Below are 72,089 nucleotides of genomic sequence, written 5' to 3'. Positions count from 1 at the left end.
TTATTATTTGAAGTGTAACTAAATAGCATTGTTAATGTTTTTTTTTTTTTTTTTAAATAGCTGTGCCTTTAAAAAGAGACAAGGTTGTACTTGATTTAGTCATGCTGACCTTTTTTGCTCAAGGTCATGACACTGTAAGGTGTTTTTAGAAAGAGAAAAAAATATATCTAGTTTTCAGTAGAAAGTTGTTTACTCTACAAACTCGTGCTGACATGCTGGACAAACCTGACAAAAGGTATTATAGTAACAAAAAAGGAGACCCTTGTCTTCATCCTTTTATTAACGGGTTGTTATGAATGTGTAACATTATTTTTTTAATAAAATATTATGTGCAATAAAATGAAAAATTATGTAAAGAAACAGATGGCAAATGGCTTTTATTTTATATTTTGGAATATACTACTAATAATACTAGAAATCCAAATTACTAGATTAAATATACTTATTTTTTAACTGAAAAAAAAAAAAAAAAAAAAAAAAAAAATGAAGCTAACACATCAAGTTTTTATTTACGAAAAACACAAAATACACACTTTTTGTGGAATGACCCAAAAACGCAGTGCATGTTTTAATGTAAATGGAATATTTATTGCCAAAAATCTGTTTGGATGTTTATGGGGCCCAACTTTCCTGTCTGGCCCTGCTGTCTTTTTTTATCCGTCTTCCCTGGGTGTCAATATTTCAGGAAATGAATTTTCACTCTGACGTTCGACAGAGTGCTACGCAATGATCCTTCGGCACTGTTCAGTTATGATTCTCCCATTCTTGCCTGCTTTGGAACCCAGATTAGATTTATTTGTCATCATCCATCACCCATTTCCATTGTCTTTATGCATAATATCCATTATCCTGCGTGTATCAACGTGGCTTAATCTAATTCATCTCACGAAGAAAAAAAAATTCTCACCACTGAACAGAAATAAATCAATTACCAACGGCTCATCTTACATACCCACTTCTACAGGCGTCCCACAAAGCAAGAAAACGTTCTCTTTCAGAGGATAAATGTGGAAATATTGATTGTGTTGGAAGAAATATTCCTCAAGTTATGATCAGACATTTCCATAATGCTCAGTCCTCCGAGAGAACAATCTCAGAAGGAAGAAGTCTCAGCGGGGATCCTATAACACAAGCTCTCTGATAAAAGACATTTGTTCCCTTTCCTCCAATTCTACTCTATCAGCATTATTACGACTTGTATTCTCTCATATGCCAGTTGTACATTAAATGCTGTAAGCCATATGCAAAACACTCATTCTTGGGGCTGTAGTCTGAACTAGCCTGAAGTCGCCAACTTGCTTGATTGAAGAAAGGAAGTCCAATCGTGAAAGCAAAATGTGCTGTCCGTGGTCCTGAAACAAACTCGATTGTATCCAATTGTAGTTGCTGCGTTTTTGCTTCGTAGATTAAGCTACATTTTATACATCCTTTCCTCATAGAGAAGTAAAATACAGAGTATAATGCAATAAAGTGCACACACTCATACTGTTCCTTAAAGAGCCTATAACATCCATGGAATCTTTTCAATGCACAAAAGGTTCTATAATGGAAAAAGATTCTTTAGATTATAAAATGTTCTTCACATTAAGAAAAAATGGTTCTTTGCGGAACCCAAAATTGTTGTTCTATGGCATCACTGCCTCATTTACTTTTAAGAGTGCAAGTTATCAACCAATCCTTGTTACATATTTGCCACATGCACTAGTTTGTTAAATTGATATAGATTAAGTTATACTTACTGATATATTTTTGAACAAATTTAGTGGATCTACAGTAATGTGGGCCATAGGACCCTCAGGATGGGCCGTACAGTGATAACTGGATGGCCAGGTCAACAACAAAGACGTGTGCTTCTCACTTCATATACACCAGCCTTACGATCGGTATCTAAATATTCTGCACATGGCGCCACAACATGTGATTTGACTCCATGCATTCTTGCAAAAGTGCAGTTGGCCAGCAATTTTGCCCGAGGTCCATGAAAACAAGTAGCGAACATCTAGAGAGATTCACAAGGTTGTTTGTGGTTAATATTTTATTAGGTAAATGTCCGGGCCAAAGAGGATGTTCAATGGTGAAAACAAATAGCACAGAATATTGAGTGGAATGGCAGTACTTTTAAAATGAGGATTCAGATGGGTTATATTTCTTGTTGTACCAAATACCCTTTCATCTCTTTTTTTTATACCTGAAGGAGACAAAGATTCCAATTTCCAAGGCGAGACGGCTGGGATTGGAGACGCATATCAAAGGGTAGCATGTGCATAGGTGGCTTAACCAAGGCCTTTTTATCCTTCCTTAATTCAGATGTAGCGTGATGAGAAAATACACTCTTCCAGAAGTATCAGATGTTACACCTTTAAACTGCATGTGACCTTTTGCTGTAGGATGGGTAGGGGCATTCAGAACTGGTATTTGTGATGGAAACCCTTGCCATTCACAATGGAGATTTCATTTCAGCTGTCAAGCTCAACCTTGAGCGGTGTCGGGCTGTGACTGGCTATTGATAACATAGTTTGCCACATGATAGAAATCTAAAGAGTGCCCGGCTATGAGACTGAACGAAACAGACAAAATCGATCTCCAAAGGATTAACCCGTTTGAGCGCACGGTAGATACCCGACTGCGCTTCGAGGCGCAAAGGTGGTGTAAAATATTAGAAACCTTTTCGCTCACTTTTTGCCAGGCTTGTCGTTATAGTACAGCCGCTCACTCCAGTACTTGTAAGCTATGACATCAGTTAGCGTGGCTACTTGAAAGACCGAGCGCGGGGCGGGGGTGCAGCCGACGCACGTGCGCGGAATAAGCAAGGCAAGTTCGCAATTCTCTTGTCAAATCGATCGCAGCTCGGGAGGAGTGTGCGAGGCGCAGTTATCATCGCAGACTTCCCCATCACTCACAGTCCCAGCGGTTCCGCAGGAAGACAGCTGTTAATAACCTAACAAGCATGTCTGGAACATTATAAGGTCATTAGTCTACTAACCCCCATATGGATTTACGCACTTCTTTTCTGAGATTCAAACGCTGACGGTGCTTTTCGCTTTTTCTTTTCCGTCCTCTTTCATTCATCTCGTCGGTGATGTGTGGCGAAGAGATTCGTAAAATAATGGGCACATTCGGTTTGTGAACTCTCCGTTCTGCTCTCCGTGTGACGGACAGGCGACTATTGAGCTGGAGTGAGTAGAAAGTAAGCTCATTTAAAACAAACATCCGTCTTCAGGACTCCTGCCACGTTTTGAAGCAAGGAGAATGCCCTCGCTTTCATAAACGGAGGTAAACTGCTTTTGGTTCGCTCTTCAGCTTGAACAGCGACATTGATTAGTTGTTGGCTGCAAATTGATATTGGCTGGGTTTCCAGGGGCGCTAAGTAGAGCATTAGTCGCACGCAAGTAGTATGCGTTCCCGAATGCATCGTTATCTGTAGCGCGTAAAGACGCTCCTAAATTAAGTCCTTAACTTATCGGGTCTCGTTTTAATTGATTTTTGCTGTATATCTGAGTAAATGGGACGTTTGATAAATTTTATGAATGCATTTTGATCATTGCCATGCTACTGTACACTGAAACGATTGTTAAAAAGTCGTGTTGAAAAGCGCATTTAAAGCGATACTCTGCAGTCTGCGCATGCCACGCGATAAGCTTATTTTTACATGACAAGCATCAAGGCATAACTTTGTGTGGGCCTACTTTGATAAACATAAGCAACTAATTGCAAAAATATTATAATTTGTTTTTTAATAACATTTATTTCAACTAGGAATCATGCAATGTTTTTTTTAAAATAAATAAATAAATAAATAAATATTCTTAACAAATTATTTGAGGGACTGTGTGCTAAATGAGCGACTCCCACTCTTTCTTCCTCCTCCTCCTCATCCTCCTCTTCTTCCAGTGGCAGGATCACATATTGCATGTTGCATGTTTGCATAGACCTCAAACCAAATGATTTATAAACACACAACATTCATTGCAATGCGGTTAGGTTTTCTTCCTATAAGGAGCACAACAACCCTAGGACGACAGGGACCTTTTATAATGATCCACACAACGCGCGCTGACATTTATTGTTCTGAAATGTTTAATAACTTTTAGCTCATCGACAAGATGACGTTCAGTTTTCATTTTGGCGGTATTTTCGCACTATTTGAGAAAACAAGCCCCTGGACATACTGGAAATATTCAGTTTCACAGCATTTGTGCAGCATCTTTGGACCTTAAACCTAGATCACAAGTCAGACAGTCATAACCAGAAGTCGCGTTCGCCAGAGAAGGTAACCATTTCCGAGCATAAGACATTATGAATATTTTGTTTTGATTGGCATATCACAAATAAACTTGTAAAAAGTCTAATGGTTGCCTTTTAGTTAACCATACTAGTGGCGCTCACAATTTGCGCAGCGCGAGACGAACCTCGACAGATTGCATCTGAAAACTTACATTTACCTGAATTAATAATTTAGCAGATTTTATTTATTTATTTTTAAGTTGTCTCCTCACCTTAAAGCCATTATATTCGCACACTGGATGAAACACTTTAGTGCGTAAGGAGACTAAATAAACGATCAGTAGGGGTTTCTGAGCTGCTTAGGCGCCTGACGAAACGATAAGTACGAAAGATTTGCTGATCTGACGCTTTTAAAGGCGCTGTGAATGCTCTCTGAATGGAGAGGCAAAGAGCTGCGCGGCTGAAGCGCGATGTACTGACAGTGCACCAGCCTCCTCACATCATGTAGTAATTGCTCTTCATTTTCATCTCCACCCCTTTCCCCCATCCCTGCCATTTGTTCTGTCCAATAAGTATTGAGAGCGAGTAATTATTTCCCCTTTGTTTCGCGTCCTTCGCTGCGCGCCGCAGAGACAGTTGTGCCAGTAGTTGAGCCGAGGTTGGGTGAGAATGTAAAGCGACTTGATTGCCATCGACACTCACATTAAGAGCCAAGCAGCACAGCTGAGCCCAGCGGAGATTGCTCAATGAAACCTGTGCGTAAGAAGAGCTACACATGCATTTTTCCAACTCTATCACACGCACAGTCATCCCTTTCATTTGGGCCTTGAATCACAGTCTTTGAGAGAGATGTAGGAGAGAAAGACGGTGAGAGAGAGAGAGAGAGCATGTGCATTGTGCAAGAGCACATCTGGGCGGCTGCCTGCAGTCGACTGGTTTTCCTTCTTTTGATGTCAGTTCTGTTTCAGTTTTAATTCACCTGCATCTTTTCTTTTCTTTTATGGGTTTCTTGTCACATGACAACATGACTTCCAGCATTGAACTAAGGAAAATTATATGGGTTCATTACATATAGGCTAATATTGTTTGAGGAAATGTATTTATTTATTTAAAATATACGTGCCACCATGAAGTTTAGGCTATGGTTTTCATATTAATAATAATAAATCATAATTTCATAATAACACTTAGAAATACAGTATAAGGCAAACGCACACACATATTATTTCTGATAACAATAATAATGATTTTATTTATTTATTTACATATTTACCCATATACAACTGCAGCACAGCTTTGATATTTAGGCTAGTTTTAGAATTTTTTTGCATTATAGTAAGCAAACTATTTTTCTTCTCTCCTTTACTCAGTAAGTGCGTGGGAGGACAAGTCATGTTCATATACAAGGTAGGGAGGGACGTGTTGGGATAGAGAGGGGGAATGAGGGATGCTCAGGGGGATCTCTGATAGATAAGGCACGGATTGTGAGCAGCTCAGCTGGTCAGATCTGCTCTCTGAGCTCTGAGCTGGGCATTAGCCGATCCACTCTGTGCTGCCGTGATGGATGGATGCTCTTAGAACGGACAAGGACCGGGGAAAGAGAGGCAGAGCGAGAGAGCATCAGAGATGGTGGGAGGGTTATTAAAGAGAAGGAGGGAGTGATATAAATCGAAAGGGGTGAGAAAGAAATTAATGATGGGGGGAGAGACAGAGTGAGAGATTCACGAGGAACAGAAGGCAGTGATGGGAGAGTCTCTCATCTGTAAATGAGATTATCCCTGATGGCCATTTTCTCCCCCAGTTCGCTCATTCTTCTTTCCCTCACAAACCTCAATGCTCTGCCGGACGCAGGTCTCAATACCGGGCTCCGCAAGTGCTGACAGTGAAAAACGGAGACACTGGAGGGAGTCGGGCCTCGGAAGGCTCTTCGTATTTTCCCCTCTCTGACGCAGTCACTTCACGCCACTTGGCCCTGAAACCTTCAAAACAAGGGAGGCCTGAGAGGGCATATTAGTCAACAAAAAAGTTTAAGAGAAAAATACATCAAAAGTGTAAAATGCTAAAGCAAGTTTGCTTGTAGCACACCAGTCTTAGGATTTCAATTTAATTACACCGCTGTCTGGTATACCTGATTTCAACTGGTAAATCCAGTTGCCTGATCTTTCCAAATATTCGCTGTTGTAAATATCAATGCACTATATTGCACCGCTCATCTGGGGAACTGAAACCAGCACTCCTTTCTTTCTCGTTTCACACAAATGCAACTTGCACCATCTTCGCCAAGAAAATCACCTTCAGTATTAATATTAGTGTAATATTGTGTGACATCTTAGGATTTCAATTTAATTACACCGCTGTCTGGTATACCTGATTTCAACTGGTAAATCCAACTTGCACCATCTTGCAAAGAAAATCACCTTCAGTATTAATATTAGTGTAATATTGTGTGACGTTCATGTCATTGTTTAGCTGATTGTTTTGTTCATTGTGAATTTTTTTTCTTATAGGAAACTACTAATAAAATGATTCAAAGTTTTATACTAAATAAACATTTTAAAATAATTTTAACCTATCAGTTTCATGAATTTGATTAATTAATTAATTTTTTTGTTAGTTGAGTATCTGTGCAATATGCAAAATAATTATCGATCACCAGAACATTTGAAGGTTTTGTCAGTTACTGAGCATTTCATGATATGTATATATGAGTTATTTATAGAGTTTTCTCTTGCGAAATTACTGTACATTATGACTACTGTCCCTGGAATCCAATCCTGTGATATTTTGTGTCCAATTATTTACTTACTTGTTAAGTAGTAAGTTGGCTGTAGTAAGAGTAGTAAGATATCATTGTACATACCAAGAAATACTGTACTAATAAGAAGAATATTTAAACAATTAACATACATAATTACAAAAAACGGCCAAAAAGCACCATGGTGCAGTATGATCATGATTTATGCATATGTTTTACTGTAGTCCCATTTGAAATACCTTGTAGTGCCACATACATGATATGAATATGGTAATAATTATTCAATAACATGGTATCAAATATCAAAGTACCATCTGATACCTTCACTGTATCAAGGTACTGCTCTTTTTTTATGTGTACTGGCTCATGTTCCTATCCATTATTTCTTTTTTTCTTTGACATAGCTTTACAATTTTTACCGTCTGCTCTGATGGTATTAAATAGCGTCAGAGCCTCCTGCTTTCTACACTGAGTGGCGGCTTGGATTGGTTTATTCCTCTTAGAATGGATGACACCCATTTCAATGGGATTTGCTTTAAAAAACAGGCTAAAGGTAAAAGCTCTTCGGCTTTAGCATGGGATACGTCGAACAGGCACACACTTCTGTCTGATCTGAGCAGTGTCAGTAGTGAGAGCTGTCAGATTTAAATTAAAATATGTTACCACACCAGAACAGAAGCCTTCTATTGTCTTATAAAAGACACGCACGCACATACACAACACACACAATAGCTCCACAGAACATTATAGCCCCAAACCATAGGTTACTCCTTTTAGTGGATTGGGTTGCTTTGGCATAAGGTGAAGCAATACCTTCAGTATTCAGGTTACAACTCTGAATGAAAAGAATAAGCCTATTAAATGCGCATCAGTTTTGTGGCTGGCTTTAAGTGCTTTTGTGGACCAAGCGAATGGAACAGAAATGTTCCTTTTCAATTGTAGAGATTCTCAGTCAACTCACAACAATCTCTATCGATAAACCTGTTTTGTCTTTTCAGTGGCTCATACGAGCTTTCAAATGTATTGTGAGACTTGAAAGCTCAAGAGGTGGAGAGTTTCTTCTACGCACACCTGCTGAAAAATACAGCTTTGGTAAAAAAAAAAGGTGAAAGTCCAGACTGGGTACAGACTGTGAAGCACTCAAGCTGTAATAAAATGTGTTTAAATACATATTCAGGGGTGTCAAGCACTTTTATGAAGATGCTTGAGAAACATAGACAAACAAAAACATTTTAAATATTTTTGCTAATTTAACAAATTACTATGTCGTAAATAAAAGTAAGACTCAGTAGTCTAGTGTATGGAAGCTTTTCTCGCAATTTGGAGGTTTTTCTCTGAATTTTTTTGTTTTTGTTTTCTGCCACAGAATAAAAAATAAAAAAGATAATTGATAATTGCGACTTTTTATCTCACATTTCTAGCAATTCTGTGAATTTTCTTAGAATTGTGAGAAAAAAAGTCTAAATTTTGAGATATAAACTCAGAATTGCAAGAAAAAATGAAACTGTGTGATAAGTCACAGTTACCTTTTTTAATTGTTTTTATCCCGTGGTGGAAACAAGTTTTCTTACTTGCAAAACAGTTTTTATTTAGCATGCAGGCAGACCCAAGTTCAAATTCAGAAGTATTATATATATTTATTTTAATATAAAATTAAATCTAATAAAATAACATAATTATAATACACACACACACACACACGTTGTTATGTTAATAAATTACATTTATGTAGATATATCATATTATATGCCATTTTAATAAATAGGTGGAAAATACACTGCTTGTACAAGTGAATTTGTGATTGCAAGCTTACCCTTCTTTCTGTGTCTGATGTGCATGTTTGTAATGGTTATGGTTGTTCTGAATGATGACTAGCTTTATTGTCTGTGTGATTAACTAGAGCTCACGTGCATTGGTTTGTTCACTGCACTGAAGTGAGTGCATCTCTGCGCAGTGTAAGGTTAAGACATTAAGCCTGATTTATTAAAGCAATAAGCCACTCAAGGCCATGCGTTACAGTTATTTTGCTACAGCTAAGGGATGTTCTTAGGCTAGAAGTAAAGCAGACTGCTTAAAACCCCTCTTAAACATGATAAAATCACTGTAACACTGAGCCTCAAGTGTCTTGTTGTGTTCATACATTGGTGCCAGCAGCAAAGTGATAAAGACGCCACTAGCCACTAGGGTTTGGGGTTTTATGCTAGTCTGTGTATATGAGCATATGTAAATCCAAAGATTTTTTTCACTGTGTTGAGTAACTTGGGAGTTCGATTAGAGTGTGTGTGTGTCTTAATGTGTATAAAAGCCAGTGTGTGTGAAAGGGAGAATAAGTGCGAGAGGTTAGATGGCCGTGCTCCTGTGGGAACACGGCAATACGGTGTTACACTCCAGAGGCCCACAGACAAATTAATTCACTTATTGACTCCGCTGACACATCTCAGTGACTTTGTAAAATTAACAATTGATCACACTCACTCGCTCTTTCTCTCCTTTTTTCTATTCCCGTCTCTGTTTCCCGTTTCTCCTTCGGCCGCTCTCTTTGCATGCCCGGCACGTTTAGACATTATTATAATTACGCGGCAGCCTGCAGGAGTCTGGTCATTAGCGATAGAAGGGTGTGAGATAATCGGGACAGTGGCCGGCCTCAGCACGCCTTTGCAGGGATGAGGGCAAGGAGAAAGACCCCGGCTCCGACAGCGGCGGACCACTCTCATTGATTATCTAAATCCACATCCAAACAGGACATAGTGGCAGGGTCACAAAATACAGGGACAATAATAAGAAAGAGAAAATACAACACTTTGTGGCAATTCTTTCCTTCATGAGATCCTCTCATTGGCTGTATGAGACTGGTTTTAGATCAGAATTGGCTAATGTTTGAGGTATGCTCTCGGTGGACTGATCCACAGATCTATGAACGGTTTTGTGTTTTCTTGGCCAGTCAAGTCTTCGTCCTGTATTGACATTTGGCTTTTGTGATTCCCAGTGTTGCTTGGTTTCCAGGTCTGATTTTTTTCGAGCATAAACTTTGTTTCAGTTGTTTCTCCTAAAATATCTTAAAAAAACAATTTTGACATATAATACAAATTTAGAGCTTTTTAATGAATTAAAATGTTCATTTTAGAAGAATTCAAGGAGAAAAAAAATAATTTTTCTTTTTTCATGAAGTCAGATTTTGGATCCAATTTACAAAATTTCAGATGCTGTGTACGAAAACCTTTCAAAGATGATTAAAAATTTTTTTATTAATAATTTATTTATTTATTTATTTATTTTTGTGGGCTGAACTGATGGTCAGGTTTTTTAGAGTCGCACAGATGGCTGAGAGATGTTGGTGCACATTGTTGTCAGGTGTGATTGTAAAAACTAAAAAAAACCTGACATATGTGCGTGTGTGTGTTTTTGCTTGTGTGTGTAATACATTTGAGAGAAGTGTAATAATGTAGCAGATTGTACTGCTTTGGGGCAGAAAGTTTATTAGCCTGTAAGTGCTATAGTTACACTATACCTTCATAAAGCACACAGGAACCTGTATAGAGTTATCATTTAACACACACACACACACACACACAGAAATCTAATTGACGACTTCATTCTACTGTTCATAATTCATTCTTTTATAGTTAGATGATGCCGTGAGAAGCAGAACCTCAGCAAATGAGCGGCGAGCTCAAACTTCAGCTTAACTCTAACTCCACATCTAATTCAGAGGGCTTAAATGTGATGTGTTGAAATCATATGAGTTAGACACACAGGTTCTTTTTTAAGTTATAAGGCAAGCGTGCACGCACACACGTAAAGACCCTGGAAGAAAAGTGTCTGGTTAAAGATATTTCTTTTTACTGGGTCTGTGAGGAAATGGAAGAGAGGGAAAAAATGGTCTGGTGGAGTCATTGGATCTAGGAGACTCCAGTCTGAGCAACAGGCTGTGGATGGGACTTAAGTGCAATGAAGATCAATTCTTCTGTAACTTTAACTCAGTACCCTTGTCATCATATTACCCTTGGGCTTGATACAAAAACTGTAGCAAGTTCAGGGCTGTGTTACAGCTGACAGCAAAGATTTACATAGATACAGTTTTTTTTCATATCTGAAGCATACCTTCTTACAAATACGTTTTTATTAAAAATTACAAAGTGAAAATCTTGTCTGTTCTAACATCTCTTGCATTTGTCACCAAAGTAGACCTTGAGGTATTCAAGTTGTATTCATGTTTTTCAATAAACAGTATAACAAATCAGCAATCATGCACTTTTTTGAAAAACATGGCCAAACTAAAAAAAAACACACTTAACAAATGATTATTTATTTAAATAAAAGTATAAATAATCTAGCCATGAATCAGCTTCATTTAGCACTCAATTCAAATTCTGAACATATTTTAATGTTATAAAATATTTAAATGTAATGAAATATATGTATGTATGTATGCGTTTGCGTGGGTACACACACACACACACACACACGCACGCACGCACGCATGCACACACACACACAAATACTCTTATCACACACAAAATACTAATACAATTAACTAAATGATACTGAGCACAGAATAGAGCACATGGAATAGAGCAGCTCTGATATTTTGTTAAATGTGACCCTGGATCACAAAACCAGTCGTAAGGGTCCATTTTTTAAAATTGAGATCTATACATCATCTGAAAGCTGAATAAATACGCTTTCCATTGATGTAGCCTATGGTTTGTTAGAGTAGGACAATATTTGGCCGAGATACAAGTATTTGAAAATCTAGAATCTGGGGGTGCAAAAAAATCTAAATATTGAGAAAATCGTCTTTAAAGTTGTCCAAATGAAGTTCTTAGCCATGCATAATACGTCAAAAATTAAGTTTTGATATATTTACGCTAGGCAATTTACAAATTATCTTAATGGAACATAATCTTTACTTAATATCCTATTGATTTTTGGCATAAAAAATTTGATAATTTTGACCCATACAATGTATTGTTGGCTATTGCTACAAATATACCCGTGTTACTTATGACTAGTTTTGTGGTCCAGGATCACAAATCCTTTTGCAGCATGAGAGTGTCTAGATGATGTCAGAATCTTAAATTTAAAGCAAATGATTTGCAGAAGGTGCAATTCAATTGGACTGACTTTCAGCCACAACATTTTTGATGCATATTATTAACCTACAGTAATCATGCAACTTAATTATCAAAGATACAGATTCATTTTTGGAAACTGCATTCAAAATCTGAATGGGCAGTATGCATGGGTATGTGTGCGTGTGCGTATGTGCTTTTGTGTGTGAAAAGGTATATGTGTTTATATAGCCTTATGTCGTCTTGTAGATTAAACTTCCAATATGTTTCAATAGTCTCTAAAATAATCACAGACGCGCGCACACTCAAGCTCGTAAATACATATTGAAATGAGATGCTGTATAGTGCAGGGTGGGGAAAATTGCCTGCTTATCTCCAGTAATATCGGCTGAGCGAGAGCTGATGTACTCTTCTGCAAACACACTGATACGGCAGGGCCAGCGGTGCGGAAACTCCCCGTGTCCGTTCGGATTGGCTGTCGGAGCTTTACTGCGAGCTTCCCCACAGATGCTTGTGCACATAAACGCATGCCTGGAGATGTGAGAATGCAGCAGGCAAAAGCCAGATAAATGCACGGGAGGCCTGGACCTCCCACCGCATTTCAATATTGTGCATTTTTCCAGAAATCCAAGATGCTTTTAAGAACTTCTGTTGGCCCTCACACCGTTTGGGCTCATTTTCGGTGGGGACTCTCGTCGGAGAGATTGAGTTGTTTTGCAGGGATTCATTTTTCTGCTCTGTTTGAGCTCCAGAGCATGAAATGGTGTATTTAGGATCAAGTCTGTTTTTGCATATGGCTTGTATGTGTATGTGTGTGTTGTTGAAAGAGAGAGAGAGAGAGAGAGAGAGAGAGAGAGCAAAAATAAATGAGACAGTGACAGGGCGAAAGTTGAAGAAAGTTGTCTGAACCACAGGTACCCAGCTGACAAAAATATGTTCTAATAACCTTTTACTACTGTTCTCTTGAAATTGCTATTTCAGAATGTTCTCTAAACATTTAAAGCATCCAGTTTTTAAAATAATTTTTTTTTCTTTGGTTATGCAAATCAACCCGTTTGGAAGGTTACTTTTGAGTAATTCTCTGAATAGAACATTCTGTAACAAGTAGAAGCTGAAGCTGTATGACATTATTTGTTCTCCATACAAAAGGAGGTAATTTATTAAATATTTGCTTTAAAAACAATGTGCACTTCATACTCCTGTCCAGTAGGTGGCAGAATTTGAAGAAATTCTTCTAGTGTTTTAGTTGCAGTTGGCAAATTAGTCAACTAAGTGACAAAAGTTGACTGATTAGTCAACTAAAAAGTGCATTTTTTTGCTCACAGGAGAGCAATGGCATCTCGTCTGCCAAGATTTCACTGCACAATTGCTAAAGCATCATGTTGTTTTTCACTAAAAATCACTGAAGCAGTTTGAAAATGTTCAGTCAGCCACATGCAGTTTTTTTTGCTGACACTCTTGAGTTACAATGTACTAACATTGCGTTGAGTTTGTAAAGAAGAAAGAAAGTCATACAAGTTATTTTGAATGACATGAGGGTAAGTAAATGATGACAGTATTGTAATGTGTTTAAGTTATAGCAAGCCATTAGGTTGAAACACTGCTGCTCTATAATACTTTCAAAACTCTTTGCTGCTTGTTTGAGAATCCTGACCGACCCATAGTCATGTATGCTCATACAATGTTGTGAATCTGGGGTGAGGCCAATTTGTCCTTTTAATAGAAATTGAAGGAAGTGTTTGTAAACGGTCACAGAATCTGAAATAACACATTTCATCTTCGACTTTAGTCTGACTAGATGCCTTATACAATTCCGTTATAATTTGGAATGTACAGTTTGTTCAGTGTGTTATACTTTATACTTATATTTTCACTTGATCAGGAATTTCGCATTATGTTGAAAGATTTCCCCACACAGACTTTGCAATTCTCTGTGTTGACCGAAGAATCAGAAAGCTGCTTGGTTTGAAAGTGGCTTCTGTGTGAGCTGTGCTTCATACATTGCTACAATAGACAATGGACCCTTTTTGCCCATGAAATTTCACTGAAATGTCACTAATGTGATTGCACCTTTTGTCAGGGTAGTACCATATTTAATTTTTGACAGGTATGAAAACAAGGCTGTGAGGGATGGAAGTATAATCTGTTCAATGGATTCCTCTACTGTTGTTTTATAATATGTCAGTTGTTCAGCTCATGCAACATCTTTCCAAAAAACTTTAAGTAGACAAAAACTCCATAAAACATTTTTAAAAGTTGTGGGTTTTGGAAATTACATGATATAGACCTTCATACAGTGCATGTCAATGTAAAGACTGTAGTCTATCCCTCATAGCCTTGTTGTCCTCAGATTAAGATCAGCTGATCGAACAACTGATGCAACATTAAACATATTGTTTTTCAGTGCTTTCCGAAAAATCTGATTAAGAAAATGAGTTGTGTTGAGAAAATGAGACATGTGACAATGTGACATAAGACCTTAGTTCACCCAAAAATGGAAATTCGGTGCCATTCCAAACCAGTATGACTTTTTTGTCCATACAGTGGTCAGCAAAACTGGTTACCAACATTCTCAAAATGTCAGAAGAAAGAAAGTCATACTTGTTTGGAATGTCTTGATGGGGTGGAAATTATGACAATTTTCATTTCACCTTTAAAGACAACTCATTAAATGGGCTAGTTTTGATATGCATACAATTAAATATGCTGTCTAGCTAAAGCCTTTTAAGTGAAAATAAAAATTCTATCTAAAATCTACCTAAACTGCCAGTTTAACATCCCAAATAGAGTAATTTATACCTGATTTCACCTTAATGTCAACTTTTTCCTTCCCTTTTGGTTGTCACACTAGTAACAGGTAAACAAGCAGTTATAAACAAACCAGCAGTTCTTTCCTCAATTAGTAGTTCATGTTATTGCAAGGCCGATGCGTCAAGAAGCCTAAAAGGGTTTTATTATCATCGGCCAGCCAGGCATGTAATATTGGAGTCCATTTCATTTTGGTGCACCCTGTTTTTGAGAGACTCGGAAATTCAATTCACAATTCACTGGTCAATTTAAATGACTCCGTCTAGCAGGGAATGTACAGTCAGGGCTGTGCTTTATATTCGACAGGAAAATGGGCCAAGTATTCCACCTCGGGATGTGTGCCGTGCCGAGTTGCCTCACCTGCATGCGTGTTTATATTTAATGCTTCAGTTCTGAGATCCAGGCAGGAGATGACGGCATTAAATGCAGGGCACAGTTCTCTATCTTAGTCAGAGGTGGCTTTGAGCCGGTGCATGTCAATGAAGCGCGGTTTTGCATGTCTGCGTGTGCGCGTGGCTTTGTGTTTGTGATTAAGGTTAAGCCAAATGCAAATCAAAGCAATCTCCAGACAGACTTTCCTATGCAGACCATCCCACTCCACGTAATGATCTACTTGGTCTGTTCTGCTGAAGAGTCCTTCAGTTAATACACTGATAAATAGCGCGCACACACACACACACACACACACACACACACACACACACACACACACACACACGCACATACACGCACACACACACACACACACACACACACACACACACACGCACATACTCACACAAACACACACACACACGCACATACACACACACACACACACAATCGCCTATGAGCAAACACAGGTGCATTTGCATGAGTTTTGGACAATTAGAGGTGTTGTGCAGGAATAACAGAGTGACAGTAACAGGATGATTTAATATGTCAAGACTGTTGACAGGAGTTTATGTATGTGTGTAAAGGTGCGTAGTCAGCTTTTGTGTGTATCCTTTTGCAATCCAGTATGGGTTTCTCTAATGAATGTGCCAGAATACAAAGCTGTTGGTAATGCTTTTATGTGTCGTGTAAAGAGAATGGACAATGTGCTGCTTTCGGTGGCTCACTGTCTAATCATCAGTCACACACACACACACACACACACACACACACACATGCTAATGCACACTTTATGAGCTCCTCATGCGCTCCTATAATCAAAACACCAGTGAAAGTGTCTGAGTGTGGGAAATTAAATGTTCATACACTCTAATGTATACATCACAACATTCAGATCGATCCTGTTTTTATGTTTGACCGATAAATCTAAACATTTAAATTAATTAATTAATTAATTAAAACATTTAAAATAAATATGAATACTATTTAAAAAAAAAAATGTGTATTAAACATCTCAGTCTTATTTTCTTTTAATTGAAAGCAATTCTCATTGTATCCACAAGGGGACAGAGTGAATGTACACAATCACTCATTCGGATCTGTGGGGAAATCTCTAGAAAACATGTCCAAGTGATGTCACTTCAAAAGTAATGATAATAATAAAACATTTTACATATGGAAACCATTTGAGATTTTTGCAGGTTTACTTTTTATGACAATTAAGCATATTTCTATCCATTTTTATGTTGTAATGCATCTGGGTGTTTTACCTATATATTATAGTATGGGAGGGGTGCCTAATTATCATAAAATATTTAAATGTGAATATGCCTCACATAATAATTCAAGCGAGCGCAATAATTCAAGTGCATATATTTGATGTTAACTTTCTATAATGGTTGCAGACAATATAGATGTTAATAATTGTAAAAATTTTATTTTGTCATCTGTGTACAACATACACTCGGTATTCATTTTACTATTAAGGTAAATGAGTCAAGCAGGAATTTGACCTGCTTGAATTTTACCCGAGTCTGTTCGCCCGTGGCAACTTTTATTTATGGGCATGTTCACTGTGCGCATGTGGAACTGTGTATTGGCATGACTATACGTATGAAAGAAGCAGAGAAAAAGTGTGTCTGTATATGATTGAACTTGCAAGATCGGTGGTCTCTGTGAGTGTGTGATGGGGTTGTGAGATCACTTCAAGCCTGGGGGTAGGTGAACTACAGTAAACAATATATCAGTCCCATCTCTGTGGCCCCACCGCCTGTGTGCGTGTGCGGGGTTGCCTTTGAAGAACAGGGGTTGCATCGGGCCCTGAGGGTGGATATCCCTCTCTGAAGCTGCCCTTCTTTTGCTCACCCCATCTCTGTTTCTCTCATGCCCCGCTCCATCAGGACTTTCATTCCTCTCTCCCTCTCTGTCCTCAGACCTTCCATCTCATCTCAGGTCTTTTTTACTTCTTTCCATCCAATCTCACGTTTCATCTGTGCTGTTCTATTATCATGGTCTTGGTTTTATTTTCTCGCCTATATGTGGGTGTTTCTTGAACAAAGGGAACTTTAGGTGCCAGGGGTTACTTTTAATCTAAAACTCGCAGATGTATTTTTCCTTTTATCATATGAAGGTCACATAACAGTTCTGTAAGCATGTTAATTAACTTTTATTGTGTAGATGTTATTGTTTAACCTTGTCCTAGACCCAGGCTTTCAGTTTAAAAATAGTAAAGGGGTGGTTCATTGCGAAATGTTGCTGTTTGAGCATAAACAATATCTGCAAAGTTACGAAGCTGAAAGTTAAATGCAAACGGAGATATCGTCTTTTAAAATTCTGGCAGTTTAATGCCTACAAAAACGGCTCGTAGGGACTACAACGAGTTACTTCCCGGGTTCGTGACATCACAAACCCTGAAAAACCCCACCCTCGGGAAAAGGCAGCAAAGGGGGCGAGGCCATGCTGCGCTGCTTTAGAGAAGAGGAAGAGAATAGAGGTGGACGTAAAAATCTATTCATATATGAATCACGATTCTGTCTTCTAACGATTCTAATGGATTCACAAGTTTCAAAATCAATGTTCTTAAGCAGCGGTTCTTAATACTGTTCCTCGCGTCCCCTGCTCTGCACACGCTCTGCATCTCTCTTTCTCTCTCTCTCTCTCTCTCTTTCAGCTCACCTCCAGCAATGAACTGTTACAATTATACTCTTATTTTTACATAGCTATGAGAAGCGTTAAACATGGACGCGCGTGCAGTTGCCGTATTGTATTAAAGTTTTAATCAGGATAAAACTGTATATTAAAAGCTAACAAGCTAACATAAGCAGTAGCATTTACAAATAACAGCATATCTAAAAGTATGAGACAACAACAAACAAAAAACATAGGCCTAAAAGCCGTGCTTGCACAGGTTCTGCACGATCCTCTTTAATAATATCCTCTGCTTCTCAATCGGGCTCAAACTGATAAGCGATATTAACGATGCCTTTGTTTACAATACAACCGGAGCACATACCGCTGAGGAGAGGGGCGGGACGATTAGACGCACACTAGAGGCGGTTTAGCCAATCACAACACACTGGGCATGCTAACCAATCAGAGCCCATCGCCTATTTCTGAGGGAGGGGCTTCATAAAAACAGGAAATTGATCAGCGCGTTTCTCAGAGAAGGGACAGAGGGCGGTGGGGAATAAACGTAAATGATGTGAAAAATAATGCGTTTTTTAAAAAACGAAGCATTAACACATGTTAGACTGCACCCCATAAACACAATCAAGCCTAGAAATAAACCACTGAACCACCACTTTAAATTCCATCATAAAAATACTAATTGTTACATTTTATGAGAGGGAAAGAGGGAAATCATTTCAATATATTTTCTGTGGAAATTACATTATTACACAAATTACAGCTGTCTCTGTTGTACTGCTATGTGTCTAATTAATTTTAATTAGATTTTTTTAACATTAGTTTTTCCATTAGTTAAATTATAACTGCCCCTCAGTTATCGTTTTAATCAATTTAACATAGAATTTTTCACAAATTACAACAGTCACACCATTTTGATTTAAATTGAAATTTTATTACTAAATTAACATACATTTTTCACTAATTATAATGGCCCTCCGTGAAATTTTTTAGTATTAATTCATTAATTTTAATTTTAATCTTACCACTAATAAAGTTCAATAAGAAGTTACTGTACTATCTATCTATCTATCTATCTATCTATCTATGCGTATATACATATATACATATATATATATATATATATATATATGGGGGAAAACCCTTAAAATGTCCATTTGTCATGCATGTATATCCACTGCTAGTCGACAAAGTACATGAAATATGAGAGAAAAGTGTGTTTTAAGGGAGTTTCAAATCTGAATGCCCAGAAGACCAAAAGTGCCTATAAGAGAGGCACATCTACTAATTTTTTACCTCATTTGACCTCATCCCTCTCTTCCTTCCTTCTGTCTTCTCAGGATCTGAACTGTGATTGAGGAAGCGAGTGAAGACAGAGGAGGACAAAGAAGGAGACATGGCAAGAGAGTGAACAGAGAACACAAGACAGAAAGGTAACACAGTTGACGTCTCCTCACAACCTTGAGGCAGACTGTGACTTATGTTTACGCTTTTCAACCCTCTCCCTCGCCTTCTTTCTCTCTCTTTGTCCTGGTCTATCTCTAGATGAAGCTGTGGGGGCAGTCAGTGTGGCCATTGCAGGTTGTACTCTTGGTCACCTTGGTAATGTGCTCGTGCCAGTTGGTTTCTGCAGGTACACGGAGTCTGCGGGGACACACAGGTATGTCAAAGCCCTGTTGGCTTAATTACAGGAGAGTAACACAAAGCAGATCATCTGGTTTACTCTCACACTGTTATTCATAAGTTCTTCTCCTGCCTCTTGTGTGTTTGTTAATTAAACAAATATTCCAGGTAGACGTTAAGCTCAACAAACAGCATTTGTGGCAAGATATTGATTACCACAAAAATTTATTTCCACCTCTCCCTTTTCTTTAAAAGAGCAAAAATCGGGGTTACACTGGGTGCTTACAATGGAAGGGAATAGGGCCAGTGTTTAAAAATTAAAATAGTATAGTCACACTTTAACATAATGTTATCTGTATAATGTTATGTGCAATTTTTCAACTTTGTAGCCGTGATGAAATGCCACAAGGAGAGCAACAATGATAGCAAAGGATTCTTCACATTTTCTGTTTAATGAATTTGAAAAATTGCCTTCAGAAAGGCGTTATAGAGCAATGAAAAATATTTTGTGCCATTGTCGATCGGTTAATTGAATAATTGTTGACATTAAAGTTTTTTTCTCATTCTTTTTCTCTATTATGGATGTATTGTGTTTCTATGTGTTGTGAATAAACTGTATGCGTATGTTGTACCACCTGTGGGGGCTAAAGGAAGATTTCCATGATAATAGATCAAGTGTAATATAGCCATAAAAAATATCAGAACAAATTTACACCCCAAATAATACATACTGTACATTTTGACAAATGAATAATTCTAAGTGCTTTTTATAACCTGAAATTATAACCTTCACATTTCTGCTTTTAATACTTTTTTTTTGTTAAAATTATGATTTTTTTTGTAGTAATCATGCCACTAATCTTGGTGAATAAGCTTAACCTTTATTGAACCAGGAAGATTCAACCCTAATATTCAATGATGCTTTCAGCTACTAATAAGAGTACATTACTTTCATCTCTTTTTAACACATTTCACCATGTTTAAATCCAAATCTATGCAAAATTAGTGTAGAAAAAAAAAAGACCTCAGATTCTGTCCACCCAATGAATGTAAACTACAGAGGATGTCGGTAAACCTTTCAACATTCAGTTTGTTTTTGCAGCTCATAAAGGACATTTAACATGGCTTGACCTCTAATATAAACACACAATTAGCGTTATTGTCAGTGCTGTCCTGTTCAGGAGATTAAATGCAGGTCGTTTGCATCCGTATCATATTTATATGATAGTGCTCCTGCCCTGCAGTAATATTAAAATGGACAGCAGCAAAGTCACTCTTTTCATTAGACTTCATTCCTCCGCAGTAAGGAGTTTTAAGCAAAGCGACAATTCAGTAATGACTGTATTAATATGTATGATCTTAAATGGTCAGGTAATAAAATCGTCACACCTCTGCGTGCCACACACACACACACACACACACGGATACAGACCTACCCGTCTTTGTGAAAAAAAGAGGGAGGGTAACTAAAATAATGTCCACTTCCCCACACTAATTGACACCCACGAGCTAACTAATTCTGATTTGCATAATTCATGAAAGCTTCCCTCATGGCGACGAAGTGACCAGCAGTACATAAATATTTTAGCATGCCAAAAGGTCAGACTCCGGCTCTTTCGCTGAATCATTCATATTATGCAAAGTCCTTCCCCAATGTCAGTGTTGCTCCAGCTAATTATCACACTTTCTTTAATTACGACTTCTCTTTGTTTAGTTGTTGCTAATGCAAGGTGACCTTTTTGCTGGCACAGAAATGCCACCAGCATCTCGAGTTGGTCTGACTGATGATGTTACTTTTCATTTTTGACGGGGAGAAGAGGTTACTTTTCTAACGGAGGTGTTTTTAATCATCTCACTGCTAATTACAGCAGCAATATGTTGTGAAGGTCACTAAAGTTTTCACATTTCATGTACCACCAAAGTGGATGTCAGTTTCAGCCTTATCCTTATCATTTCAAGGGAAATTCTTGCTAATTGGGTAAAAACTTGTTGTTTGTTGTGAAATTGCACATTTTCAGGAGAACAAAACAAAAGGGTGAACTTTTGGCAAAAACAGAAAATTGCATTGCCAACACTTTTCATTGATTCGCTGCTCTGTTATTTGCCATGCAGTGTCTATGTTGGGGAAAGTTTCAGAGTGACTTTTTACATCGACTGGCTGCACGAAGCGGCTATTTGTACCCCAATAGTCTGGAACCCGACCTGACTACCAAAAAAATAAATAAAAATAAAAATAATGACTGCGATTTAGATGTTGGAGAAGTGGACTGGAGAATAAAGCATGCTTTATTATTTTTGCACAGGTGACCACAGGCTTATAAAAATCTCTATTAATAAAAAATGAAAAAAATGAAACCATTGAAAAAAAATTACTATATTACAGTGGTGATATGCTATATATTATTATATTCAATATAAGCATTCTCTATTCAAAGTGTCATTTCCCATACTTATATATTGCATAACATTATATGATATTTTAATATAAAATATATGTTTAAATCATACACTACCATTCAAAAGTTTGGGGTTGATGATTTTTAAAGAAATTAAAAAATATCCATAAAATGGTATAACTTTATTTTGCAGTCCATGTACATACTATTTGTTGTAGCAATAAGCTTCTATATTTTTTGCTGTTGCTTCTATATTTTTTGACGGTGTTGCTCCGTCTTTCTTTCTTTTTTTCTAAAAGGAAGCATCCTTCAATAAAAGCTGCTTAAAGGCAGTCCAATAATAAACAGAGCAAACCATTACAGAATAAACATGCAGTATAAAACAATAATATGCAAAAATATGCAGTATTTTAAGCTCTTTCGCTGTTTGGGGTCAAAAGTTTGGGGTTGATGATTTTGAAAGAAATTCCAAAATACCCATAAACTGGTATAACTTTATTTTGCAGTCCGTGTACATACTATTTGTTGTAGCAATAAGCTTCTATATTTTTTGCTGTTGCTTCTATATTTTTTGCCGGTGTTGCTCCGTCTTTCTTTCTTTCTTTCTAAAAGGAAGCATCTCTCAATTAAAGCTGCTTAAAGGCAGTCCAATAATAAACAGGTCAAACCATTACAGAATAAACATGCAGTATAAAAAATTATATGCAAAAATATGCAGTATTTTAAGCAGTTTTCAACTATGATGATAATAATAAGAAATGTTTCTTGAGCACCAAATCATCATGTGACACTGAAGACAGGAGTAATAATAGCTGAAAAGATTTGAAGATTTGAAATGACATTATATATAAAATGATAAAAATGATATATCTAAAATATTTAGGTGTGAGTCTTAATGTTGTAATTATACTATCTTATTATATTACTACACAAAATATCAGCAGCGCAATTAGTATGTTAATGATAACATTTTCCAATTTATAATCAGGCTTGGTCACATCTTACCTGTACCTTGAGAAAAGCCAGTTCTTCATTGCAGTGCCACTTGTGGCCACATGGTGGCTCTGAAGCTCTATAAATGCCTGTACAGGAATAAGCCCTCATGTGTCTGAATGAGAAGCTGTAATGGGTCATTTGTAAAGTTCTCCTGTGGAAACATGGACACTAATGGGAATGGATGGTCTGAATCTCACCCAAACGAGGCAAGGGCCATTGACTGATGGTTGACACTGAAACCAGACACTATAACTAACAACCACTTTTTCTTGTCTTGCGTGTCTTGCCATGCTTGTCCATGCTTGCAGGTAAATAGAGACAATAGCGTGTGAGCGGCTGCCTTTGTTCCTGTCTGCTGTAATAGGCCCTTATATAGCCAACACCGAAGGCCAACAAAGTCCCAATGTGCATTGCATTTAATGAGTATACACACATTCTCCATGCCTACATGAACCATTCGTGGCCATTTTCGACACTTCAGCCTCCATATAGTACAGTGTGTCAAAGTGAGTCGCCTGCAGCCAAAGGCCACCCACTCTGAGACCTCTTTTGTGTTATGTGAGCTGTGCTTTGGTCTGTGTCAGTTTTGTCCGTTCTTACACTCATAGTGACCTTTTTCCTGTGATGTCTCTGCACAATATGTTGTTAAATACAGGGAATTGCTCATCAGTTTAACTATAAATGACTGTTAGTATATAAAGAATGTGTGTAAGTTTGTCGTTGGAAGCAAGCAAACTACTTAGGAAGGAAGTGGGTTGTGAAGGCTTGGTGCTTAGGTCTCTCCCGTGACCCCATTATGCCAGGCAGTATGGCCTTTGTACTGAGCACTGAGCCTCCAACCTCTTGCTTCTCTGCACACTAACAAGGCGCTCGGAACACAAACATGCACATGTGCAAATTGGAACATATGCTGCACTTCCAGGAAAGCTACACTCTTAAAATAAGTTCCAGTTCGAATCCACAAAGTTTTAGTGGTTTTATATGCAGCTGCTTTAAAGCAGTAGATCCAGTGGAAATGCTTGCGAAAAACTGGATAGCATAATATATTTATATATACACTATACCATTCAACAGTTTGGGGTTGAAACGTCTATTATGCTCACCAAGGCTGCATTTATTTGATTTAAATTAGAGTAAAAACAGCAATATTGTGTAATATTATAAAAATTTGCAATAAACAGAGAAAAGCGTAGTCAGATGCATTTAAGCTGTTCATACACCACAAAATTTCCATGCCTGTTCAGTCATTATTAGCTTATAATGCCACGTTTACAAGCAATCGAAACCTTGCAGAACTCATTTTTTGTGGTTTGTCGGTTTCTGTGTAGTCCTCAGGGCCAGAGATGTGTCAGATGAGTGTCCAAGATGTGATGCCTGCCTGTGTGTGAGGAAGGTGTAAGACATGAGTGATCCTTTCCTGTTCCTTTTACATGAGTGACCTTTTTCCTGTGATGTCTCTGCACAATATGTTGTTAAATACAGGGAATTTCTCATCAGTGAATGTGTGTAAGTTTGTCGTTGGAAGCAAGCAAACTACTTAGGAAGGAAGTGGGTTGTGAAGGCTTGGTGCTTAGGTCTCTCCTGTGACCCCATTATGCCAGGCAGTATGGCCTTTGTTCTTGGGGTTTGGTGGTGATGGGGTGTCTTCCCCTGAGCACTGAGCCTCCAACCTCTTGCTTCTCTGCACACTAACAAGGCGCTCGGAACACAAACATGCACATGTGCAAATTGGAACATATGCTGCACTTCCAGGAAAGCTACACTCTTAAAATAAGTTCCAGTTCGAATCCAAAAAGTTTTAGTGGTTTTATATGCAGCTGCTTTAAAGCAGTAGATCCAGTGGAAATGCTTGCGAAAAACTGGATAGCATAATATATTTATATGTACACTATACCATTCAACAGTTTGGGGTTGAAACGTCTATTATGCTCACCAAGGCTGCATTTATTTGATTTAAATTAGAGTAAAAACAGCAATATTGTGTAATATTATTAAAATTTGCAATAGATTTAGTGCATTTTAAAATATTTTAAAATGTAATTTATTCCTGTGATGGCAAAGCTGTATTGTCAGCAGCCATTACTCCAGTATTTAGTGTCACATGATCCGTCAGAAATCATTTTAATATGCTGATTTGCTGCTCAAGAAACATTTCTTATTATCAGTGCTGAAAACAGTTGTGCTGCTTAATACTTTTGTGGAAACTATGATACTTTGTGAACAATATACTTTTTTACCATGTAAAAAAACACAAAACAAAAACAAAACAAAACAACAACAACAAAACAGCATTTATATTTTCTTTTGCAACATTATACATGTCTTTACTGTCACTTTTAGTTGGTTTAAAAAAAAAAATTAACTTTTAGACAAATGTTTATGTTTTGCAGACGATTTCATTCAAAGCACCTTGCATTTCATTCAAAGCATATACATTTTATCAGTTGATGTAGTCCCAGGGAGTTGAACCCATGACTTTGGCATATGCTACTGTTTGTGATACAAGAACGCTGATAAAGTGATAAACTTCACATCTTTTGCCATCAGATGTTGTATCCTGTCAAACTCTGGTGCAAATTTAATACTTTTGTGGAAACTATGATACTTTGTGAACAATATACTTTTTTTACCATGTAAAAAAACACAAAACAAAAACAAAACAAAACAACAACAACAAAACAGCATTTATATTTTCTTTTGCAACATTATACATGTCTTTACTGTCACTTTTAGTTGGTTTAAAAAAATTAACTTTTAGACAAATGTTTATGTTTTGCAGACGATTTCATTCAAAGCACCTTGCATTTCATTCAAAGCATAAACATTTTATCAGTTGATGTAGTCCCAGGGAGTTGAACCCATGACTTTGGCATATGCTACTGTTTGTGATACAAGAACGCTGATAAAGTGATAAACTTCACATCTTTTGCCATCAGATGTTGTATCCTGTCAAACTCTGGTGCAAATTCATTTAATGGAAGTGGACATGCCCTCATGCTTGAAAACCAAGAACAAAGTTGCGCAAAGTAAAAGCAAGTATGAGCCAGACTATAGATGATGTTCACATTGGTCAAAGAGCATTTTGTGTGGGTCACCATTCAATGTCCAATGTAAAATCTGGGTCCTCAACTCTTTAGCTTTAAATAACCTTTAAAGAAACCTCTGATCTGAATGAACGTTACTTGAAAAACTGGTCAAATCTCTCCCCCCACAAAAAACATAAAACTCAAAATCCCTACAGTGAAAAAATGCTGCAAAGAACCACTGAAGAACCTTACTTTTTAAGAATTTAACAAAATAAAGAATCATTTATAATTCAGTGTTATTTTAGTATTATTTATATACGATTATAGCTTTTATTAATATTTTGAATTTATAGTTTTTGTTTTTATATTTTTAGAAATTTCAGGATTTTAATTTGAGTTGTTTCAGCTAGTATGTATATTTTACTTTTTTCAATCATCGAAAATAGTTGTAGTTAAAAATAACAATACTGTAATGCTTCATATACAAAATCAGACATCACAGACACTTTTTCAGCTCGTTACAAATAGATCCCCCATCCCCTCATCTCCGGAATACAGAAGCGCACCATCCATCATTCATTATTTCTGCGATACCCGTGCAGGATCCGACGCGAGGCCCCGTGGTGTCAGTCATAGTCACAGTTAGAGATCTGTCCTTACCTGTTGTTTATCCGGTGATGTCGGGGCTGACAGAGAGCCATCCAGCCTGTAAGGCCCCTAGACTCCACACGCTTTCTCTAATTAAAGCCCAGTCGGCGGGGTCCATGTTGGGCAGAGAGGACAGGGTGATGGGGTAATGTGGCCACACGTGGAGCCTCAGGGGAGGAAGGTAGAGGGGTGAGTAAAGAAGGAAATGAAAAGAGAAGGAAGAGTAGAAAGAATGAGACCTCTCTAAGCTGAGGAGCATCACCTTTCCCAGGAGGAAGCTGTCAAACAAACTCTACATCATAGCGGGAGAGCGAGTTCACGGCCTGATGAAATGGAAACCATCATGTTGCTCTGTGTGTGTGTGTGTGCAGACCCACCATGTCCAGCTTATGTTCAGAACAAAAAATAAAAGTGTAAGCTACATTTAAAAGAATACGATTTTTTTTTATCAGTCAAGATTGAACTATTAACTTTAATGCAAGAACTACAATGAAAAGTTATCATATTTACACATCAATTATAGCATCATGTCAGAATTACTCAGCAATTGTTGCTGATCATAATAATTTGTTATTTGCATTCTGACAAAAATGTTTATGCATTTTATGATTTATGATAATCTGATTTAAAAAGTACAGAAATCAAATGCTGCATATAATACCCATTTAAGCCAATTTTTGGCTATTTCTCATTACTACACTTCCCATAATTCTCTGTTGCAACATGAGAATTACACAATACATAAAAAAATGGTCACATTCTTCATACTTCATTCAACTTAAACCATATTCCAGTAAGCTGCCAAGGCATCATCACTAGTTTTCTTTTTTGAAGTTTTTTTTACATTTAAGGTTTTCATCTTTTTTTAGGTAACAATAGCAACATTGTAATGCTTCATATACAAAATCACATACTGTATCACAGACACTTTTTCATATAAAATTTATGTGCGTGTGTCTCTGTTAAAAAATCCTCACATACTTTATTTTGCATTAGCACTAAAAAGCTTTGTCAGTAAAGGCAGCCTATAATGCTTCATATACAAAATCACATACTGTATCACAGACACTTTTTCATATAAAATGTATGTGCGTGTGTCTCTGTTAAAAAATCCTCACATACTTTATTTTGCATTAGCACTAAAAAGCTTTGTCAGTAAAGGCAGCCTAAACACTTCCAGCATATCACATCTCATAAAGCACTACTGAACTTGTAAGTGGGAACTTGTAGTAGGCAATATATAGTATGACCTTTTGCATTTCTTACAGTTGTGTATTAAAGATATGGTATGTGTCACTGGAATATGTGTTTTATGTATTTTTAGACATTGCTGGTTATTCCATTCCTTTTCTTAAATATCAGACACATTTCAGACTGACCTTAGGGGTTGTTTGTGTTCCACTGTGCTGCTTTTCCTTTATTTTTCTATGTAAATATGTGTTAGTCTAGCTTTATAAAAACTCAAGTTACAATAAAGTCCAACTTAAAAAAATATTCTAGACCTGCGTCTCATGTTTTCAAACACAAACATGCTTTCTGTGCGAATGGCCCCCAATTCCGTCCTGTAATGAAAGTTGGCTAGTAATGTCCCAAGAGAAGAAAGCTAAATGTTCACCTCAAATCCATGTCACCTGCTTGTTCTCTCTCATGACAGCAGGGCAGATGGTTATGCCACCTATAAATTTATCAGTAAAAACAGACTGACTAGTTACTTTTGCATTTAAGGAATGCTAATGGTATTTGAAAGCTTCATTCACATTGTGATTTAAATCATTTGGATATGTTATTTTCCTCAGCCACCTGTTATAACAGCTCTAATATGTCATAATGCATTATTGCCACATTGCATCTACGTTGAGGCATTAGCCGATACTCACACACCTCACTGTATAGAGGAGCCCGAGTTTCTTGGAGACAAATCTTGGTTGTAATTGAGCACTCATGTTAGACTGGCTGAAAACAAACAAAAAATTCAATGCTCAAGCGATTTATTTACACTCTGAACAGAAAAACAGAGCTCTGTGTTCATTATGTATGTCCTGCTATGGGAAGTGGGAAAGAAAAAGAGTGAAGACTTGGACTTGGCAGCCCTTAAGCTGCTTGTTAAATACTGCTACTCTCATTAAATATAGATGTTATTTCTTATATTGGGTGGGTTATTATTTTTAATGTTAGGGTTAAATCCATGAGCAAACCTTTACATAACTTTGTTTATTTACATCTATACACAAATAGAATTGGCATTTCCTCTCTTGATCTCTTGCTGTCTTGCTCTGCTAACTGAAAGAACAGACTTTGTATAATGTTGCAATTTCTCTAGCTGGGGAAGAGAAGAGCTGCATGTGTTAATATTTGCTCTGAGCAAAACATTTGCTTTTTTTGTGTGCATATTTTTATGACCTGCTTCATAGGGAAATGTAAAGTAGGCCTATCTCTATTTTTTTTTCTATTTCCGCAGCTTCGTACCAGGTGAAGCAGGGAACCTGTGAGGTGGTGGCCATCCACCGGTGCTGCAATAAGAACAAGATAGAGGAACGTTCACAAACCGTCAAGTGCTCCTGCTTCCCTGGTCAGGTGGCCGGTACGACACGTACACAGCCTTCTTGTGTGGAGGGTAAGTGCTTTTCATGTGTTGCTAATTCCCCTTTATTGGCAAAAAACATAGCTATGCATACATTTCAGTGCATTTTCTAGGTGAAATGAACAGTAAAACCAAAATTATGACTACAGGGGCAGATTATCAATGAATAAAGGCAAATGTTAAAGCAATTCCTTTAAAAAATACTATGTTACAACCTCAAAACATGTTTACTATAATACACGATTTGTTAACTAATACATATTAATGTCTGAATCACATAATCCACTCCATATGTATGGATTTTCTAACATAGTAAGCTTGCTCAGTAGCTCACCTGGTACAGCACTGTGATGTGAAGCGCTTGGGTACGAGTCCCATGAAACATGAGTTGCGGTTCTTGCAGAAATGTAGGCAGAGTCGAATGATATTTCGAATGAGCCTGGGTTAAAAATATTATGAGGATGTGCAAAATAAAAAGCGCATCGACAGTAGTGTAGTATAGTATGAGGACATGGCCCAATTTACCCTGGTAAGCTCAGTAGCTCACCTGGTACAGCACTGTGATGTGAAGCGCTTGGGTACGAGTCCCATGAAACATGAGTTGCGGTTCTTGCAGAAATGTAGGCAGAGTCATATATTTCGAATGAGCCTGGGTTAAAAATATTATGAGGATGTGCAAAATAAAAAGCGCATCGACAGTAGTGTAGTATAGTATGAGGACATGGCCCAATTTACCCTGGTATTATCAGCCCACCCAGGGACAGAGGGAGCTTTAAGGGCAGTCGTGCCCTAATGGATAGAGAGTCGGACTTGTAAACCGAAGGTCGCGGGTTCGAGTCTCAGGTCCGGCAGGAATTGTAGGTGGGGGGAGTGACTAACCAGTGCTCTCTCCACCTTCAATACCACAACTGAGGTGAGACCCTTGAGCAAGGCACCGAACCCCCAACTGCTCCCCGGGCTGCCCACTGCTCCGGGTGTGTGTTCTCAGTGTGTGTGTGTTCACTGCTGTGTGTGTTCTTGGATGGGTTAAATGCAGAGCACAAATTCCGAGTATGGGACGCCACACATCACTTCACTGTTCATCTTGTGTGATCCATTCATGTATGATCAGCACAGACACGTTACTGTTTATACCTGATGTTAACCTGTCTCTTGTGGCAAATTGTGAATGGGTTTCATTCGGAAAAGTCTCTGATTTTGCTAAATATTAGGTGTGTTTTGAAATCAAAGCCATTATCCCTTTGATAAATGTGACTACACTGTCCTCTTCTTCATCTCTTCTGTATTACCTAAAGGTTTAGGACAAGAGAGTGTAGTTTGGGTGATGAAGGAGGTTTAAATGTGTCCCTTCGGTCATACTATATACGCGCTTTAGTTATGAAGGCAAGAGGGCGAATACTGGCAGCCATTTTTCTTCTTTGTCTTCTTTGACACCCGAGACAAAAGACCCCAATAGAAAGTAGGGAGGGCTGCACCAGGGGAGGTATTCCATGTTATGACTTTCATGGCTCTCTTTGACTATAGTTCATGTAATGACAAAAGTGGGTCCTATGTACATTTTGTATTTTCCACAGATGTGATGCTGCAGGACTGTATTATGGAGACAGAAGGAATCTGATGTAACCGAGAGAAAGACAACCAAAAACTATAAAAAGGAAAAAATACACAAGCATAGGGATACATTCATCTGATATTTGTATATACTGTACCTGATACTTTAATTATTTGCCTAAATAACAAGACAAGTAAAATATTAATACAATTATGTATTATATATAATTGATATATTACAGGTTTCTATTTTAATATATTTTAAAAATTTAATGATTCCTATTATGGGAAAGCTGAATTTTAAGCTTTTCCATTACTCCAGTCTTCAGTGTCACATCACCCTTCAGAGATAATTTTAATATGCTGATTTGCTGCTCAAGAAATATTTATCATTATTATTAAGGTAAGGGATTAAATATCTCTGCTGTCTGATGTAGAGGTCCTTTGGTACGCTGTTCTGGCTGGGACTGTATCTCTAGTCACTCCTCTGTGCGCTCTTGAGTCTCTGAAGGCCTCTACCGACCTGCCCATTAAATTCTCATTAGAAGAAGCGAAGGGAAGGTGGAGAGAGATTCCCTTTGGTGCTCTGTGGGGAGATCTGCTTCACTCTGCATGAGGGCCTCTCTTTCTGCCCAGCGTGCCCAGGATTTCTGCTCTGCTTTGGGGCTTGAGGCGAGCCCCCTCTGAGCCTCTGCCATCTGTGATTTGGGTATCAGCGCTCAGCCACACATACAGGAACTTCAAGGCCCTGTCTAATAAGTCCAGCATCTAGTTCATCTAGACATTTGACCACAGGAAGAGCCATGATTAAGCCTGGGTTTATTTTGCAGTCACGCCAGACTTGCTGTACATTATTCTACTTATTTTACAGAAAGAAAAGACGTATTCCTTTTTAAAATAATAGAGTGATACGAACGACATGAGATTAGCACAGCTATAAAAGTTGATTGCCAGGGATGGTCATATAGGGTCTGTTTAAATTAACTTACTTTGAAAATGTATTAAAATAATTAATAAATAAATATATTTGATTGCAGGTTCTAGAAGATGTTTTTAATTCAGATTACAGTTAGATTGTTTTTTTATTATTCTTATTTTCCAGTTGTACACTTGTTAGAATGTTACTTGTTGTCAATGTTACATTTGTTGAAGTCTATCAATCAGCTTATAGTCTTAATGTTTATAATAAACAGTCATTTTTCATGAATTTGGTTTCAGGCAGGCAAATGACCAATTCCTAGATCACCTATCCTGAAGCTTCATAAATATCTAATACTCAGCGCAGAGTTGGAGAGTAGCTAACTAGAAGTAGTGACATGACTAACTACATTTTTCAGTAGCTTAGAAACTGTGTTGCTTTTTCTAGAAAGAAGCAATTTTTTCCCAAAAATACTGGTGTAGCATGAGAAAATACTTTACGTCACAATTATATGGCATCAGTTCTGTACTAAAGGTTCCATGTATTTAAAGCAAAAATTAATAAATGTATTAAGGTTTTGACAAAAATATCATGCAGCACAACTGTTTCAACATTACTAATAATGATGAATGTATCTTGAGAAGCAAATCAGCATAATATAATGATTTCTGAAGGATCATGTAAACATGCAAACATAAAAATCTCAGGGGCTTTTGTCCTGCAAATGTCACTTTGTACTCCATGTAGTTCACCTTTTAGCAGCAGATATTGAGAAATGCATTTAATCTTATTTTTAAAATAGTGTTTAGAAAAAAAAGTGTGATGGGAGTAATTGTGATTTTCCTGTGGTATATTACAGCTGTGGTAACTTAAAGATTTGATTGCTTATTATATTAATGGTAACAGTAGTATAGGGACCAATTCTCACTATTAACTAGTTGCTTATTAGCATGCCTATTATTAACATATTGGCTGTTTATTAGTGCTTATAAAGCAAATATTCTGCATGAACATATTCTACATCGCTAATCCTACCCAATACCTAAACTTAAAAACTAACTTAATATCTAGAATTGGACCTTAAAATAAAGTGTGACCATATTTATTTTTATATGATTGCTGTATTAGATATTTGCATTGTGTTGTTCCTCTGTATGGCCATTAGAGGGCACTTTACCCATTCATATATCATTAAAACATCAGTGAGAGCCACAGAGGAGCCTTAGAAAGAGCTGAAAGAAACTTCATTGAAACCTTCAGAGGATGAGAGTTGAGTTATACCTTCTTATGGCAAATCAACTAGGATCAGAATTTAAACAATGATGCACTGAGAACTTGGACTTTAAATCTCATTCAATGAGAATGTAATATATAAGGGATTAAATATCTCTGCTGTCTGATGTAGAGGTCCTTTGGTACTCTGTTCTGGCTGGGACTGTATCTCTAGTCACTCCTCTGTGCGCTCTTGAGTCTCTGAAGGCCTCTACCGACCTGCCCATTAAATTCTCATTAGAAGAAGGTGGAGAGAGATTCCCTTTGGTGCTCTGTGGGGAGATCTGCTTCACTCTGCATGAGGGCCTCTCTTTCTGCCCAGCGTGCCCAGGATTTCTGCTCTGCTTTGGGGCTTGAGGCGAGCCCCCTCTGAGCCTCTGCCATCTGTGATTTGGGTATCAGCGCTCAGCCACACATACAGGAACTTCAAGGCCCTGTCTAATAAGTCCAGCATCTAGTTCATCTAGACATTTGACCACAGGAAGAGCCATGATTAAGCCTGGGTTTATTTTGCAGTCACGCCAGACTTGCTGTACATTATTCTACTTATTTTACAGAAAGAAAAGACGTATTCCTTTTTAAAATAATAGAGTGATACGAACGACATGAGATTAGCACAGCTATAAAAGTTGATTGCCAGGGATGGTCATATAGGGTCTGTTTAAATTAACTTACTTTGAAAATGTATTAAAATAATTAATAAATAAATATATTTGATTGCAGGTTCTAGAAGATGTTTTTAATTCAGATTACAGTTAGATTGTTTTTTTATTATTCTTATTTTCCAGTTGTACACTTGTTAGAATGTTACTTGTTGTCAATGTTACATTTGTTGAAGTCTATCAATCAGCTTATAGTCTTAATGTTTATAATAAACAGTCATTTTTCATGAATTTGGTTTCAGGCAGGCAAATGACCAATTCCTAGATCACCTGTAAAATGTGACAAACAAGCTTAGTACACTGATTATTCAACCAGTTTGGTCAGCAAATATAATTTGAGTTTGTAGCTTTTTATGAATTCAGGTAATAAAATCTGCTCTAACATAATTACTTTCAGTTTTTTTGGTACTTTGGCTCAATTTTCTGCATTGATTCCATCTGTTGTTGCTGAGTCCTTGTATAAACACTTGTTTAAACAGTGATTAGTCTCACCAGTGTTGAATTAGATTAGAAACATGCAACCGAGAATAACATACTGTATCTTATGCCATTTACAACCAGCCTGTACCTTACTCTATATTATGCCAATGTAAGGCTGAGGTTATATTTATGCAGTGGCAGATGTGGAGAAAACCCACTGTGATTTCTTGACGCACAGTGAGTGATGTGTCGGATTTGTGAGCTGGAATGCCTGCTGTTTAATAAATAGGTCAGTGGGGTCAGGTGTGTTTCCTGCGCTGCTCTTCGGGCATATCCTTAAGGAGACAAATGTGCTTTTAGCCTGCGGAGAGTGATACTGAATTAATACACTGCATTAATGTGTGTCAAAGGCAGAATCTGTAGCTAAGCTGATAGTGTTGTAAATTAGGTCATTTCAAGCTTTGTGCTGCTGAGACGGAGTGCTGGGTAATCTAAGACGGGTATAAATGGATTTGGATTGATACTAGGGGGTATTGAGTCTCTGGCGCATACATGTACAGATATACATTATTGTTTACCACCCCCATTAATCTGAGGTATGGCAAAATACACGTTTGTGTTGTGCAAGTATTTGTGAACTTTTTTGTGTACTCCCATCCTGTGTAGGAATTTGTTATATCTTTCTAAGCTTGATTCAATCATCAAAATATGCGGAATTCTGGATACCTAAAAACATAATTTTGTATTGTGTAATTTCTTTGCTGCTAGTGTCAACAAGTGGAATTGCAACAGTGCTGCAGGGATGATGTGTTTTTGTTAGCATTTTTAGCGTGAGTTAGCATTTTAGCACTTCTGGTTCCATTTGCCAATCTAGGTAAACTCATCTACTCACTAGTCCACTTTTTCAACCTTGTGTTATATCACACTCTTGCAAACTATTCTCAAATTGTCTGAGAAAATGTTTTTAAAGACTGAAAGAGCTGTTGGAAGCTTACTGATGGTGATGCTGAAGAAATGTTGCTGCGGTGTAGTTTGTTTATAGCCTATATTTAGCTTCTGATGACTGTATTTAGGCTTCAGATTTTCTGAAAGTTGTTTTGTTCATATAGGAGATTATCATGGTAAGCTTTATTTTTTGCTGTAATCTAGAAGCCATTGGAAAAATCCTATTGGGGATTTTGTCTAGGGGAACCAGGGTGATGCGATATTTTGCATTAGCTTACAAAAAATATGCTCTTTGATGATGGTTTTCGAACAGGTTTCTCAAACACTCTCCCCTCTGCCATTGGTCGGACAAACAGATTGTCCCGTCCCAAATGCACACCAATGGTTGAGTCAGTGTTGCTGTGTTGGGATGTTGAAATAAACAGATGAATGTTTGATGTTCAAATCAGTTTACAAATGGCTTATATGTGACTAATGTAAACATATGAATCTCCTTAAATATGCAAATCTTAAGTTTTCAAGCACATAAGTTGAAATGCTGATTGTTTTTCCTGTTACCTCACATTATGACATAGGCGTCATTATGACATGACAATAGTGGCAGTGTTTGTGTGTTTGAGAGAGAAAGTCTGCATGATTTAGAATACTTATGATTACCGCATGCTGGGTTTCCCCACCAGGCCCACAACATGCCACGAACCCCAGTGCCAACAATTACAAACACAAACAAGAAGAGACAGACAGTGAGACACTTTCTCAAGATGTCTGACATGCTGTTGCCATCCCATCTTGCTCTTTGCTTTTCCCTCTCACCAGTTTTTTCCAATCTGTCCTCCCCTCTCTCTCTTTCCATGCAATGTTACTCGCCGGCGTCTTTTCCTGCAGTTTCCTCAGCCACCACATGATGTCAGACACATTTCAAACACAGCCTGTTCATACCTCTGAAATGGGGGTAGCAAAAATATTTCTGTATCCTGGATAGTCTGTCACATCTGTAGCAATGACACTGTCTAAATCCAACAAGGCGCCATACAGGAAATCAAAGCTTAAATTAGTGCCTTCATATCCTCAGATAGGGCTTTTCATGACTGAAAATAGAAAGACCATCAGTGTCTCACAGTTGTCCCTGCCACTTCAGCACTAAAAGCGATAAAAATCCTTCCAAGTATGTGGGCTTTGGCCAAACTCTATCCAGTTAAATGCCTAAATGGTGGAGTGAGAGATTTAGTGTGGAAAAGCTGAAAAAAGGGTTCAGACAAAGTTGTCCACAACTGCAAACCTAAAGCCATTTAACTCCTGAAAAGCTTTAGCACCTCAGCTGGCCTTTTTCTTTGGGGGAGTTTCAAACCCTCAGTCTGAAACACCTGCTCTGACATGTACTATAAAAAGATTATTTTCTTTTTTTCCCTCTTTTTTTTTTAACAATTGGTCAGTTTGAGGTTCTTAACCCTAATTGTAATATGTAATTTATTCCTGAGATAGCGAAAGCTGAATTTTCAGCATCATGACATTACTCCAGTCTTCAGTGTCACATGATCCTTCAAAAATCATTTTAATTTGCTGATTTGCTGCTCAAGAAAAATTTCTTGTTATAATCAATGTTGGAAATAGTTGTGCTGCTGAATCTTTTTGTGGCAACCATGATGCTTTTTTATTCTGTGATGAATAGAAAGTTCAAAAGAACAGTGTTTATTTGAAATAGAAATCCTTTGTAACATTATAAATATTTTTCTGACCAATTTAAGGGTTACTTTTATTAATTTCCTTTAAAATCTGAACAGTGGTGTATATATACTGTAGGACTTGGTATTTTGGGACTACATGTTGATTTATTGTTCTGCTAATATATATATATATATTTCCATCCTGTGAATTAAACAAAAATATTTATTTTGATAATTTTGTCTGATAATAACGGGTGTTTAATGTGAATTTGAGTCATGACTGTGAGCTCTCCACAATAAGCGGACGCCCATGACCAATATTTATCTTCACAGCAGTTGTTATTGGATGCTAACTCAAAGAATACGCTCATATTGTTGTGTATGTTTGTTTAGTTTCACGACACCCACGCAGACAAATGATGGAGAGCTCTCGACAACAATGAAAACACCCTTTCATAAGGTTACCTCACAATGTAAAGCGCTTTGAGTGCCTAGAAAAGCACTATATAAATGTAACAAATTATTATTATTATTAATTATACCTAATAATGTCCATATTAATGCTAATTATGCACCCACTGATTCTCTGAACCACTGCAATCAGACTGTGGGCTTCACACAGATGGAAAGGCACACACACAGCAGTTACTGTATGTCACTGCCTTTGCAACTGCTTATTTTGTTGATTTACGAGCATCATCATTTGACTATAGCCGTCCTACTCTCCAAATCTACAAACACACATGCTGTATGAAGCCCTGCTTTCATGTCCTGTAAGGCGTTCACTCACGATGCTTGAGAGGATTTGCGCGTGTTCCTTTGCATAATTCCATGTAAAGCTCATTTTCGCTGTGTATATCCTCTCTCCTTCTATTATTGAGGACAATGGGCTTGAGAGCGGCTCTCTTATGGACGCACTCATCTCAATGAGCCTCACTTGAACAGGCTATTGATCGCCTTCTCAGAACTGGATTTGGAGTGAACTAGGCTTTGGAAGTGACACGGGAGAGCTTGGACTACTAAGAGGACTTGAAAAGCAGAGTAGCGAGGGTGTTTTCAAATGTATTGTATTGGTAAAAACTTCTATTTGGGTTTGATAAAGATGTTAATGCTAAAGGTGATCTGTAATTCCTTCACTGTTAAAATACAGCTATGTAAAAGGGGACGTTTTGTGTCATCTGAACCCCTTTGACCTAAAATATTTATGTTTATTTAATATTTATATGTATTTAAGTTAATATTTTAACAATTTAAAAACACATTTGCATATTCACGATTCTCTGATGTTGGTTAATAGTCACAACATGCCGATGTTTTTATTTGACTTTTTAAAGCTTTTCATCAGCTCTCAGGAACCCCAGTTTGGGAAACCTGTGAACAATGGTAGTGTTGCTTTAAAAAACATTTCACATGGTAACTTTGGCTCAACCAATGGTGTGCGTTTAGAGCCGGACCACTCATTTGGTGGTTCCACTTATTTAGTTTTTCAGCGGTTATACAACTCATATTTAACATTTAATAGCAGATGTGATTATATATTTGAGAAGACATCATGGGATTTTCATGCAGTTATGATGGAGAAGCTGTTTCCGATGTACTGCTATTCAGAGTGGATAATGGAGCATCACTTCCTGCGTTATGACAAATTTCATGTATTTTCCTCTATGTTTCTCAGTTGGGAAGTGATTTGATCTGTATTAGTCATCTTAGTTGCTTTGCTTGCCATTGCAGGTCAAACCTACACCTGCAATTTTTCATTATAACAGGCTTTAAAATGGTCATTTTTGATGAAAATTTGAGAAAAGTGATGTTCAATGAGATACTCTGAAGATAATAATGTTGAGAGTAGTTTAATATTTCATTTTCTCCATCTCTTTTTCAGCTTCTATCGTGCTGCAGAAGTGGTGGTGCCAAATGCACCCATGTTTGGATGGCGAGGATTGTAAAGTTCTTCCAGACCTGACTGGTTGGTCCTGCAGCACCGGTAACAAAGTCAAAACCACCAAGGTGAGTGGGCCAAGTAAAAGTGAGTTTATTTGCTTCTTAAGGAAATAAGGACCACACTGATTAACGCCTGGTTGCAATCTGACACATGCTATATTTAAGTCCAAGAGAGCCAGGTTGGCACAGAAACAGGCTTCTGCCCATTGAAAGAGAACCTTTTTGTTGCCATAAAAGTACCTTTTAAACAGACTTTTCTAAGAGCTACTATATATGCCATCAAAACACTCCCCAGGAGTATTCTCAAAGGGCTTTCTTTGAGGACCCCGTCTCCCAATGCCTTTTTCTCAGGCAAACCATTCTTCAAAGCAACGTTTTGTTGAGGCCTTACTTTTATAAGACGGTTCTCTGAAGCTCCTGAGAGTACAAGAAGGGCTATGTTATGAGATAAAATGGTCATATATATAGGGTTTTGTAAAACAATTAAACACACCTCTTCAAATGTTAACTTGTTTTATGGGCACATTACTGCAGGGATACAGTTCTTTTTTTTTTTTTTTAATTGGTGCTACAGTACATCCCTACAGTATGTTATAGGCAGACGCATCACTCAAACGTTCTAAAAGAGACTTATTAAAGAATGAGCAAAGCTTGAAGATATATAACATTTCAGAGTAACTCCACAGATTTTGTGGCTCAGCGAATAAATCCCCAAGGACTTCAGTCGTACAGAGAAAAGTTTCAAAGTCCGAAGGAGAATTTTCAAAAGCCGAGCCTAGACATACATGCAAAGACAACATTGTTGGTCCATGCTAGCTTTGACTTGAAAAAGGCATAAAAGCGAACCGGAAAATTGACTCATTTTCAATTAAAGATGTACGTTTTGTGCATCAGCTCATCTGAACCTATGGTTTAATGCCTCAAAATGTCAGTATTCAAGCTTAGGTTTTTAAAACTTTCTTTCTGTATGGAAAGAAAGTTAAATGAGGTAAATGCTTACCTCATAAATCAAAATAAAGATTAGAAATGAGATTTTGAGAGATGAGATGTGCTTCTTTTTGTTTGGTGAACTGCTGTTTCATGCAGTTGTGACATACAGGTGAAGTATTAAAGAAATAACGGTGTGTGAGAACACAACTGCTATAAGAATAATTGCTCAGAGTTATAAAGTAACAGCAGAACATCTGTTGTGTTCATTAAAAAGCATTATGGCTATGAGCTCCGCTGAGGCTTTCAAATTAAGAGTCCTAATTAAATTGGTAAGAGGGAGAGACGAGAAATGAATGACGGCTCTGGGTTTACATTCAGGATTAATGACTCTGTTTATTGAGTCCATTATTGGTTGAGTTGACTGTCAGTGGGCTAAGCCCCGCCTTCTGCCACCACAGGAGCCAATGGGCTGCAGTGAGTCACAGATGGGAGGCGGAAGGGTGTGTCTTACTCCAGTGAGCATTAATTCTGCATTTAATAGCAGTGGAAATGGAACAGTAACCAGCAGGCTTCAGCGCACATGTCACAGGAGATTGTGGCGATGAGCCAGGATACATATTGTGTTCTCTCTCTGTCTCTTTCCATCTGCTTTTTTATATCTTTACATTCTCCTCCTGTACCATCCGCTTAATATCTGTCCTTTATGTTTTTATTATCCTTCTCCACTGTCTGCCTTTCTGCTGTACAGCTGCCGTACAGCTTAATGTCTCTTTCCAACACTAAAGCATCTGAGTGCACACTTCAAATATGTAGAATTGATCTAAAATAGTAGGCTATACATAATTTAAAAAAATCATTTTAAAATAATAGAATTTGTTTAATAATGTTAATAATGTTTTGAAATGCACTTAAATGTTTAAATAATTTAATAATTTTGTACATTTAACCAAGGAACAAAATTGTATGTATTTTTTTCTTGCCCCATTGACAAGTATTTACGGTAGCACATTATTTTAGGGATAATTTCTCACTATTAACTAGTTACTTATGAGCCATGCATAAATATATATATATATATATATATATATATATATATATATATATATATATACTGTATATAGTATATTCCTTTACATTTTTTTTTTAGAAAGTTAAGGTATATTACTGCAAAAGACAAATATTGATTAAACATCTCGATGCACATTGCTTGCCATTCTAGTGATTTTCTAATATGTTAATCCTACCTCCATTTTTATTCATAGGTCACTCGATAGCAAGAACATGGCTGCCGTACCAAGAGGCTCAAGACTCCTTACCAACCCCTAATGGAAAAGAAGACCCTCTTGTTTAAGACACTGACATTACAGAGGATTCCATACATGTGAAAGATGGACAAACTCACTGTAGACTATAGATGGCTACCTTGCTTCGACAGAAGATGAGGATGGACAAGAATCTCTGTATAAATCCGAGGTTCGACTGAAGATGCTGGACACACAGGTGCTCCTGTGAGAGACTGCATTTGTCAGCTTTTTGGATTTCCACTGGCTCTCTTGTGTGTATGTGTGTGCATGTGTGAGACAGATAGTAGGACGTGGGACTTGTAGGACAAACTGTGGACAGTTCAGGCCTGTCTTGGAGCTTGTGTGTCTGTGTGTAAGTGTGTGTTAGTCAGGTTGATGATGATGAGACAGTAGTTGAACACTGTTTATCCGCTTTCCAGCACACAGCAAACTTTATATTCATGTGTAGGGTGGGGATTGCTCTGAATGTGTGATTCACAAGTTATCAATTTGCTCTTTTGGGTCAAATGTTTCCTTTAAGTCATTTTGCACTTCTAATTAGGGTTGCTGAATAGGATCATAACGACAAATAAAAAATTAATGGGCGACTTTTTTGCACTAGATAAGATCATATGGAGACGTTTTCCGTTTTCTAGTCTTTTACTGTCCGTGTAAGATGGAATTCAAGAGAGAAACATTTATGAAGCTTCCTTCCACAAATGCTCAAAGTAGAAATGCAAGTGATGTAGTCATCAGTAAAACAATGGTAAACTGCAGTAAAATACAGCTCCTCCTTGCTGTAAAATGTTATGTAATGTGAGCTTTACAGATGCAATCCCCTTCAAAAAACTTTTAAAACTGACTGGCTAAAAACATCTATGTTACTCTGTAAAAAGATCCACAAACCACTTAAAGGTGCACTAAGTACATTTTATACTAGATTTAAAACCTAAATAAATTAATAATATAGATAAATATGTTTAAAATGCTTAAAAATAAAAGCTGTTTTATTCTACAAATGACACATTGGACCACGATGCTTTGATCACATGACTTGCCAAATAAAACTCATTGGCAACCCCTATAACCAGACACTGTTGGTTTCAGAATAAATTAATAAGAGGGTGACAAATGCATCTGCATAAAAAAACTAAACAAAAAAACGTTTACAGTACATCCACACCACTAGGTGTCAGTATAAAATTCAAGTGATCGATAAGTTAAACATAACCAGAAAGTTACTTGGTGCACTTTTAAACAAGGAAATACAGTATCTTGTTTTTACCATTCTGCTTTCTGGTTTAACTGTGAAGCTCTCAAAAGTACTCTGTGAAGTTCTGAAAACAGGTTAGCAATGTGCCGACTGAGATAATGAACGTGTTTAAAGATAAGCTCCAATGTGAAGAGGCATAACTCATGCCCAATACTGCAACAAAATAAAGTTTGAAATAGAATCAGCTCCACCATTCATCACCGGTTTTCTAATCTCAATGTGTTCCTCCACAGACTCTAACCTAACCTAAACGTGAATTCTGAACTCTAATCGGCCCTTTTGTTCACTCTTGCTGAGCATTCCCTTTTCTAGGGTTGGATCGAACTTGCAGAAAGACGCTGTCCATTGTGTCTTTATCTCTGTATGTCTTTCTCAGGGCTCTGGTGGCTTGTGAAGTGTTGAATGAGGTTTTCTCTCTACAAGACTGTACACTAGGCTTGCCCTGAGCCTGCCCAGACATCTTCCAGGCTTCAAAGCCCCTTCAGACTCCAACCGTCTGCTTTGTGAGCTGTGATGAATGTATCAGAACCACTGTGATTCCAGTGTTGAGCCTTGGGAGATAGGGTCGAGTGCCATCTCGAATTCTCATTACTGAAGCCCAGGATACCGCCAGCCCTCTCCTGGGATGGTCCGGGTGTATTTTTAGGTCTGCTGCTATTGGGAAAAGCTCATCCTGTTCTCGTTTCAAGTGGTCAACTGGAAGTGCGTGAATGATGACTGAATATTTTCTCAGTTTTTTTTTCCTGCAAAGGTGTGTATGTTTGTGTCTGCCTGCCTGCATATGTTTATCTACAGATCCATCTAAAAAGGCTTTGTTTTGTCGGGACGTTCTTCCGGGAAGCAGAAAGCTGCTAAATCCTGATGCGGACACGGAATGAAGCCTCTTCGCTTGTCGTCCCGAGAGGCTGCCGTGCTCTGAGGATGAACCTGATACGTAGTCTGACCCAACATCACATTTGGTTCAAGAATCAATATTTGAAGACAATTTCTGCACCACTCCCTAGTGGCCGTGGCCTGTTGTTGCAGATCCGGCCTGTCGCCGAGAGAAGAAAAATGAGATGAGAATCGCCAGTAGGTCAGTGATATTTCAAAGCACAGCTGCACCGTATTTGTAGATGTGTTCGAGTGGCATTGGCAGAACAAACGCACATGCGAGTCTATGATACTCAAATAATGTATATATACACCTACTGTTTTCTATACCTCTAAGCACTTTAAACAGCCTGGGAGGAGACGTGCCATGCACAGCCCACAATTTCGATTGGCGGATCGATGTTCTGCTCTGCCGGGTGACTTGAACCTCTTAAAAGGTTCATAAGTGAGTGTGGTGTTCATAAGTGTACTGTTTGTGCTCAAATCTCTCCGCATCACAGGAGCCCACTTAAACACTGGCTTGCATGGGGTGGCATGTACCCAGCATTCTCCTCAGCAATGAAAAGAAACAAAACCTTAAGCAAAGATAAACATAAGCAGTGCTATTTCTACTCGGACTGTCATCCTTTGTCGAGTTTAATTCGCATTCGCTCGGAGTGAACGTTTCTTACGGTTGTGTTTGTGTAGAAAGTGAATTGAAACCTTGATATAAACAACTGATTATTATGTGCTATGAGGGAGCCGTTGTAAACACCAGGACTGGGGAATGTTTATTACAGAACTGAGCACACATGCTGAATCGTCCCCGAACTCGGAATGAATTTGAATGACATTCCCTTCATATCCAGTTCTCAAGAATTCTCCACTGGCACCGCTGTCACAATACAATTTGTCAAAGTGCTACAAAGCATAAATAATCTATGATGTAAAATGCTTAGAGTGAATAATTTATGGATACTAGAATATGAAGTAATGAAAAGTAAGTATGAAAAGCAAATGACATCTCGTCTGGTCTTTGAATTAGAGTGATGTGCTGCTTGCTTTGACAGCAGAAATTAATTACTACATATGACGACCAGCTACAAAGAATTATTGCTGTTCCGGGCATTTGCAAGGAGACGTAAAACTTGGATTTTGAGGACACATGGGAAGGGTTTTTCAAAGACAAATGACATTGCAGTTCAGTCTGAAAACATCGTTTTTTGACATATGTAATAAAACTTTTGAATATTTAAAGATGTTCTAGATAAAAGTTATCCCATGTTAACTAAGACTACACTCTAAAAAAATGCTGGGTTGTTTCATCCCAACTTTGGGTCAAATATGGACTAACCCAACCGTTGGGTTAAATTTTTAGATAAAATCTTTAACCCAAAAGTTGGGTTAGTCCATATTTGACCCAAAGTTGGGTTGAGACAACCCAGCATTTTTTAGAGTGTAATCATGACAAGAAAAGCAAACTGCACAATCTCAGTCTATTTCCAACATTTAAATTTAGGTGTTAATATGAAATTATTCATGTTAGGGGTGATTTACCCACAACGTGATTTCTGTAAATTGTGAGGCACAGGGCAGTGGAATTGGAAAAAAAATGCAAGGTCTAGAGATGCTTTTTTTTAAGTTGAACTTTAACATGAGCACCGTGCATGAGAGGCTGCAAAAGACACGAGACACAAGTTCAACACTAAAATATGTCAATTTAGCACATATTTACATAGAAAAACAATGGAAAACAAGACAGTGGAGTGCAAAAAATGTGTTCAAGGTCGTTATATTTATATATTGAACATGTTTTTTCATCAAGACCATGAATCGTTGGATGAGATGTGTTTCGAGACGTGTTTTTGTTTCATTAGGCCAAGGGAGAGACATAGAAAAACGGTAACAAAAATAACAGAAATGCAATGATAAAGCATACGCTCAGATTAGATCTTTAGAGTGTACGCTTAAATCCCCACCAATGCTCCTATTTGTAAAAACTGCCTTTGACGTGGAAAAGTGCTTAGCATCACGTCAGGGTCTGAGCAGACGTATGGACTTTTTCTTGTTGGAGTACTGCAGGTTTTTGAAAATGTAAGCTGTTCTTGCAGCTCACTAAATTAAAGAATTTGGATGATGACTGGTGATCTTTTGTTGATCGCAAGTTCAAGATCATTTGCGATTCATAGATTTCACATCTGAAAGAGAGGCGTACGTGCGTTTTTTGGTGTGTACGTTCATTCTATGAATCACACGTACGCATATTTGAGAGATGATCGTGAAATCGAATTTAGGCTGGTTTCTGCGCAACATTTTATAAATGAGGCCCACGTTCTGTGTGAACGCTGAATTATTGTGCATTTTTATGGATTGGTCAATACAAATGCATTGAAATACACAATATAGTTAGTTACAGTTATGACACACACACACACACACACACACACACACACACACACATATATATATATGTTATCATATGTTAACCAAGATATTGTTTACATGACTGCACAGCATTCATTAAATAACATTCTGCTACATACCAGGAACTATATTTTCTAGTGTAAGAAATTCTCTCTCTTCCTCTCTCTTTTTAAATTTTAATAATCTTAAATTTTTTTAAGAATTCCCAACAAAGTTTTAATAAAAAAACTTTATTCATAATTTTTTATTTTATTGTAGTTTTTATTTCATAAGCAATAAGTCACTGTATTGGGAATATACATAACATATATAATAATAATCACAGCTGAAGGGGTTGCAGACATCAATAACAATGCCCTTTAGCTGTGATTATATTTACAATATAATAAATAATACATTAATGGACTGCCTGCATGTCCAAAAGGCTGAATATAATGCTAGTGTTTTGTAAGAGAACGTGAGAAAGTGAACATTTAAAGGGTTGGTGAGACACAGCCTGTGACCCCGAAACCATTAGCTTTGTTTGTCTCTTCGTGCTACAATAATCCAAATCTGTTATCTCCCAAAACCAATTAACCACACTAGCAGTCTATGTTGACCCCAGCGTTTGCTCTGGATATGAGGTTCAGGAACATCCCTGATTCATTATCCTCAGATACCACCCTGTTTTTCACTAATATGTGCCAAAGGAGTTACCAATGTGACCAAGCCTGATAACATAGACGCCTGTGGGCACCCACTTTCACTCGTGGCCAGCGTTCTGGTGCTGGAGGCACATTGTCATGGCACAGCTAGCGTGTCGAATGGGATTGAAGCAGCAGATATTGCGACGTTCGTTACATCTGTGTGCTTTGAAGAAGAGCCGCGGTAATGGAGGAACCTGGAGAGAGAAACAATAGTGCTAGGCACATGGTGTGAGCATTTAAATGCTAAATCTAGCTGTGTGATGTTTTGCTTATGTCTCATCAATATATGTATGACGATACAGAATATTGTCGTAAATGGATCAAAATGTGCTTGTCAGTGATAAAACTCACGCATACGTGATATTATGCCATTCAATTGTGTGTCTTGGTATACATACGTCCATGCAAGCGTGTAAGCGATATCACCTCTGAGGCTTGTAACCAAGCGCCGCTCTTTCAGTCTCCCTTCCTGCCGCTGACAAGAAGGACAGATTTCTCATTGTCACATACAGCATAAACACAGACTACCAAACAACATTTCATAAATCACACAAACAGACTCAATATGCGTTGAGACTCCATAACACATCTTACAAAACCTCTGGAAAATGATGTAATACGATAGGATTGGATATGAAAATATTGCCCAACACAGCCTGGGAGTATGTCTTTTTAAAGAGCTATTTAAAGAACTTTGCCCCCCAAAATTGTGGAAATATGATTTACTGCCGTTCTTAATTACTGTCAAGGAGGCAGCGTGCAGGATAAGATTTAGAAACCGAAGTTAGCAAACGACCCACGGCAACGCTGGGTACAGTGCTAAGCAACTGCCTGGGAAAATGTTGTTTTCTCTGGCACAGAACAAGTGTTGAAATGTTTGTTGTTAGTGACATTTTTTCCCCCTTATATCTATCATACATAATTCATCATTCATGCCCAGAATACAGGATTTGTAACTGTTTAAAAGATTAATAGCTTGTTTACTTGACAAATTGTGTCTGATTTAATGGGTGGGAGAGGGGAAAAGCTGGGAAATTATGGCATTTGGAGCATTAAATGAACATATTTCTGCGCAAAGTGAAACAATTAACATTGTCTTTGAATTACTAACAAGTATCTTGAGTATTTTCTAATGTACTGCCTAAATGTGTACTTTCTTCTCTGCTTTCTTACTTTGCTTCCTTCTTTTACGTCTATTCCTTGTTCCTTATTTTACTTGCTTCATTTTCTCTTCCCACCTTGCATTCCTCTCTTTTTTCTAACTTCCTGTCTTAAATTTTTTGCTTCCTTACTTTCTCCAATTTTCCTGTTTTTTTTTACCTTACTTCCTTTGTTACCTCTTTTCTTCCTCCTTTTCATCTGTCATTCTTTACCTTACTTTTTCTATCCTTCCTTTCTATCTTCCATCTTTATCTTCTCCATTGGGTTCTCTATCTTTCCTTTCCTTTCCTTTCCTTTCCTTTCCTTTCCTTTCCTTTCCATCCTTATCTTCTCCATTGGTTTCTCTGTCAGTCCTTTTTTTCTTTTCCTTTCCTTTTTCTGATTTACTTAATTCCTTCCATTTTTCCTACCTTTCTGTCTCGCTTCCTTTATTATTATTTTATATATATATTTATATTTCTTAAATCCTTTCTTTTTTTTATTCTTCCTTTCATCCATCGGTTCCTCCATCTGTCCTTTTTCCTTTTCCTTTCTTACCTTTTTCTTATTTCCTTACTTCCTTTCCTTATTTTCCTTGTTCCTTTTCACTTTCCTGTCATGCAGTACTTTTTCCTTTCATCAAATTTTTTGTTTTTTATGTGCATTTTTCCATTCTTATTTCCAATCATCAGTTCCTTTCTGTAAATGTAATTTCTTCCTCACCTTTTCTTCCCTTCCTTTATTTTCCAGCCTTTCTATTCTCTATTTCTACCATTGGTTCCGCCATCTGTCGTTTTCTCCCTTTTCTTCCTTCAATTTTCCCTTTATTTACCTCTTTAAATTCCTTTAATTTTCCTTCCATCATCCCTGTCCTTGTCCTTCCTTTCTTTTTTCTTCCTTCCAAGAATGTTCATACTGAAAAAAAAGAGAGAGGGGAAAGTGAGAGAGGCAGATTACAGATGTCTTCCATTATTTGCCTGGCTGTGTTTTAAATCCAAATACAGACTTACTTCTCCCATTCTGTGGCTCTGTATTAATTATTGCATGTTTATTTATCATGGATGTTTGTGTTTATCTCATAAATGTCTTTCACTAATTGTTCATGACATTTTCTGTCAGCTCGTCTTTCTCTAGAGAGTAATTCCAGGGACTCTGTGCTTTGTGTACATGTGCGGTGTGAGGGGATGCATGTCTGCGTCTCCTTATTTCTGTTTTTGTCTTTCTCTTTCTCCATCTCTGAAGGTGTTGGCAGGCTTGTCACGTTTAATATCTTCCAGCAGAAGAAGTGTATTTAAGATCGCAGGGTGTGATCGATATAAAGATCCTGTAGTGGATACAGTGTCAGAGTGCACAGGAATGGAGACCTTTGACTGGACACAGCATTCACTTTCATAACGGAACAGCTGATCGACTGAACAAAACATGGCATCCAGTCATATCACCTCAGAGGTCACAGTGGTTTGAGGGTGAGGAGGTGCACCAGTGATGTTTCCTTGTTAGAGAAAAATCCTAAGTGAAAAAAAAAAAATCTTAAAGGAACAGTTAACCACAAAACAAAAACACTGCCTTAAAATGCCTTAAAACACTGGGCATCAAACAAAACATCAAGTCCATATGAATTCATTTCTTTTGTACAACAAAAAATTACATAAATCCTTATGCTTGTATTTTACACAAAATGTACACTTAATGACCATAGTCAGCTCCAAAATATTAAAATATAACACCAAACAAGCTCTATAAAAGTAGTCTATCCAACTTGTGCACTATAGTTCTAAATCATCTAGACCTATACAATATCTTTGTGTGAGAACTAGACTGATTTTAAGTTATTGTTCATTCATTATATTCCCCTCCATTGAGCGGTTTACTTCAGAACTGCTGCAACCAAATCATTGAGTCAGTGAATTGTTATGATATTTTATTGTTGGATCTCTCTTATATTACAGTAAAGATTAAATTAAATGGCATATTACAGAAGGGACTGTTAAAATTTTCAAAAAGCAAACTGGCAAGTTAATTTGGGCTGAAAACATGAAGCTGGACGTTTGATACATTAGGCCTGTGCTGCACACTGTCTGTGTCAGTCTGTCAGTATAAATATTGACATATTTTCTCTTCTGACACATGCAACATCTACTCCTCATTTCTGACTTCTTCAGTAGTTGATTTATATGCCAGCCTCCAGCAGAAACATTCCCCAAGAGTCAACAGCCCCCACTGTGCCAAGAGAATTCAGATGATGAAAAGTTTGTAGTCATAACTGAGACCCACTGCGCAGACTCAACTCTGATTACTGCTAGTAATGACTGTTGGTTGTTCAGCTTACCAGTTTAAATATCTTAAAATTCAAAGAAATTATAAAAATAGTTTCTAAAGTTTCTAAAGATATGAATAGTATCATATCTTTTATTTTTATATAGAGGGTTACCTATTCATGAAGGCTGCATGAATTAATGTTTATATAATAATAATGACATTAATAATTATAATACTTTATATGTATATATTTTTATATTTATATAATACTAAGGGCCAGATTTACTAAACAGGGCAAATTAGCATTAGAGCGCGATTCCATAAAAGAGCCAATGGGAGGGGAAAATTCTGTGTGTGATTTACTGACAATGCGCACTTTAAAGAACATAGACGCATTCAGATAATTTCCATAATGACCAGCACAATCTACCAAGAGCAGAGCAAATTGACGCAAATACCAGTAATTTGACAAGCGCAAACGTTAGCAAATCGCGTTGCGTGATTCATTTTAACACTCGTCTCCTCCCAAAAATGTTGTGTCTGAAAGGGAAACTCATACAAATGCATATTCAATAAGGTCAGGCGCAAACATAACTGTGTCCATGCCTTTTCAGTGTTAATTCATCCCTGTGCGTCTTTATTAAATCCTGACAGTACTATTTTAACACCAAAAGACAGTTTGCACTGGCGCACTAGTGGTTAGTAAATATTGGTATTGTGGCCCTAATAGTGGCCCTAATATTACTATCACTATTACTTATTATTGTTGTATTATTTTATATTCATTTAATATTATATTTATTTAGATAAGAACTATTATTATTAATAACAATAATGATAATACTTATGTGTTATTATAATTTAATAACATGTAATAATATAACGCAATTTTAAAAAAAGGTAAAGATTCTAAAGAACCCTCCATAAAAATAGATAGAAAGACCTCATGTGTTATGTTGGAATTCTGCATAGCATTTCTTTTTTAAAATCAATTTGGGTATGTGTTTGATTTATAAAAAGGAAAAAAAACAAAGATCATTTTGTATCCATATTGTCTGATCGCGCAAATCGAACAATTCAGTGAATTTCAATTCAGATCATTGAAACCATGCTGACCAAACAAACATCAACAAACATTTGACATGACTTTTCCACAGGCTTCTGAAGTCATCCTCTTTTGAGCTGTAATAAGTTATTTCCCTTTTCCCTCTTGCTTACATTGACATGCTCCAATCGCACAAAAACCCAGATTTGTCTTGGCTGTGTTCCCAGCTTGTGACATTCAGACAGGGATAGATGGAACGCGTGGGTATGTGTGTGTCGTGCACAGACTTCGCCTGGCTCTCTGCCACCTGCTAGCTGCCTGTGAATGCCAAGGTGCCTCAGGGCATTCGCCGGCACACCACTGATTCACATGTTTCCCATCCTGCCCCTGTGTCCTTTCATTACCACTGACTAAGGCTAGGGGAAGGGGTCTCTCTCCGTCTCCTCCTCGCTCGCTCGCTCTCCCTCTCATTTCATCTCCCTCACTCCCTCAGGAGGAGACCACCGCATGCTGATGTGACAGGAGCACAACACTAGTCGTCCTCCATCTGTGGAGTGCCGTCTGCTGCCACCCCGCCGTGACCTTTGACTGTCTCCAGGAGTTATAAGGTAAGGGCAGCAACCGAGGGTCAGTCCCTGCTCTGTCAGGGGCCCGGAGCACTAAGGTGAACGTGTCAGCAGAAGGAGGGGTGGGTCACAGACACCATGTTGACGTGCTGACCTACAGAGGTATCTCAGGTCAGGGGAGGGTTGTTAGAAATGTGCAAAGTTTCAGTTAATCAGGCCTCTTTCTCTCTCTCTGTAGCTGTTTTCAATGCGCTTTAGTGTCATCTTATTTGTATTCATATCTGAGTGTACTGATAGCCTCTAAAACAGAAAGTGATTTAAATATGCAGAATATTTATGAAGCCTTCATATTTATGTTATAAATAAATATTTATATTGTTACTTTTTGGTAACACTTTATTTCGACAGTCCACTTTAGACATTCTATTAACAGTAAGTAACTTTGCAACTACATGTCAACTAGCAGTTAGTAGAGTATTAGTAGACTGTCTGCTTAATATCTTCTAACACTTTCTTTGTCAACTTATTCTACTAACCCTAAACCTACCCTAACAGTCTACACTCTTAAAAATAAAGGTTCTTCCCGATGCCATAGAAGAACCTTTTTGTCTAAATGGTTCTATAAAGAACTTATAACATCTGAAGAACCTTTCTGTTTCACAAATGGTTCTTTGTGGTGAAAGAAGGTTCTTCAGATTATAAAAAGAAAAGCAAGAGATGGTTCTTTAAAGAACCTTTGACTGAATGGTTCTTTGTAGAACCAAAAATGGTTCTTCTATGGCATCGCTTGAAGAACCTTTTGAAGCACCTTTATTTTTAAGAGTGTATTCTGAGAGTTAGTAGACATGTAGTTGCAAATTAATGAGAATTAGTTGACATGTAGTTGACATGTAGTTACAAAGTTACTTATAGTTAATAGAATGTCTAAAGTGGACTATCGAAATAAAGTGTAACCTTCTTTGTTACTATTATCTAGATATTTTGAGCCCATAACACCAAATTACTACTCAACAATAAAAAATACAATAGACAGATTTATGCGCAAAGACAATAATTTAGTTACATTTTATTTTAAGGTGATGTTGTTACAATGTAATTACACAAAGAAGTAACAAGTAATATTAAATAACTACATTTACTTACTGTACGGTTAAGTTTAGGGTTGCTTGTAATTATGTATAATCTACTGTTATTACTATATTAAGTATACATATACCATTTGCAACTGCGTCACCTTAAAATGAGGTGTTACTAATGATTTTATTTCCTGATATATACTGTGATATTTCTAAGCAAACAGTTCTGTGTACCACAAAATAAAATAACAAAAAAACAATTAAGATATGATTAAACAATGACTGAATTTGTAATTTTATATTTTTTTAATATGGCACAAGAAATCACAAAGAACAGAATGAAAGCATAAAAAATTAGATTAATGTGTTGGCTTTAAACGTAATTAATCTAATTTGTTAAATACAAAATAACTTTGCAAACATTTGTACATCGTTAAAGTTATTCATACAATGCTTATATTTTATATGTTGTCAATAAGGTAATAATGTACATTTCAGTCAAAGCCATAAACACTGGTTACAAAAGAATACACAAAAAATAAAAAAATAAATGGTTACAAAAGAATACACAAAAATTAAATAAATAAATGAATAACAATTTATTGCAAAGTAATGCATTTCAACTTTTTGTAAATAGTTTTATTTAAAAAAAGCATTCTTTGTTAATCATATTCGGAAAGGGAATTCAATATCTATGGTTTCTGCACTGGTTTCAGTGTCTATACAAATGTACAAGACTTTGAACGAAAGTGAAAAATGGTCCCTATGTGACAGGTGGTTGGAGGGGTGGGGTTAAAAAAAGAAAAAGGTCATAGTTATGTAAGTTTCAGAGATTGAGCAAGTTATTACATTTTGCTGAACAAAGACAAAACGTTTTGTTTGGAATAATGTGCACCAATTCACAATAAAACCAGGAAGTGTAATAAAAACGCAAATAGGGACAATTTTCGTTTTATGGTGAATTTCAATTTTCAGTGCCATCTTAGCCTGCAGATGTTAGCCTGTGTCTCACTGTTTAAATGCCACACACTTTGGCTGGTAGATCCTAATTGGTTTACTCATCAGGCTCCATTGGCCTATCACACCCAGATTTCACACTGCGCTGGAAATGACATGTTACCCAGCAAGCAGCAGTATTCACGTCTCACCAATACGTCTGTGTCGTCGGTCTCTCCACAGCCTAGATTATGATGTGCTTAACATCGACACACAATAACCTCCTTTCAGTCAGGGACAAATCAAGCACGCTTCCAATAAAACAAATTGTCATGCAGATTGCCAATTACTGCTAGAGGTAATTATGAAATTTTGGAAATTACGGTTTTGCCGTTGCGCACAATTTGGGAGAACGAAACCTAGGGAGGCTTGTGGATACTTTTCACAGGTGGCTGTAAAAAATTAAATCCTTCACAGAGAGTGGCACTGACATTCAGAGTTTATTTAGACAGTCTATTCCATAAAGTGTGTGTGTGTGCAGGCTATAAGACCACAGTGGAAAGCAATCTGCAGAAAGGCTCTCCGCATGAAACCCCAGCAGGGATGAATGGAATTGTTTTTGAAAAATAGAGCCGCTATTAAAATAAATAAGTGTCAGATCAAGAGGTTAGGGAGAGTTACGGGGATCGATTAGGTCCCAAGATCCATTAGTGACACTTTAATTACATTAGGAACAATGCTATGATAATTACTTTGTCAATAATTAATAGCCTTTTAATGTAACAAAAGCATTGGGAACACAGTCATCAGCTAATAGGTTATTACTGAGTTGATATCATCAGCAATTCCATAATATAAGACTGTGCTAACATATTGAGTAGTGATGGTGTCAAATGGCATACCTTCATGTGTCAGAACAGTCCAACAAGTCACTGCATACTAATTAGTTAATTAATTAGTCCTAACTAAATAGTCTCATTGCATGTAATCCAAGTTGAAAGAAGTGCAATACATGAAACATCTGAACCAGCCTGAAAGATGAATATGCAGAATACTCTAAATTAACACGTCATCATCTAATGCAAAACTATTCTATTCTATTCTTGGTGTCTCTACAATAGAGCCGCTGAGGTGAATTATATTCTATTTTAACTGATACTGTTGATGGTAATTTCAAAAAGTCTTGCCAAGTGGTTCATGGTTAGGCTGTTACCCAGAGGCCAGTACATTTAACATGTTGTTACAGCGGAAATAGCACTAGAAAGGGATGATCTACCTCCGGGGATTATGTTGGCATGAATTTCAACTTTTAACATATAACGCTGAGATTTACAATTAAACACAAGAGATGAGCCAATATTCTGCAAATAAATCTCTTGTTCTGCACTTGTTAGAATTTGAAACCCATATTGCAACTTTAACAAATCTTATAAGCTTAAAGTTTTTATATATGTTTATTTATTTTTTAAATATTTAGGAGGACTATTGTAGAGCTTTACTTCTTTTACAGACCATTTTTCTTCTTTTTTATTTATGAATGTTTAGATTTTTTTTTATTTGAAACTAACTGTACAGATAAATACATTCATATTATTAATAAATGATTACATGTTGTATTTATTTGGTCTGTGGGTGTTAACAGGTTTTATTTGCTGTAAAAAAGTCTTAAAGTCTTGATAAAATGGAAGTAGCGATCTCTTCTTCAGTATTGTGATGTACAATCAAATATAATGGCTTAGTGAAAAAAAATGTAGGAAGGACACTTGGTTCTATGCATTGGTTGTTGATTGAATTTTGAGATGTGGAAATTGCAAAATGAATGCGAGCTTGTAGTTGATTATGGTGAGGCAGATTTAAGCGGACTGAATGAATGAAGAAGTCTTACATCACCAGGGACAAGTCTGTCTTTTTCAGCAGAAGACTGAGTTACGGCATTCTGATTAAACAATACAAGGTCAGAACTTGGTCAGAAAAATGTAATATACATGAACGAATCTTTCACAATAAGTCAAACAACATGCATTTGCAAAATAGGGTGAATTTTTTGATTCCTTTTTGATTCCTTAACATCCAGTTAAAGGGGTCATATGATGCCCATTTTCCACAAGTTGATATGATTCTTTAGGGTCTTAATGAAAAGTCTGTAACATAGTTTGGTAAAAAAAATTTTTTACCCTGTCAAAAACAGCTCTTTTGAGATCAAGCAGTTTTTGTAGCATTTCCCTTTAAATGTTAATGAGCTCTGCTGACCCCGCCCCTCCCTTCTGAGCCGCTCTCAGAGAGACCATTTACTTTAGCCACATTCATCATGAACCCTGTCAAAAACAGCTCTTTTCAGATCAAGCCGTTTTTGTCGCATTTCCCTTGAAATGTTAATGAGCTCTGCTCACCCCGCCCCTCCCTTCTGAGCCGCTCTCAGAGAGACCATTTACTTTAGCCACATTCATCATGAAACTTGCTAATTAGCACATTATTAGGAAAGGAGCGATTTGCAAAGATTCATTACAAAACATTATACTCACCTCTTCTGTAGGTGAGGCTGGATCATGAATGATTCGCGCGAACATAGACACATTTAGGCAGATCGGGGGAACATTCCCCACAGAAACAAACAAAATCCACTGCGAGTTCAGCGGCTCAGATGTCGGGAGTAAATGACGACTGCTATGTTCATTATTACATCCAACAACAGAACACCTCAATCGCTTAGGAGTCATTCTTGTCTACATCTGCTCCGGTGGTGAAACAATGGCGGACTGATGACAGCTCACTCAGAGCGGGTCTAAGGTAAGACGCCAGTCCAGTCTGTGCTGAAACGCTACTGTCAATCAAACTATTGTGGGAGGGGCCTGTCTGTGTGACATCACACAGACAGGCATCTGAGATCAGCTCGATTTGAGAAAGGGGAAAATGTTTAACCAGATTTAAAAAGAAAAACACTGGGTGGATTTTTATCATTATAGGGTGGTTGTGTATACACACTGCCAACACACATTTCAGTACAAACAACTTGTAAAAGTGCATGTCGCACCCGATGACCCCTTTAAGAAAATTCACCTGATTTAAAGTTGAAGTGCATCAAAGCTGTGCCATTAGAAGCACCAAACCAAAGAAGTAAATTCATGCCATTAGTTCAGCCAATGTTTTGTTTGAAGTTGCAGATAGTGTCAGTAATTAAACACTTTTCCTTTACTCAATAAATCAGAGTAAAGCTACATACAAGGGAATATAGTGTAATATTTATGAGAGCACTTCCTTTTAGCACCGGCAGTTCTAAAGGATGCAGCACTCGCAGCTGTTTTTCACACAGTCTTGTCACACACAGTTCTCTCTCTGCGTTTGCCAGAATGTCAGTCTTCTTTTCCGCGCACAAACATAGCATATAAACTCACACCTATGCACATGCTACATGGCTGATTCACGTTTTACCTTCTCATGCATGTGTGCCAACAATACATATGCTTGTGTTGGCATTAGTGCATGTGTGATGTAACAGGCTGAACTTTAGACTTCACAAGAACAGAATGTGGTGCTAATATTAAATAAGGCTTTGAATAATGACTCAACCTGTCAAAACGGCCTTCCTTCCTCCATGATCTTTTATTCAGCTTCATCATGAGGAAGCAGACAGGGTTGTAAAACACTTTTGCCAATAGATGAACTAAGACAAGGAAAATGTAAAGTGAGCTGTGATTAATTTACTCAGCCTAACTCTAACGCTGTCTACTCAAACTGTCCCCAACAACCTGGCTCAGAGTTTGACCTTTTCTTCTATTTTAGAGGTTTTATTCTACTTATACCTGGCACCCTTGAAGATAAACACATATTGACAACCGGTGAATAAAGTTAAAGTAGAAAGAGATTGGAGAGGTGTTAAAATCCCAGAAAAAGAAAAATGAAAGACACAAAATAACTGGAGAGCAAAGATAAACAGCCACAACTTAAAAGGAAGTCCGAAATGAAGCAGCATATGTAGACAATGTGTCATATTTACACAAATAATGTCCAATATTAATTCAAATTGAATTGAATGTTTACATGGTTTCCAGGTTAAAGACATATGGAACACCATCTTTATATTTTATTATAAAGCAACCAGTACTATAATATTTATATCTATTTATATTTGATTCAATTTTATTAATTATATAATTTTTTTGTTTTATTTATTTATTTATATAAGTGTTTATTAAGCCTAATATAAATCAGGTTTATGCATGTTTCAAGTAGTGCTGTCAAACGATTAATCGCGATTAATTGCATCCAAAATAAAAGTTTTTGTTTACATACAGTGGGTACGGAAAGTATTCAGACCCCCTTAAATTTTTCACTCTGTTATATTGCAGCCATTTGCTAAAATCATTTAAGTTAATTTTTTTTCCTCAAAATGTACACACAGCACCCCATATTGACAGAAAAACACAGAATTGTTGACATTTTTGCAGATTTATTAAAAAAGAAAAACTGAAATATCACATGGTCCTAAGTATTCAGACCCTTTGCTGTGACACTCATATATTTAACTCAGGTGCTGTCCATTTCTTCTGATCATCCTTGAGATGGTTCTACACCTTCATTTGAGTCCAGCTGTGTTTGATTATACTGATTGGACTTGATTAGGAAAGCCACACACCTGTCTATATAAGACCTTACAGCTCACAGTGCATGTCAGAGCAAATGAGAATCATGAGGTCAAAGGAACTGCCTGAAGAGCTCAGAGACAGAATTGTGGCAAGGCACAGATCTGGCCAAGGTTACAAAAAAAATTCTGCTGCACTTAAGGTTCCCAAGAGCACAGTGGCCTCCATTCCTTAAATGGAAGACGTTTGGGACAACCAGAACCCTTCCTAGAGCTGGCAGTCCGGCCAAACTGAGCTATCGGGGGAGAAGAGCCTTGGTGAGAGAGGTAAAGAAGAACCCAAAGATCACTGTGGCTAAGCTCCAGAGATGCAGTCGGGAGATGGGAGAAAGTTGTAGAAAGTCAACCATCACTGCAGCCCTCCACCAGTCGGGGCTTTATGGCAGAGGGGCCCGACGGAAGCCGCTCCTGAGTGCAATACACATGAAAGCCCGCATGGAGTTTGCTAAAAAAACACCTGAAGGACTCCAAGATGGTGAGAAATAAGATTCTCTGGTCCCCAGCTAGAGCCCTGACTTAAACCCAATTGAGCATCTCTGGAGAGACCTAAGAATGGCTGTCCACCAACGTTTACCATCCAACCTGACGGAACTGGAGAGGATCTGCAAGGAGGAATGGCAGAGGTTCCCCAAATCCAGGTGTGAAAAACTTGTTGCATCTTTCCCAAAAAGACTCATGGCTGTATTAGATCAAAAGGGTGCTTCTACTAAATACTGAGCAAAGGGTCTGAATACTTAGGACCATGTGATATTTCAGTTTTTCTTTTTTATAAATCTGCAAAAATGGCAACAATTCTGTGTTTTTCTGTCAATATGGGGTGCTGTGTGTACATTAATGAGGAAAAAAAATTAACTTAAATGATTTTAGCAAATGGCTGCAATTTAACAAAGAGTGAAAAATGTAAGGGGGTCTGAATACTTTCCGTACCCACTGTATATGTATGTGTGCTATGTATATTTATTATGCATATATAAATACACACACATGCATGTATATATTACAGAAGAATATGTTATGTTTATATATTAAATATTTAAAAAATATATAAATTATATGAATATAAATATAGACATGTAAATACATGTAAATATTTAAAAGATATATACTGTATGTGTGTGTATTTATATATACATAATAATAGAACACACACATATATTATGCAAACAAAAACTTTTATTTTAGATGCAATTAATCGCGATTAATCGCACTAGTTTAGACAAACACAACTTGTTTTCATTTTAATTAGTCCATTCAATCACAGCAGCCTGGAGTTTGTATTTAAATGCATTTTTAGACTATTTTTGGTCACTCCCTTCATACACCACTAATCTCTGTTTAAACTTTTATCTATTGATGTCACTGTTGAACAGTATTTTCATACAAAAATGAATGATTTACACAAAGTTTGAGCATTTGTTTTTCTTTTGCAGTACTGTCAATTATTCTCTGATCTGAATGTTTTTGAGGAGGCACTGCCTGCTCAGAGAAAATGTCTGGATGTGTATGTTCTGACTGATGGTGGAGGACAGATTGCCTTTCATGGTTAAAGGAGTGGGATGGAAAATCAATTTTACTTTTAGATTGAAGTTTGGCTGAGAAGCTGAAAGACAAGTATAGGAGTCAGTAAGATGCTGTACGCCCTGTTCATCAAAACGGCCTGTAGTGTACCTCTGACAGTCTTTACAGCGTGTAATTTAAATTAAAATCAGATGAGGCTTCAAGTAAGCTGACTTGTGTATGAAATCTGCCATGTTTACTGTCGCTACTCAGATGAATATTCTGAATGTGATCTTTCGGGTGGTTGCTCATTCAGAGGCAGAAACCGCTATGATTGATGAGTCTCAGCAACGATGATCTGCTTTCAAAGCCTGTGATCCATGGACACATGAGGCACTGATGCTGAATAGAGGATATGCACATAAGCAAAGGAACCACCCACATATGTCTCCTTTTCTGTAGTCCACATTAATCACACAGTTATTAGTGTCAGCTATAATTTTATCAGTTTGACTCCTGTGCATTTAAGCAGACCTTCATGCAAAGCATTAAGACTTCTCTCCAGAGCATTTTCAGATTTCTTATAAATGCATTGCAGTACATTATGAGAATGTACATTGGAAACAGCTTTGTCTGATGGTAACTGTCTGTTTCTTTAATTCGGTTCCCTTTTGACCATGTGGACCTTTAGAGAATGTAATTTTGCACTCTTGTAACACATAGACTGTAAAAAAAGATGGACGACGCATCTCCTATTCCTTCCACTGTATAAAAGTGAAGCCAAAGCATCTCAGTATGGCCGCTGCCATCTTAAATTACGTCATTTGGAGCCAGAGTCTGCGCAGTAGAGATTTGTTTGGAGCCAGAGTCTGCGCAGTAGTGTCGTGAGGTGGAGACGCGGTATCAAACTCCCACAGACCCAATCAACCATAAAGACACGCCCCATTTTTATAGCATCACATTACTAGCTAAAATCAAACTTATCACAAAAACGAACAATTTAACATATATCAGCGTGATAACAACTACCTTAAATGACCAAAACCATCTTTCGGAAAATTGTATTGGAAGTGTAATTTATTTTTTTTATTTTGACTCAAGTCCTATTCGTTTACATGGAGAGGGCGGGGTTTATGAACTGTACTGCAGCCAGCCACCAAAGAGCCTGCAGCTTCACTTTTCAGGGCGTGTGAGGCACACCCGTTATAACACAAACAATGTAAATTTTATGAAAATAACAATGAATACTGTATTTATGCATCACCTAAGAATTCTGTCATTTTTCTAGACATCGAGAAAGTTTTTAATACATCACATGTCATGCATTGTTTAAAGAGATTCTGTCATCATTTACTCACCCTCATGTCATTCCAAACTTCTGAGATTCTGAAATATTCGGAGAAATATCTCGGTGTTTTTTGGCCATACAGTGGAAGACATAGGTTTTGGTTACATTCAACATTCATAACATCTTCTGTCATAATACCAGAAAGAAAGTCAGACAAGTTTGGAACGACATGAGGGTGAATAAGTAATAACAGTATTTTTATTATTTTGGTTAAATTATCTCTTTAATAGCATTATGTGGTGTAAGTAACATTTTAAATATTTTTAAACAAACGTCATAGCATTTCGTCATATTTCATAGCATTTTATATAGCCTAAATACACAAAATAATATTGTCAAAGTTTTTGCATTGTTTCACATACATATAGCTTGACAGGACGTGATGCACAATAAAACAATTCCGCTCACAAAAATGTTTTTTTTTTTTTAAATATTATATTTACAATACTTTGATCCTTCATTTTATTAAAGCACCACATCTCATTGTTTAATGTCAAGCATGATTAGCAACTAACCACACAAAAGTAGTGAAATGGGTCATGATTATTTAACTAATTAAAATATAGTAGTTCTAAAATGTCATATTATTTTTTTTTGTTATTTTCATATTTTAAGTTTGTAACAAAAATAAAATGCATATATAAAAATGCATTTAAAAAGAAGACTGTGTGACCTTCATATGATAAAAAGAAAAAAGTTTGAATAAAATCAACCCCTGGGATTTATGAAGTGCCTGTAGTTGAAGAAACTACCAACCACAGGATCAAAACATAGCTAGGTCAATATTTAGACTAGTAGTAATTCCTAGAGGTAGCCTATATACAGTAATAAGAGTCCTTGCAGACAGGCTTCCCAGTGCCCCTTAGCTGTTCAGTGAATTGTTCCCTTCTTAAACGGCTAGAAAGATGATCCATTGAGCTTTTGAAGTGAAAAAAGGGGTCTTTCCCTCCTCTAAACCAATCCATTCATGTTTTATTAATGTCATGTGCTCTTGGGTATGGACTCTTTTTAAAACAACTCACCGGGTCATCCTGTTCGTTGTCACAAATCAAATTAGCCCAGCGAGCGATTAATCTTCCTGTCGAAGCAACTCTGAAAGGGCCCTGACACCTTATTCATTTTCTTAATTAGATCTCTTATTAGGTGTCACAGTCGTCCACGATAATTACAGCTTTCTTTGACTCTTGCACTTTCGAGTTGGCTATGCAAACTATTTGTAGAAAGTAAAGGCAAGAACATAAGATGATTAGAAGCGATGAATTGGATTAATGTTTAACGCACAAGGTGGAGGTGAGGCAATGTGTTAGGTGCGACATCAGTTCTGGACAGTGTAGATGCTACTGAATATCAGATGCTACTGAACAAATATAACAAAAATATAGATATGTGGATAAACATACTTTTATTAAGCCCTATCACACAAGAAAAAGTGCTGTAAGATATTTGGTAAAAAACAAAAGAAAGAAAAAAAGACACCATTATGATTTACTAAGTCAAGTTGTGACCATGGATCACAAAACCAGTCATAAGGGTCAATTTTTCAAAATTGAGATTCATACATAATATGAAAGCTGAATAAATAAGCTTTCAATTGATGTATCCGACATCAGTTCTGGACAGTGTAGATGCTACTGAATATCAGATGCTACTGAACAAATATAACAAAAATATAGATATGTGGATAAACATACTTTTATTAAGCCCTATCACACAAGAAAAAGTGCTGTAAGATATTTGGTAAAAAACAAAAGAAAGAAAAAAGGACACCATTATGATTTACTAAGTCAAGTTGTGACCATGGATCACAAAACCAGTCATAAGGGTCACATTTTCAAAATTGAGATTTATACATAATATGAAAGCTGATGTATTGTTAGGATAGGACAATATTTGGCCGAGATACAACGATTTGAAAATCTGGAATCTGAGGGTGCAAAAAAATCTAAATATTGAGAAAATCGCCTTTAAAGTTGTCCAAATGAAGTTCTTAGCCATGCATATTACTAATCAAAAATTAAGTTTTAGTATATTTACAGTATGAAATTTACAAAATATCTTCATGGAACATGATCTTTACTTAATATCCTAATGATTTTTGGCATAAAAGAGAAATCAATAATTTTGACCCATACAATGTATTTTTGGCTATTGCTACAAATATACTCCAGCGACTTAACACTGGTTTTGTGGTCCAGGGTAACAATATTGTATTGTACATATGAAGGATAGACAGTATTTATAGGATGCACTGTCCTCTATCTATTGAACTTTTTTTTTTTTCATTCATATAAAAAATTAAACATGGCGCTATCCTGACTAGCTTTCAATTGATGTATCGTTAGGATAGGACAATATTTGGCCGAGATACAACGATTTGAAAATCTGGAATCTGAGGGTGCAAAAAAATCCAAATATTGAGAAAATCGCCTTTAAAGTTGTCCAAATGAAGTTCTTAGCCATGCATATTACTAATCAAAAATTAAGTTTTAGTATATTTACAGTATGAAATTTACAAAATATCTTCATGGAACATGATCTTTACTTAATATCCAAATTTTTGGCATAAAAATCAATAATTTTGACCCATACAATGTATTTTTGGCTATTGCTACAAATATACCCCAGCGACTTAACACTGGTTTTGTGGTCCAGGGTAACAATATTGTATTGTACATATGAGGGATAGACAGTATTTATAGGATGCACTGTCCTATCTATTGAACTTTTTTTTTTTTTTTCATTCATATAAAAAATTAAACATGGCGCTATCCTGACTAAGGTCTATTGCTTAGGCTACAACAGTTTCAGAAGTTAATATCGAGTAATTTACATTTTAGATACAAAAACTTACCTAGTCTGCAGAACAGTAGATTGTTAAACGAATCAGCGTTTTTGGGTCACTTTAATGAATGAGCTAATGGTTCACTCATAAAGACCGCCAGGCGTCGCCACCTACTGGAGTATAAAGGTAAACTTCAAAAAGAGTCTTTTAAAAATGCCCAGCACTAATGCACAGACTGACAGTCTGTCTGATCTTCAGAGACACAGACGAGCAGAGTGAACAGTGAAAATCCCAGTGCTGCTATCAAAACAAACCACTGACCCTGATTTATTTCTCCAGAGCTTGGAAGTGTCCTTCAAACCAGTTCACCGTGAATCTGAAGCTAAATTTAGAAATATGCTGTGCTATTTATTTATGATTAAAGGAACATCCTTGATCCAGCATTGACCCCAGAGGAATGAACCTTTCCTTGTGCCGCTCTAGCATGTTACTGATCTTCTCACACTCCCAAATACAACAAAAACACTAATTAAACATTAATGACACTTCTGCAGAACACTTAGTTTGCAGTTACCAAAAAAAATCCATGAAAAAAAATAAAATAATAACACGTTACAGCGTAACATAGCATTTACTGTAAATGGGCCAGTCAGCACGGTTTGATGAGAAAGCTTTACTTCATAGAATAGGAATCAATTTCCTTTGCCTAGAGCATGAGCACTTTCTACCTTTGAATTGAATAGCTGAACAAAACGGGTGGAAAAAGGACCAGTAAAAGAATCAGCAAGTAAACAGAGTTGTGCTTGAAGCCTGGAGTTTCTGTACTTGCTGTAGTGAAGTCTTTGGCCTGCTGTCTTGAGTGAATCTGATGACCCAGCAGGAGTGCGGTGTTGACCTGGATTTTATTGATCTTCTGGTCTTGCAAAGTGGGATTGTATTGTGGCGTAGAGCAGGGTTTTGGACATGTTCATCACTTTACACATACAAAAATGTGCTGATTCATATTCAGCATATAGTCTGTATTAAAAATGACACACTTGAAGGGTTTGGCGCCTTTGTTTGCTGGGCACCTGCTACAAATATCTGCATGCACAGCATCACAATTTTCCACTGAGACTGTCCACCTGGAAGACTGTCCACCATTTTCATTTCTATTTATGAAAACAGTACAGTTATATTAATATATATATATACTACTTGTATATCTACTGTATATAGCACTATGTTTTTGCAGCATTTTTAAACAACGAAACTTTCTTAACTACATTTTTTTGCAGGCTATTCTCAAATGTAACATTTAGCTCCTAGATGTTGATTAAATATCCCATTTTAATTCTTTATGAAAAATCAGTGTTCAGGAAAACAACTGTATGAATAAATAAATAAGAGAGAGAGAGAGAAAAAACAAAAAAAGTTTTGCATGTGTATTAAATCTGTCAAGTGCCAGAGAAACAACAATTTTTTTTCTAAGAAAAACATCAAGAACATCCAAAGAAGATTGTAGGGAGTAGATGAGAATAAATGTTGGATGAACAAAGATTTGCTATAAACTAACATGAAAAGAATATTGTGATGAAATCCATAAAGGCTCTACCATTGGTGAAGCTTGTTTTTTGATCAAAAATACTTCAATAAAGCTTGCAAAAAACCTATTTAACTTGTCAAAACAATATGCAACCTATTTTAAAAAATGAATTGTTCTTCAGAGTAAGATTAATTTATGACCAATTCAGTGAGAAACTCTACAGTACTTTGGTTATAGTGAGAGTGACTCATTTGTGAGCCTTAGAAAGCTAAAGAAGAGACATTTAATATATTTTATTATTATTATGATTAATAGTATTAATAAATTAACTTAAGATATAATAGCAACTATTGACAGAAATATCTTACCTTATACACTGCAAAAATTATTCTCATTTAGTATTTTTGTTTTGTTTTCCAGTACAAATATCTAAACATTCTTAAATCAAGATACATTTACTTGAGAAGCAAATGACTTAAGATATAAAGTCTTGTTTTAAATGAGATAAGTTTATGCTTAAAACAAGAAGAAAAAAATCTGCCAAAGGTGTAAAAAAAATAAACTTAATTAAATAGGAAATCAGGATTATTTTTCTTGGCTTAATATCTTATATAACTAATATCTTATACATCTTATTATATCATCTAACCATCTTCGTAGTATGCTGTACAATTGAAGTTCTCTCAGATGACATCTCACTGATACTCTTTGAAACCTGTGGAAATATTACTCTGAGCTTAATAGGATGGTGGAAGGCTGAAATCTTGCGTGAGACAGCGACTGCAATTTTCTGTGTGTCCCACAAGGGACAGGACTTGTCATGTATAACACAGACCCACTCAAGAAGAAAATGATGGATTTCACAGTTTGGCCTGTCTCATGCCTTGTGCATTTCAACTTTAGCTTGTTTTGAGGGAACACAAGGGAGAGAATAAACCGGAGGGGAAATGTATTATCATGATCATAGTCTCTGACAGTCCTGTACTTGTTAATCATTTGATGTTGAAGACTTACCCTCTTTTTAGGCTGATTGTGATGTCACAATAAGAAGAAGTTGCCTTTGGGGTTTCAGATGGAGCAAATAACTTTTCTGTCATCATTTACTTACCCTCATGTCATTCCAAACCTGCATGACGTAACTTTAAAAATTATTATTGAAAATCAGTGGTGTCCAAAACAACACTTATGTTCACTAAACAGACAAGAAATATCTACTTAAGAAAGTCATTTGGGTTTGGAACGACACAAGTGTGAGAATTTTCTGTTTTGGGTGAATCATTCCTTTTATTCAATTATGCTTCTTCCAAATATGACTATATTTGCATTAAGGCAGTTTACTTTTCAGAGTACTGTCAATAGCATCTATTATCGCAGTCATTGTAAACATGGTCTGTGATGTCGTAATGTACAATAACCTTTTCATTCTAATAATCATACAATGGGTGGTTATAAATAAATATGAGGTAACCCAGAAGCAGAAGCCTCTTCTAAGAACTCGATTGAAGTTTTTTTCAGCAAAATAACAAAGAACTGGGCGGCGGCAAATGCATTCGGTTATTTATGCAAAGGCAGTTCTCACTCTAAAAAGAAGCAGGGCTCTCTTCACAGCAAGACTCCAGCATTCGTACCCAGAAAAAGCAAATGCATGAAAGAGAATTGAAAGCTCTTCCTTAAGCATCCATCCCAAAGCACCTATTACGACCCATCCACATTAAAACCCCGAATACACAACGAAAAAATCCCTTGCATCCCATTTACATACTTTTTTCCCCCTCCACAATAATCTCACCATTCTGTTTCAGTGGTGGCTGTTTTCCCTTGGTTCCTGTAAGGCATTAAATGCACACTGAGGCTCTGAGCTGCTCTGTATCCTTTAAGATAGAAAAACAACAGCAAAATGAGGAAACGCCTCATTGAAGAAGAGAAAACACATCTTTTTGTTTGTAATTCCCTGCTTAGCATTCTGGGAAAACTGCTGGGAGATCGATGTAGCTGTCAATCTCTGGCCCTCTGTGACTTAGCTGATAGAAAAAATGACTTGAAACAAAAAAGCTGAGTTTTTTTTTTACATTAAATGATTAATAATATGGTACTTGTTGAGGAGAGGAAGCAAACCTGAAGAATTTCAGTAAGGAAGATTTATTATGGGAGTCAGATGGGAATATTCTTGGTGTAGAACTGAAAATCTGTATTCTAATTGAATAACAAAATGGGCAATGCTGATAAATGCAGCCTGCCACAGGGAATTATAAATCAAAGATCCAGTTATGTCTGTATATACAGAACGTAAACACTGCCCTGTAGGCAAAGATGCACATCTTGCTTTAACATTGAATATGTTTTCCTGTTTAAAAGGCTTCACAAGACTGGGCATATTTACCATGATTACACATATCTCAAAGTACCTCATGAGCAAGCATTTGAATAATGCCCACAATGTGGATTTTCAGTTTCTGTATTTTTATAGTGTATATACACAAATCAAACTGCAGAATTTCTGTGTAATGTTGCATTGTTGAAGACAAGTTCTCAGTCCCAATTGCGAAAATCCTGGAGAAAACAGTGGAGCCCAGCTTTCCTATTTGAGAGGAAAACTTTGAAAGACATAATTATACGACAGTTCGTTCTGATTCTTCAATTTGATTTTAGACAGTCATTCTGATTTTTTTTCTGCAGGTTACATTTTTATGCCAGTAGGTGGCGGCAACAAATGTGTTAATGATTCACTCAAGCGATGCATTCAAAAACACTGATTCATTCAGGAAGGACACTACTGGAAATGTGCAACTGCTCTGCTGTGGCTTCATTTTTGGACATTTTCATTTCTATAATTATTTTAGTGGACCAAAATAGGCTAGTAATTGCAAAACTGTGTCTAAAATGTCTAAGCGACTCAACATCGTTTTTCCCTTCTATTCTTTCACAAAGAGATTATCAGTGTGAGAAACTAAAGATTAATTGTTTTCTTCTACTTCTAGTCTGGTTAAAACATCAGTGTTCCCCATATCCAGAGATGACATAAAACGTCAACAACAACGTGTGTAATTAAATGGATAAAATATGCTAATCAACAGAGAACAGCATTACTGATAGAGACATAAAGGTAGACACAGTTTATAGAAAACCATTTTAATATTGATTTGCTTCTGATAAGGCTGCATGTTTATCTACCAAAGCTACTGTAGTTGCATGTCTACTAATGCCAGTAAAGAGAAATGAAGCCCACTTTTTTGCCAACCATTGAAACTGGATTTCACAGAAAACTAAAAGTATGTTTAATGTGGCATTCTGAATGGCCATCTCCCACATAATTCATGTGGAGGTATGGTAATTGTTAAGATGGTAAAAACAACAAATGTTCCCTACTGCACTGACCCTACCAAATTAGGGCTTCATTTTTCCTAACTGATTCAGGTTTCTGTCTAGTGACACAGATTCAGTGTTTGGTTATCATGGTTATCATCATTAACAAAATGAATGTTTTCTTTTGTCTTGTATTTATGAAACCTACACAAGCATAATGAAGCCTACCTATTCTCAGAACAGCACAGAACAAACTGGATCATGGATTGAACTGGAGTTAGACTTGCCTATATGAATGGTAGTCTGAGTTCCAGTAGGTGACTTTGGCCTCTTTTATTGGGTCGACAGACTGATATCTTTGGGAAATTCACTAAGAATGAGTTGTGCCTGCCGACAGAGGCAATTAATTGCATTGTTTGTTGTGTTTAACTGCCCGATTCAGAATTACGCAACTATAGATAATAGAACAAAAGCACCCGAAAATCTGCATGGCACAATTCCCAAATTTGCTGGTTGCTTCTGTGCATTATGGTTGTGGAGGATAAAGTGGATACACTACCATAATTTGACATACTGTACAGCACCAAGTCGACCACTCCGCACATCTGCTCTTCTCCATTATTTTCTCATTACTTGTTGAATTACTGTTGCTATGATCAGTAGAAAATGTACAAAGTAATTTTCCATCTGATTTCCGCCAGCGGTAGTAGCACTAGAGTAGCAGTTGAGTTTTGTGAATAAGCTGCGATCAATCATTGATAATGATTGTGATATCAATTAACGATAATGATAATGATAATGATATCAATCATAATGATATCAATCATAAGTCTAATTTGTATGGAAACTTGTTTATTTGGGCTGAAAACGAATGACAACGAATACTTACAGCTCAGTGCTATTTTAGCGCTAAAGATGTTTGCGCTGAAATATTGTGTTGCAACTGTTTTTTTTTTGTCATCATGGATCCAATGGAACAAATTCTCAATCAAGCAAAATAAAAAATGCTAGATTTCCATTACATCAAGAGAATATGTATTTCCACAGATAGCCTTAAATTAGGGATTAATCCAGTAATTCAAGGAAACAAAACCAAGAATACAGTCTTAATTTAAACCCACTGAACAGCTTTAGGGCATGATAGATCGTCATATGATGTCTTTTAATATGTATCTATATGTATATATACAGTTACTTTCAATACAAAGCTCCCACAAAATACATTGAGCATGCCGACAAATAAAAAGATATCTGGCCCAAGTAGCTGTAGACAGTGAGTTGACCTTTGACCTGGGGAATCTTCCAAATTGACAGCATGTGGACACTAGCAGTGAGCGGTAAACTCAGAAGTGGAGGGAAATAGCAGGGCTTCATGAGCTCCTAGTCTTTTACCAAAGCCAGTGCGGACACAGAACGACAAACTGGTGGCGGGATGGAAAAAAAAAATCTCCTATTGATTTCCACCTCATTTTCACAGACCAGTGCTTATCCGTCATGATCCTTCATACAGTCATTCACAGCTTATATCAGGATTGTCTAGCTTACCTAAGGACATAAAGTTTTCAAATATATCAAATATAATTTGAAATCCAGTAAACGGCTCCCCTAAGCTGTATGAGTTTAGAACCAGTGGAAGGTGGTGAGGAGAAACGCAGAAAATCGAGAGAATTAGACACGGTAGAGTCCGCAGTGTTGGGCTCATTGATCAAAAACACAGATTAGCCTGCTTTATTTCTATTTGTCATATTCCTTGGCACCGAATGAGCAAATCTGGTCCTTATCCCCAAAAATGTCCTTCTTTATTGTTCAGTCACAGGTAATCCAGTCAAACACCCCTTGGAATGAATGGTTTCGTCCATTCTGACAGAAAGAATCCACATTCACTGCCTGTGAAGGAGCTCTTTGTTAGGTCCGGGGATGAATCTAAAAACAGATAAAAAGGGAGAGAAAACACATGCATGCTTAGAACAAAGATGAAATACTTGTGAAGAACGAATCTCAGATTTTCAAACCAGCAAAGAAAGCTCCTTTGAACTGTGGTGCTATTGTTTGTGTGTAGATGATTGTAATTTGTCTACTGTAACATATCTATACTGTTAATGGACCGATTGGCACAGAACGTGTAAAGTTTTCAGTTGCCCATCTGCCATCTCTGTATGTTCCCTGTTTACACTGCACAGTGAAAAGAGCTCAGTAGCATTGCCAAGAGGGAAGTAAGATTCTTTTCTTCCTCTCTGTTTCTCCGTCCCTCGTTTTCTCTCTCTTTGTGACTTCAGGGACCCCTATTTAGTCTGTCTGTTGAGTGTGTCGTGCTCTCAGTGCTATATTGTGCTTCACTCAGACCGTTATTAATGATTTGTCTTCTCCCTCCTCAGACTGGAGGAAATGCACGATAACAGCCACAGTCACTAACGATTAGCCCATCTTATGTCAGCGCAAATCGTCTTTAGATGTGCTTCCAAAAAGCTTGTCGCTGAACGAACATGTCACAGTCCTCACACAATCAATGTTTAATATCAATCTCAAACACGCCACATACATTATGACACCACTGCTGAGTGTCTGTCTGTCTGTCTGTCTATCTATCTATCTGAGAGATAAATGAGAAGTTAGGCAGAGATCGACAGACAGACAGACAGACAGACAGATAGATAGATAGATAGATAGATAGATAGATAGATAGATAGATAGATCTGTCTGTCAATCTATCTATTTGAGAGATAAATGAGAAGTTAGGTAGAGAGCAACAGATGGACGGATGGACAGACAGACGGACAGATAGTTAGATCGATAGATAGATATCTGTCTTTCAGTCTGTCTGTCTATCTATGCATCTATCTGTCTATCTATCTATCTGAGAGATAAATGAGAAGTTAGGTAGAGAACGACAGACAGACAGATAGACAGATAGATAGATCTCTGCCTGTCTATCTATCTATCTATCTGAGAGATAAATGAGAAGTTAGGTAGAGAATGACAGACAGACAGACAGACAGACAGACAGACAGACAGTCAGAGATAGATAGATAGATAGATCTCTGTTTCTCTATCTGACTGTCTGTCTGTCTGTGTATTTCTCTGTCTGTCTAAAGAAGTACTTTACTGGCATGATTGTTACACATACAATATTTTCTAAATCATCCAATCATCCATCCATCAATCAATCCATCCCACTCAGAGCTAGGTGGTGTTTTTATCATAAAGTTGTGAAGTCAGTTGTGCAATGAAGCTAATTAAATGCTCAAGCCTGTGGCTTTGCCCTCAGCACATAAAGCATATGCTGACATTTCTCCGTCTAGATGTGAAGGAAGGCAGCCAGGTGTGAGCTACAGATTGAGAGAGAGACATAGACAGAGACAGAGAGAGTGACTGGGAACAGAAATTAGAAGCACCCCTTGGGGCACCCTATAACCCAACAGACAGACAGCTATCATGCGGCAGAGTTACGCTCCGCGTGCTCCCATCATCATGCGCAAGGCACGGCAGAGGAGGAGCTGTCCATCATAACAGATCCCCTCTGGAAAGGGACCAGTTCATGCCAATCAAAAGAGGTTAGCCAGCCAATGACAACCAAACACAGCACCCTGGCTAACATCAGTAATATCCTGCACTTCTGTGGCACTGCACCAATGCTAACATGAGACAGGGAAAACAGCTGCTTCTTTGACAAAGGATGCAAAAATCTCTTTGTGTAAAATAAGCCGATTTGCTGGACTTAAATGCTTGTTTTATATACATGTAAACGTTAGCTGACAGCTCTTTGTCCTAAGCCGAATGTTCCTAGTCTTTCCTCTCCAAATAAAAGCTTTTGCATGCTGTGCCACTTCCAACCCCCACATACAACGCAAGAAGCAGTATTTTGACCCTGATGCAATTTGTCTTCGGCTGTCTGCTAGTATGCATGGCTCTGTGTCTCCCAGCGTGGTTAGTTATATTGGAATCTATGCAAATGCTGCCATATTTCCTCTATCTCTTGTCAGGTGTCCTCTACTGTCTGCTACAGC

The 72,089-nt window shown here is 37.2% G+C and overlaps 2 protein-coding genes across 5 annotated transcripts in view; one reads left to right on the top strand and one right to left on the bottom strand.

Moving 5' to 3' along the window:
- Positions 1–19,231: 19,231 nt before the first annotated feature.
- Positions 19,232–40,790, top strand: tafa4b (TAFA chemokine like family member 4b). Its single transcript, XM_016292201.1, has 5 exons — positions 19,232–19,310; positions 19,423–19,537; positions 29,025–29,180; positions 38,463–38,587; positions 40,714–40,790. Exons 2-5 carry the CDS (start codon positions 19,423–19,425, stop codon positions 40,723–40,725), a joined length of 408 nt encoding a protein of 135 aa, XP_016147687.1. The 5' UTR covers positions 19,232–19,310; the 3' UTR covers positions 40,726–40,790.
- A 28,095-nt stretch (positions 40,791–68,885) lies between these two features.
- LOC107600286 (protein FAM19A1-like) overlaps positions 68,886–72,089 on the bottom strand; it is a 182,823-nt gene continuing 179,619 nt past the window's right edge. For all 4 annotated transcript variants that reach the window (XR_001610746.1, XR_001610744.1, XR_001610745.1 and 1 more), the window contains one exon: positions 68,886–70,008. Coding sequence is in view for 1 of the 4 variants with exons in the window: in XM_016292138.1 (XP_016147624.1) it covers positions 69,991–70,008 (18 nt within the window). In the remaining 3 variants the exon portion in view is untranslated. The remainder of the gene's footprint in view (positions 70,009–72,089) is intronic.

Source organism: Sinocyclocheilus grahami, unplaced genomic scaffold, assembly GCF_001515645.1.
Source record: "Sinocyclocheilus grahami isolate Dianchi unplaced genomic scaffold, SAMN03320097.WGS_v1.1 scaffold281.1, whole genome shotgun sequence".
Classification (NCBI taxonomy): Eukaryota; Metazoa; Chordata; class Actinopteri; order Cypriniformes; family Cyprinidae; genus Sinocyclocheilus; species Sinocyclocheilus grahami.
The sequence above is the reverse complement of the archived record's forward strand: the minus strand, read 5'-3'. Positions and strand labels throughout refer to the sequence as shown.

Bases quoted from the DNA above. Each gene is read 5' to 3' on its own strand.
- tafa4b (XM_016292201.1), top strand. From the start codon at position 19,423: ATGAAGCTGTGGGGGCAGTCAGTGTGGCCATTGCAGGTTGTACTCTTG. The intron at 19,538-29,024 runs GTATGTCAAAGC...CTATTTCCGCAG, and splicing joins GAGTCTGCGGGGACACACAG to CTTCGTACCAGGTGAAGCAG. The intron at 29,181-38,462 runs GTAAGTGCTTTT...TCTCTTTTTCAG, and splicing joins ACAGCCTTCTTGTGTGGAGG to CTTCTATCGTGCTGCAGAAG.